This window comes from Propithecus coquereli, unplaced genomic scaffold (genome assembly GCF_000956105.1).
Source record: "Propithecus coquereli isolate 6110/MARCELLA unplaced genomic scaffold, Pcoq_1.0 Scaffold7, whole genome shotgun sequence".
Taxonomy (NCBI): domain Eukaryota; kingdom Metazoa; phylum Chordata; class Mammalia; order Primates; family Indriidae; genus Propithecus; species Propithecus coquereli.
In genome coordinates this window covers 20,040,266-20,112,354 of record NW_012153062.1, presented here as the reverse complement: position 1 = coordinate 20,112,354, position 72,089 = coordinate 20,040,266, and the positions used below count along the sequence as shown (strand labels likewise).

The 72,089-nt window shown below is 37.4% G+C and overlaps 1 protein-coding gene across 1 annotated transcript; it reads left to right on the top strand.

Annotated features, from left to right (window-relative positions):
• Positions 1–15,648: 15,648 nt before the first annotated feature.
• Positions 15,649–55,808, top strand: PTGFR (prostaglandin F receptor (FP)). Its single transcript, XM_012661081.1, has 3 exons — positions 15,649–15,745; positions 17,217–18,086; positions 55,344–55,808. The coding sequence occupies exons 2-3, from the start codon at positions 17,289–17,291 to the stop codon at positions 55,632–55,634; spliced, it is 1,089 nt and encodes a 362-aa protein (XP_012516535.1). The 5' UTR covers positions 15,649–15,745; positions 17,217–17,288; the 3' UTR covers positions 55,635–55,808.
• Positions 55,809–72,089: the final 16,281 nt, after the last annotated feature.

Genomic DNA, 72,089 nt, shown 5'->3' with positions numbered 1-72,089 from the left:
GAGAGTGTGAGAACACCTTGTATATGGGGTAGCTGGGATCAGTTCTGAGCACCTGCATGTCTTGTAAGCTGAATCTCCTAGTAGTCCCACTACATCCATCCGTTCTATACAAATGAGCTTTTTTCTTGGTTTTTTATTCTGTATTCTAGTTGCTTGAGTGACTAGAATGTTATTCCATTTGGCTGGTTCCCTGACAACCTGCATGGTATATGGGAGGGCCAATTTCATTTAGCAGATTAAAGGATAGGATTAGGAAGGTTATATCAGTCAGGGTTCTCCAGAGACACATAGCCAATAGGATACACACACACACACACACACACACACACACACACACACAAATTTATATGTAAAATTAATACATAGTTTATACATATGTATGTATGGGGCAGAGAGATATATTTATTTTAAGGAATTGGCTCATGTTGTTGTGGAGGCTGGCAATTCCATAATTTGCAGCACAGGCTAGCAGACTGGAGACCGAGGGAGAAGCTGATGTTGCAGTTCAAGTTCAAAGGCTGTCTGCTGGCACAATTTCCTCTTGCTAGGGGGAAGTCAGTCTGTTGTTCTTTTCAGGCTTTCAACTAATTGGATGAAGGCCACCCAGATTTTAGAGGGCAATCTACTTTACTCAAAGTTTACTGCTTTAAATGTAAGCCTCATCCAAAAAAAACCCCTCATAGAAATGTTCAGAATAATGTTTGAACAACTATCTGGGCATCATGGAAAGTCATGTTGACACATTAAATTAACCATCACAGTGATGGAGTCAGAGAGGACTTTTGAGCCCTGGGACTAAGTTAGCCAAAGGGTCAGTAATTGGTAAACAGGCCACTTGTGTATATATATATTTTTTATGTGCCATGATTATTTTCTTTTTGTTACTCTAGTTTATGCAAAAGTCTTTGCATAGCCAAGTTTAGCTGTGCATAGGGCATTCTGTCTGTGTGACAATTAGAGCATTGAGTTGAAATTCTACATACCTCAAGGACAATGAAGTGCTGACAACCATGATTTAAGTTAGAGGGTCCCAAGCAAAGGCTGATATTTTATCACCTCCATTCATTCTCTCTCACCTTTTCTCATGAGACTCTCTTTCCAGAACCAAAATGATTAGACTAAGTCCAGGCTCCTTATAATTTTATGTACCATTTCACTACAGATTTTTGTTATTTAGAATTCGCCAATGCACTAAAAATAGGTGGGCAAAACATTCTATCAGGTTTGTCTGGTAGTTCAAAAAGCCCATTGCATACCCGCTTACAGAGATGTGTGCATTCATTCATTAAAAATATCATTGATGACCCAGCCCTTAAATAATTAATAGTGAACAGAGAGAATAACAACACAAATATGCACAATGCAAGATAGAGAATGATAACTTCAGAAGAAAGAAAAAATATTTCTCTAGTAGTTAAAAGAGATAGCATTCCAGCTCAGAACAAGGTAGGAAGTGGGGCAGTCAGGGAAGATTTGATGGAAGAAATGGTGGTTGAACGGGGCTTTAAAATATAGGCAGCATTTGGATAAAGAAAATTGAGGTATGAGGAGATGGTGGGAATTCAGGTACTGAGGTGAGAAAGCACAGGGTATGTTTGGAAGATAGTTGGGTCAAAGGAAGATCAAGGGAAGGGAAGACAGGACTAGACTAGGGAGGTTTTGTTAGTTTGACTATAGAGATTTTTACTTAATGATTAATTGGAAGCTACTGAAAGATTTCAAGCCCAGATTTGTATTTTGGGAAGATTAATCTCTCAATAGTGTGTATTATGATTTAAAGTAGGAAGAAGGAAGAAGCAGACAGATTAGTCAGGAGACTGCTATATTTGTTTAAGTGAGAAGTAAATCCCAGTCTTAGAGTTTTTCCAGTGAAACCGAAGAGAAGGAGATAGACCCAAGAAGTTCTGCAGAACTAGAATCAGTTGGACCTGGGAACTTAGCTTGAAAGAATTTATGTGGTAAAATGAATCTATGATGCTTAATTTTATGTTTCAGTTTGGGGAGTGTTTTAGGGTGAGATTAATATTTAAGCTAGTGAACTTTGGGCAAAGCAGATTGCCCTCCATGATATGGGTGGGCCTCATCTAGTGAGTGGAAGGCCTGAATAGAACAAAAGAACCAGTATTTCGCAGCAAGAGAGACTCCTCCAGAAGACTGCCTTCAGACTGGGACTGGAACATGTCCTGGGCCTCTGCCTGCTGGCCATCAGACTGGAGCTGCTTCATTGTTTCTTCTCCAGCCTGCTGGTCCACACTGAAGATTTTGAACTTGCCACCCTCTCAAACTGCATGAGCCCTCTCTCTGTCTGTGTCTGTCTCTCTGTCTCTGTCTCTCTCTCTGTATGTGTATGTATAACACACACACACACTCCACCCTATTGGTTCTGTTTCTCTGGAGAACCCTAATAGATCATCTTAAGGACCATTCAAGCCTACCCATGGCTCCTCTTTTTCTTTCCTTTCCCTGTTGCTTTCTAGTGTGTAGATGACACATCTGGAACTCAGAGGGGTCAAGTGACTTGTCTAAGATAATCATGACTGATTGGCATGTTGAGGTATTGGTGGAGTGGGGAGAGAGGGTGCATCAGTGATGACTAATGCATTGACCTGCTGGATACATGAGATTGTTTAAAGCGATAGAGAGAATATACATATTTTAAGGAAAATTTTACCTTCATTCAATTGTGTTTAGACCATCAGCTGTAGCAGAGATATGCAGAGGCATTAGATGCACAAAAGAGGTGTCCTGGAAAGGGAGGCGTTTCTGTCTGATGATTATCCTATTGAGAATAAAGATTTGATTATATGAAAGAACAAACTTCCATGTGTGTATCAGAGACACAATGTTCTCACAGCGCTTTTGTTCCCTCTGGTTAGTGATAATTGGCTCTGACCGACATTTTCACAAGATGAGATCCTCTTACTGTCAGGGAAGTCACATTCAGAAAGCCAAGATTTTTTTTCATACATTTAAAAAAATCCATGACAATACAGTGCTTTTAATTTTCAATTTGATTTTTTGAAATTTTACAATAGAAGAAACAATGTCAGACATGTTAGAGTACGTTATCCCCGGCTTTCAGAAAACAAGATGTGCTGCTTTCGCTATGCCTAGTCGTGAAACATGGAGAGTGTGGGTAATCAGTTGCACAATTCAGGCTGAAAATGACTTTTCCCCCATTTTTTCCTACCCCATTGGATAATTTGAGAGTATGTATTTGTTTTTACTTATTCATTCTATACTTTTTATTCTCCACTTCATGTTAGCTAGAGAGATATAGTTATTGAGACAAGGGAAAAATACAAATGTATATCATTATTTGACGCACATTAATGAACACCGACATGGGAATTGTGCTAAGTTTCATAGAAGATGCAAATACAAAGAGGACACAGCTTCTTTGTCAGTTTAGCTGATAGAATGTTTTTGGTGCCATATGGGAAGGAAAAATTGCTATAGGAGTTTATCCATTCACTAATCAAATATTTATTGATTAGATGTTACAGCTCAGGCACTATGATAAAGGATATGTAGATGTCTGGGACCCAGTGGCTGTGTTCAGTGTGTGAAAGACAAGAGAGAAATGTGAAAAGCAGGGAAAAGAAGTGTGTTAAAGTACCAAACATACAGCTGTTTCCTTTCTTTTGTGGTCTCTCTCTCGACTAGTCATGGTCTTTTTTATTTTCTATTTACTTATTCTCTAAGGAAATAAAATTAAAATGTCAAATTATTAGCATTACTTTTATTGCTCATCTTTATATTGTGCAATGCCAATTTAAATGCAAATATCGGAACATTTCACTTGTGTGTGGAATCACCAAAATTACACAATTTGTATTTTGTTGCTTCTCCTGGGAGGGTGTCTCTAACTAGTCAGAAGAGACAAACTCAAGACAGAATCATGAAGGTTGGAAGGAAGATAAGAGGATCGCCAAGGCATTGATCTGGCTGAGGGGGTACTCAGGGCATAGAGATACTCGTGGGGCCAGTGCAGACCCTCACAGGCACTTAAGGACCCCACTCTGTGATTTGGGGTTGGGCCTAATGGCTTCTGGGTTCCTCCTCCCACCGGTCAAGGAACCTATGTGCCATGCCCACCAATGCAGAAGGCTGGGGCTGGGGAGTCCACCCAGGTGTCTCCCATTGTCTCGGGCCCACTTCCCCACCCTTTGGTGGATGGGCTACTCCCAAATATGTCTAAATCTCTGTGCCAGGATGAGGGTGGGTGAGAGGCTTGTTGCTCCCTCCCCAGACATGTCTCATTTGTCGAATGGCAGCTGCCAGGCCCCATTGCAAGATGCACAAGGTGTCTTGGGCCCAACCCCATCTAAGTTTGGGACCAGGCCCCTTACCTGATGAAGAGTGGCAGCAGTTACTGGGTGGAAGTATGAAACGGAAATTAGCAGAAGGGACAGGGGTTCAGGGGGTTGGGAAGGTGCAATGAGTGACTGAGAACCGGTTGCAGGGAGGTCCTTCCCAGGGAGGCAGAGCTGTGCACCAGCAGGCGGTTCCAAGACCCTGGTGCATGCTCCATTGCGCCATTGGATTTTACTTACAAAACACAAATTCAAACATAAAATTATTAAGAATTTCAAGATAGCAGCTGCAAAGCACTGTGGAGTCTGTCTGACCTCTGGGCCCTGTGGGACTGCCTCCGTTGCACAACCCAAGAAGTCAGCGATCTCAAGTTCAGCTCTTTTCACGTTATTGTTTCCATAGCTGTGAGGGCTCCGTCTTCCACAGAAAACTGTTTTCTCTTTGTGTGGAGTTAGAGAAATGGCGAGCATATCAATATTTTCCCCTTCAAGCTCTCTTTACTTGAATTACAGTTTAAGAGACTAAGTTTTACTGGTTTTTAAAGAGGTGATTTCCTTTACTTTTCCAAGGATGATATCATCATCCTTCATGGTGGTTTCAGATTTGCTTTGGATTTAGATGCTGGCATTTGGAAGCTTCACTAAAGTGAAGTTCATGTGAAAATTGCAGACAAGTATTGATGACCCCTGATAATCACTTACCACAAAAGAACATGCTATGATGGCTGCCGATACTGGGACAACCCTCTGTGTCCAGATTGAGTGTGCAGGGGAGTCTTGGCTGCTTCTTGTCTTCAGTGAGGCAGTCTGAGTCTGGGGTTAAGGTCATGGGGCTTGAGAGCTGAGCAGACCCGGGACTGTGTTACTCCTCTACTGTTGTGTGATTTAATCACCGAATCTCTCTCTGTGCCTCTGTTGCCTCATGTGCTAAGTGGGGATTATGGTTTGCTTTTTCACATAGAATTCTTGTGAGAGTTAATTGAATAGTACATGTAAAGCATTTAGCATGGTGCATGAGACATAATGCTCAATAGATGTAAACTTTATATCTTTTTTTTTTTTGAGACAGAGTCTCACTCTTTTGCCCGGGCTAGAGTGAGTGCCGTGGCGTCAGCCTAGCTCACAGCAACCTCAAACTCCTGGGCTCAAGCGATCCTCCTGCCTCAGCCTCCTGAGTAGCTGGGACTACAGGCATGCGCCACCATGCCCGGCTAATTTTTTCTATATATTTTTAGTTGTCCAGTTAATTTCTTTCTAATTTTAGTAGAGACGGGGTCTCGCTCTTGCTCAGGCTGGTTTTGAACTCCTGAGCTCAAACAATCCACCCGCCTCGGCCTCCCAGAGAGCTAGGATTACAGGCGTGAGCCACCGCGCCCGGCCACTTTATATCTTTTAATATGCAAGCCTGAACAAAATAAACGAAAGTGGCAACGTTTGTTTCCACAGCACTGTTTCATTTCGGGCACCCTTCCTGGGGGTCCCAGTGCCTCCAGACATTTCTGTTGCTACATCTGGTCCATTCCCTTTTGTGCAACAAACTCTTGCTTGTTATTTTCATCCTTGTTGAACAGTGTATGTCTTATGTCTCTCCTGGTCAGGGCCATTGAAAAAGTTAACTGAGTAGACTGGATTTGTTTCTTTGTTGGATGGATCTAGATACCCATGTTAAATATCAAAATCAAATAAGTCAGGAAGATAAAGTTCTAAAAGTGTAAATGGAAATAGAACTGTTAACAAGAACTAGCAAGTCACACCAGATCGTAAGTTTCTCGAGGGCAAAAACTGGGGCTACAACATCCCTCCATCTTCAATATCCTTAGCGCAATGCCTTGCTAACTTTAAGAGTTCAACAACTGGTAGAATAGATAGCAAATAGAGCCAAGCATCCAGGGCTCTGAAGGGAGTGACCGGGAGCAGGGGCCTGGCTGACGGGGGATTGGGGCAATAGATGGGAGGTTTAAGAGGGTCCGTACTGTCCTTGTATCTCCTGAGTGAAGCAGAAAGAGCTCAGCACTTCATGGTTTGGGCTGTGTCTCACTTTCATCACAGCTGTGTGATCTTGGGCAAACAAGTCACACTCTCCAAGCTTTGGTTTCCTTATCTCTGTTCTATATAATGAGAATAAACACAACCACCTGATGGCAATAATGTGTGCATTAAAATGAGCCTGTCACAGTATTGTGCATAGGGTAGAAAACCAATCAATATTATCTTTGTATTCAGCTTTCTCCCAACATTTCCTTCCTCTCCATCTCCCAGACTTTATATCCTGTTCCTGTCGTGAAGAGTTAAAAAAAAAAGTGCCACTGTTGGTCAGGGATATTGTGAAAGAATGTTGATGTATTATTGAAAAACCTTCTGCACCGAATGAAAAACAATACAGACATCTGTCCTTCTGGTGGTAGAGTTAGCAGCAACAACCTTGTGTGTAAAGGACAGGATTTTATGTTTTATTAAACCCAGAGGCAGTATGAAGACTTGGTAAGAGTATGGGTTTTGTGGTCAGACAGACTTGTTTTTGTTACATGTGCTTGCTATTCCAACCAGCTAAGTTACTTAACTTCTTTGTGCTTGGGTTTCCACATCCGCAACATATCTACTTCATTTCCTCATTCATTTATTCATGCATTCATTCCTGGGCACCTACCATAGTTATGTGAAGGTGCTGGAAACACAATGGTGTTGAGAGACTTGCAGTTAGGGTGGGGTACAAAAAGCACACTAACGTGTGGCATGACGAGCCTGACTCCTATTCAGTCTGACTCCTATTCAGTCAATACGTAATGGGTGGGAGGAAGGTTGTCGAAGATGGAGGGAATCGGGTGCATGAAGGCCAAGGGAAAAAGTTTCAGTAGCTGAGAATGTCAATGTTGCTGAAGCATAGAGTTCTAGGGGTGAGAAATTAAAGAATTCAGAGTTTATTTTAAGGCTGATGATAGACCTTCCCAAGTAGTACTTTCCAGAGTTCAGTGAGACCCACTGAACATTCTCTCCCTTCCAGGATCTTCACATATACATTAGTATCTGTTAATTTTCTACAGTAAGCAATTCTATTTAACATTTGTTTAATAGCTTTCTCAAACTTAATCCCTATTTAAATATGCATATTATGCTTTTATGAACTAAGGCTCCAGAGAACCCACTTGGAGGGGGAATGATGAGAAATGGGGAGCCATTTCAGGGCTGTAAGTTGGGGAGCAGCATAACCATACTTGCATTTTATGAAGATACCATAATACCTGCCACATATGGAGCTTCAGGTACTCTTCAAAGTGCTTAACTAATTTAATTCTCATAAAAAGTCTGTGAAGCAGATAGTTGTGTTTGTTGCATTATTAAAATTAGGAAACTGAGGCATAAAGGAATTAAGCAACTTCCTAATTAGAGAACTGGTTATGAGGGGAAGGGCTTGAATATGAACTTGGTCAGCCTGCTTTGTAGCCTGGACTCGATAGATCAGTCTGACTACAGGAGAGCAGTGGAATCAAAAAAGATGGGAGACAATTAGGAAGAGCTTGTCCATTTGGACTTCATACAACTGTTTAGAGGATTAAATATTATAACATAATTAAAGCACCTAGTACAGTTTCTAGTCTGTGGTAGGCAGTCAAAAAATGGTAGTGTTCCCATACATACATGGAAACTTGATATATGAGAGATGTATATTCCGACTTAGTGGGGAAGGCAGGGTGTGTAAGTGTGCTAGGTCTACCATAACAAAGTACCACAAACTAGGTGGATTGAACCACAAATAACAAATAAACAAAAAATTTATTGTCTTACAGTCTGGAGGCTAGAGTTCTGAAATTAAGGTGTTGGCAGTTTGGTTCCTTCTGAGGGCCGTGAGGGAAAAATCTATTTCAGGCCTCTTTCCTTGGCTTGTAGATGGCCATTTCATGTTCACACTCTGTTCTCCCTACCTGGGCATGTCTCCAAATTTCCCCTTCTTATAAGGACATCAGACATATTGGATTAGGGCCCACTAATCCAATTAGTACTAGATTAGGTACTGGGCATTAGCAGTGCAACATATGATTTTTTTTGGGACAAAAATTCAATCCATAATAGAGTTATTATTTATTAGTGGCACTACAGAAATTGGTTCTCCATATACAGAAAAAAAAACCAAACCCTGAATTCCTACCTCACGTTATATTCAAAAATCCTTATTTAAATACTATAGACTTAAATGTGAATGGTAAAAATGGTAAAATATTTAGAAAACATATAGTAGAATATCTTTATAATCTAGGGGTCTGGAAGAAATTTTAAAATGCAATACAAAATGCTAAAACACAAAAGATATACTTAAAATATTTAAATTTGATTATATTAAAATTAAGAACTGTAAAAAAAAGACAGCATAAAGAAAAAGAAAAGGCAAGCTGTGACTTGGAAAAAGATATTTGCAAAACATATAACTTATAGAGCATTAGTATCCAGAACACGTAAAGAATCAACAAGAAGAAGATGACCCAATAAAAAATTGGGCAAAAGAGATGGACAAACATTTCATAGAAGAAAAATGAATGGTAAGGGAAATTTAATTTAGGTACACAATGTGAAATCATTTTACAACCATCTGGTTAGTGAAAATTAAGAAGCTAGGCAATTCCAAGCATTGTCATGAATGTAGATGAAGGGAACTCATATACACAGCTTGAGGGAATGCGAATTGATACAATCGTTTAGCATTATCTTGTAAAGTTGAACTTTTATGATTTCATTCTGGTACATGTCCTAAAGAAACTCCTATACAAGGTAATGAATACAAGACCATTCATAGCAGAATGTTTCTTAAGGACAAAAAACTGGGGAAACAGTCCCAGTAACTATGCCAGAATACTATTTCAAAAATTTGAATATCCAAACATTAGGATATTACTGAATTTTGTAAATGAATAAACTACTACTGAATACATCAATAGGCATGAATTTTGAAAATCTTGCATGAAAAAAGCAAGTTGTAGAAGATTAAGTTGCAAACCAAGAAAAATTAAATAATATATTGATTCATTTGTATATTTATGTGATAAAACAAGATAAAACTATGAGAGAATGATGACACAATTCAGGAGAGTGTTTATCTGGGGGAAGGATACAGAGAAATGGAATGGAGGGAGAGGCATACAGGTAGATGTAATATTGGTAATGTTCTAGTATAGTCCTTGTTATGGATTCAATTTCTCCCTCCCCCTAAAAAAATTTCTTGAAGTCCTCATCCCTCATATCTCAGAATATAACCTTATTTGGAAATAGGGTAGCTGCAGATATAATTAGATAAGATCAGATCATATTGGAATGGGGTGGGTCCCTAATCCAATATGACTGAGGCCTCCTGAAGACACAAACACAGGGAGAACGGTATATGAAAATGAAGGCAGAAGTTGGAGTGATTCATCCACAAGCTTAGAATGTCAAAGATTGCCAGGAAATCACCAAAAGTCAGGTAAGAGGCATGGAATAGATTCTCCATCAGAGCTCTCAGAAGGCAGTAGCCCTGCTGACACCTTGATTTCAGACTTCTAGCCTTCAGATTATAAAATAATAAATTTCTGTTGTTTAAAGCCTCCCAGTTTGTGGTATTTTGTTACAGTAGCCCTAGAAAATGAATGCAGACCTTAAATCAGGTAGTAGATTCATGGGTGTTTATTTTACAATTTACAACTTATAAATGTGTTACATACATTACTTTTATGTATCAAATAGTTACATAATAACAATAAACATAAAAAAGTCATTGTTATTATTTTTATTACTACCAAACTGGGCATGTTTTTACTATTAACCTTGATGGCAAATTCCAAGAAAGCTGTTCCAGACAATTTTATTTAAACTTATAAAAATCAACTTTCAAAACTCCCTTCGATATTTATGGAGTTTTTTTTTTTTTTTTTTTTTTTTTTTTTGCAAATTATGGGTGTACATACGTTTAGGTTACGTGTGTTGCCCTTGGTTCCCCCCCCCCCCACCGAAGTCCGTGTTTCAAATATGTCCATCCTTCAGGTAGTGCGCATTGCCCTCCTTGTGTATACAAATACCCCTCCCCTCCTCCCTCTTCCCCCCTCCACCCACCACCCTCCCCCTTCCCCAGCATCCAATAGATGTTGTTCTGATATGTGCATTTATGTGTTGATTAGTTAATACCAATTTGATGGTGAGTACAAATGGGTCCCGTTCTGCTGCTCTTGTGGTGCTCCACTTTGGATAATGGGCTTAAGTTTAATCCAGGAAAGTGTAAGAGGTACTAGATCACTGTCATTTCTTATGGTTGAGTAATATTCCATTGTGAACATATACCAAATTTTGATAATCCATTCATGGATTGACGGGCACTTGGGTTGTTTCCACATTCTTGCAATAGTGAATTGTGCTGCCATAAACATTCGGGTGCAGATGTCCTTATCGTAGAATGTTCTGTGCTCTTTTGGGTAGATGCCTAATAGTGCTATTGCTGGATCGAATGGTATTTCTATTTTTAGCTCTCTGAGGTATCTCCAAATTCTTTTCCACAGAGGCTGCACTAACTTACAGTCCCACCAGCAGTGTAGAAGTGTTCCTGTCTCTCCACATCCTCGCCAACATTTGTTGTTTTGTGTTTTTTTGATAGAGGCCAATCTCACCGGGGTTAGGTGATACCTCATTGTGGTTTTGATTTGCATTTCTCTAATGATTAGAGATGTTGAGCATTTTTTTATATGTTTGCTGGCCATTATTCTGTCTTCTTTTGAAAAGTTTCTGTTCATTTCGCTTGCCCATTTGTTGATGGGGTTGTTTGATTTTTTCTTGTTGATTTTTTTGAGTTCTAGATAGATTCTGGTTATCAGCCCTTTGTCAGATGTGTAGAGAGCAAATATTTTTTCCCATTCTGTGGGCTGTCTATTCACTCTAATGATAGTTTCCTTGGCAGTGCAGAAGCTTTTTAATTTGATTAGATCCCACTTATTTATTTTTGTTGCTGCGGCGATTGCTTTGGGGTTCTTCTTCAAGAATTCCTTGCCTAGGCCGATGTCTGAAAGGGTCTTCCCAACATCTTCTTCTAGAATTCTTAAGGTTTCCTGCCTTAGGTTTAAGTCTGTTATCCATCTTGAATTGATTTTTGTGAGAGGTGAGAGGTAGGGGTCTAGTTTCAGTCTTCTGCATGTAGCTATCCAGTTTTCCCAGCACCACTTATTGAAAAGAGATTCTTTTCCCCAGTGTATGTTTTTGTCAGCTTTGTCAAAGATTAGATTACCATATGCAGATGGTTTCATCTCTGGATTCTCAGTCCTGTTCCAGAGGTCAATGTCTCTATTTTTGTGCCAGTACCAAGCTGTTTTAATCACTACAGCCTGGTAGTACAGCTTAAAGTCAGGTAAACTGATACCTCCTAGTTTGTTCTTTTTACTTAAGATTGCTTTGGCTATACGAGGTCTTTTCTGGTTCCATACAAAGCGTAGAATTATTTTTTCCAGATCTGTGAAGAATGATAATGGGATTTTGATAGGGATTGCATTAATTCTGTAGATCACTTTAGGTAGTATGGACATTTTAACGATATTGATTCTACCAATCCATGAGCAAGGTAGGTTTTTCCATCTGTTTACATCTTCTACAATTTCTTTTTTTAGTGTTTCGTAGTTCTCCCTGTATAAGTCTCTTACATCTTTCGTTAAATATATTCCTAGATATTTAATTTTCTTTGAGGCTATTGTAAAAGGAATTGCCTTTTTGATTTGATCTTCTGCTTGACTGTTGTTGGCATATATGAATGCCTCAGATTTGTGTGTGTTGATTTTGTAGCCTGAGACTTTGCTGAATTCGTTTATCAGTTCTAGGAGTCTCTTAGATGAGTCTTTAGGGTTTTCTAGGTATAATATCATATCGTCAGCAAAGAGAGAGAGTTTGATCTCGTCTGTCCCCATTTGGACACCCTTAATATCCCTCTCTTGCCTAATTGCTGTGGCGAGGATTTCGAGCACTATGTTGAATAGAAGTGGAGATAGTGGGCAGCCTTGTCTGGTTCCGGTTCTAAGTGGGAATGGTTTCAATTTTTCCCCATTCAATATGATATTGGCAGTGGGTTTGTCATAGATGGACTTGATAATTTTAAGGAATGAGCCGTCTATGCCTATTTTGATGAGAGTTTTTATCATAAAGGTGTGTTGGACTTTGTCAAATGCTTTTTCTGCATCTATCGAAAGAATCATATGATCTTTGTTCTTGCTTTTATTTATGTGGCGAACAGATGCCATGGAAATACAAAACATTATTTTTGATTACTACAAAAACCTATATGCCCAAAAACTATATAATGAGGAGGAAATGGACAAATTCCTGGAAACATACAACCTCCCTAAGTTCACCCAAGAGGTAACAGAATATCTGAATAGACCAATTTCAAGTTCAGAAATTGGAGCAGCAATCAAAAACCTCCCAAAACGTAAAAGCCCCGGACCAGATGGCTACACTCCAGAGTTTTACCAAACATTCAAAGATGAACTCACACCTATACTCCAGAAATTATTCCACAATATTGAGAAAGATGGCATCCTTCCTAACTCATTCTACGAAGCCAATATCACCTTGATACCAAAGCCAGGAAAGGAGACAACAAAAAAAGAAAACTACAGACCAATATCCCTCATGAATATAGATGCAAAAATCCTCAACAAAATTTTAGCAAATAGAATTCAGCAGCATATCAAAAAAATAATCCACCATGACCAGGTGGGCTTTATTCCAGGGATGCAAGGCTGGTTTAACATACGCAAATCTATAAATGCAATTTATGGAGTTTTTATTTCAACCTCAGTGACACAGAGTCCCTGTTTCTCCGACTTTTAATATAGTGGCACCTTTTGAGCAAAGTGTCCTTCCTCTAATTCTGAATGAAGGTGATTGCCAAGCACAAACCTGTCATGGCATATTATCTTCTTGTAGACAGGTTGACATCAGCTTTGCCTTTGTTAACGTAAACGGAATCCTGGACATCTAAAATCACATCAAGGTTTTGGGCATGCATGCCACAAGAGTAAGTACGTTTTTCTAGCCTAGAAGCCACACCAGAGCAGGTGTTTGGGTGGTTTGTTCACACAGCTGTATCTCTACCTCTTAGAAACAGTACCTGGCACAATGTAGGTGCTCAATGAATTTGTTCAACGAATGTATAAATGAATAGTTAGTTCTATTAGAGTGTCCACTTCTTAGAAGTAACAGTACAAACTGTACTATTCAAAAGAGTTTATCAACCATCCTCCACCCTCTGCTACTTTTTGGTCTGTTAGTTCCCTTCATCTGCTGATTCACCAGTTCTTTTTCTTCATATAAACACTCAAGGGCTGTCTTTGGGGACTTTGAATAGGGGGTCAGTTTTGGGTCCCATAAGGCCAGGCACAAACACGTGTGTGTGTGTGTGTGTGTGTGTGTGTGTGTGTGTATGTGTGTGTATTTTTCTACTGAAGGTAATTGTTTATTCTTCCTTCTTCCTTACAGATTGGTAACATGCTCTACTAATAGTAATGTATTCTATCTTGAGGAGAAGAGATGTAGGTGTTTTAGAATCTTTTATTAATGCTTGGATGAAATGTGTCTTGATTAAGGAATGAATTCTAAAAAAGGAACACCAAGGACACATGCAAAGTTGATATTTCTTTAAAAATGAGAATTATCTAGTACTTTGTGAAAGAATTTTATGTTATTTTGAATATGTTACATAATGAATGTTATGATCTGACATTACATTAATAAGAATTTCTTTCTTCTTTTTTTTTTTTGCAGCAGCTAAAGCAGCTGATGTTAAGTGAGGTGCTCCAGTGACAGCCTGAGAGTTTTCAAGATCCTGAAGTATAATGCTGAAATGCTCACTATGGTATTTATCAATGCAAACATTTGGTGAGTGGTCAGGCATTGTCTTAGGTGAGGATAAAGAGATGAACAAGACCTCTGCAGGAATTTCAATGGGGATTTCAGTGGGGGAGACATAAGCAAACTGATAATCATAATGTAATATGATTAAGTATTATTAATGATTAAAGGAAAGAATAATGCTCAGTGTGATTCACATTTTCGGTGTGGTTTGTTACATAGTTGTTCTTTGTCTGCTGGCTGTCCAGGTATAATAGTTCTCTACTAACCAGGATATTTGATTAACCAAAATGTTTAATTCCCTGTCCATATTTGAGTAACAGTTTATTTTATACATTATGATCATATCTCAATATCTACCACAGGAGAAAGCTGCAATCATTCTTTTCTACAGTTAATGGCTAATTTATTTTATCTCGCTTTTGCATTTTATGATCTTTTCCACTTTTCAGGAATTTAGAGGCCCCTTTTGATTTTAGAATAGAGAAACAAGGTTTGTTTCTGTGTGGCACTGTTTTTTTTTTTCATAGGTGGTGGCAACATTTTACTAAAATGAGAAGCAAAATTCAGTAATAGATTCACATAGTGTTTAGCTAGAAAAATGAGACACAGTTAATAGATATAGACCAAAAAGCAATCACCCTATAAAAATGGCTCAGATCATAATTCCTAATGAAAAAGTGGATATTTCTTTTCTTCATCATAAAATCATGTGCACGAAATCTGTCAAATGCACATCTCTTTGGGTATACATATCACTGGAAAGTCTCTCACCAATGGACTTGCAAAATCAATAAAATGTTACTAATCCCTTATCTGTAGGTGTTCTTAAAGAGGGCATCTCACCCGTCTCCCTTCTCACATTCCTTAGAAAGCTGGAAACAGTCCAGTCCTCTGTGTGACGGGGAACCCTAAGGCTGTGAGTGTTTCCATTTAGAACACTTGGCTTGAATACCTGTTTTTAACTCCCTGGGGATATCTGCCACAAAGGCTTCCCACAAACACACGACCTCTTTCTACCTGATTTCTGTATACTTTTCGAGCTGGACTTGGAATGAGTTCAGTCCGCAAGCTACAATCTGACAGCCCAACGCACTCTCTCTGAGCTTTCCTCAGTTCTCCAGACTCCTATCTTGCATCCTCAGAGATGACTCCTTTCCCTTGCAAATGAGTTCAAAACAAAACTTTCCCTAGCTGGTCCAACGGGCAGCTCCGCCGCTAATGGGGTGGCCATAGCATCCGAGCGCGGTGCCCTCATCTCTCCCAGCTCTGCTCTGTGCCCATGGAAAAGGGGGCGGAGAGGAGAGAGGAGAAGGGGCGGAGGTCACCCGCGCCCTCCATCCCTCCCAGCCTGCGAGCGCAGCTAGGTGCAGAGGGATCGGAGGGGCCCGGCGGGCAGGTTCCGCGCCAGGGGACCAGCGGCGGGACGCGAGCCGGTGCCTGAGCAGGAGTAGGGGCGCTGCGCTCGGGGGAAGCGGCGGCGGCGGCGGCGGCGGCGGCGCGGGGTCGGGCGCGCCATGGCGCACAGAGCGGCGCGCTCTTCTGCTCCGCAGCGAGCCCGGCTGGCGGCCGGGGACGCTAAGGTAACCACCCCTTCGGCGGCTGGATTCCCAGGCTCCGGCTTCAGGGTGCCCAACCCGACCCAGGTTTAGCAAAGCCACTCCCGGGGTGCCCGGCGGCAGCCGCAGCCGGCTGCACTAAAAGGTACTTAGGCTGCGCTTGGCACCAAGTTTGGACCAGATTCCCAAGCTGGGGAGACCCGCAGAGACAGAAGGGTACTTGGGCCGACTCGTCCCCATTCTGAGCTGTGCGGATGGGGACTGGGTAGAAAGGGTCTCAGAGGAGGGAAATAGGCAAAGAGATCGATCCCCTTCTCGCCGCGTGATTCCCTGCGGGCGACACCTCGAGTTTCTTGCCCCAGCCGGCTCAGACCTTTGGCGCCCCCCAGGGTGGGAGGGAAAACAACTCTCTGGGGTTTGAGTCATTGCAGAAAGTTTCAGGGAGTTAGTGGGTTTGGGGAGGATGTTGCAAGGCGAGGACTGGGGGTGGTGGGGGTAATAACTGGCGAAAGTCGAATTTGTGAGTAAGACCCGGAGGAGGTGGCCGCCCTTCGGGCAGTTCGCGCAGTCCCACGCGGGCCAGTCCCAGGAAAGGTTGGCTCCGGAATCCCCAGCCTCCCGGAAAGCTGCTTGGGAAACGCCAATTCAATTAGCTCGGGGCAGGGTGGCTGTGGTTGCGTGTATCGAGTGTCTGTGACTCAGGCCTCAACCCCCTCCCCCTAGGGAAAGGGTGACAAATAAATACTTCGCCTTGCATGTTGCTACTGCGAAGATGTAACTTGACAGCCCCTAGGCAGAGGTGCACAGAGTGAGTGCGGCCCGCCCCCTTCCCCATCGCGAACCAGGATTTCTGCACAGGTGGCAGCTAGACCAGAAAACCTTTCTAGATTCTCACCACTCTGCCTTCCATGCCTCCAGTGCGTGTCTGTGGTTTGCTATTACTTGATCTAGGCTTTGGAAATGTGTTCAGAAAAGCTCCATTTAACATCAGTAAACTTGCTGGTCCCCTTCCAAAGTTTGGAGGACATTATGTCTGTCTGCCTGACAAACAGGTAGTTCAGCTAAGGAATAGTCTGCAGTTTGGGGACAAAGCCCATCATAGGAAAGAGCAGAGAGTTTGAAAGGACATCTAGTTATTTCAGTAGGCTATTATGGTTTTTAAAACTTTATTGGGTTTAAATCTAACCTTGTTGGCGATTTTGTAAAATTTAAAAGTTTTACGGTATCAGTGAAGTGTCAGGAAGACATTTAGGAGGTGCCCATTTGCAGAGAGGCCACAGAGGTTAACCAAGGGGTCTCAATTTTGGCAGCTTCTTTACCTTGAAAATGAAATGTGGAACCACAGGCAGATGTGTGCTGCTTTCAGTATGATGCAACCTTGCTTATGATAGGCCAGATAAATCCAATCCCACCGCAGGGTGCTGGGGCTCTTCAGTCATAAATGTCAGACGAGCAGTAATGCTGTGTTCATAATTCCTTTCTCTTTATGCTACAGATGTCTGGACTGCAAGGCTGCACAGTTTTGAGAGGGAGATGACTTGAGTGGCCAGCTTTTATCTCTACAACAATGTCCATGAACAATTCCAAACAGCCAGTGTCTCCTGCAGCTGGGCTCCTTTCAAACACAACCTGCCAGACGGAAAACCGGCTTTCAGTATTTTTTTCAATAATCTTCATGACGGTGGGAATCTTGTCAAACAGCCTTGCCATTGCCATTCTCATGAAGGCATATCAGAGATTTAGACAGAAGTCCAAGGCATCGTTTCTGCTTTTGGCTAGTGGCCTGGTAATCACAGACTTCTTTGGCCATCTCATCAATGGAGCTATAGCAGTATTTGTATATGCATCTGATAAAGACTGGATTCGCTTTGACCAATCAAATATCCTTTGCAGTATTTTTGGTATCTGCATGGTATTCTCTGGTCTGTGCCCACTTTTTCTAGGCAGTGTGATGGCCATTGAGCGGTGTATCGGAGTCACCAAGCCAATATTTCATTCTACGAAAATTACATCCAAACACGTGAAAATGATGCTGAGTGGTGTGTGCTTGTTTGCTGTTTTTATAGCTTTGCTGCCCATCCTTGGACATCGGGACTATAAAATTCAGGCATCGAGGACCTGGTGTTTCTACAACACAGAGAACATCAAAGACTGGGAAGATAGGTTTTACCTTCTACTTTTTTCTTTTCTGGGGCTGTTAGCCCTTGGTGTTTCATTCTTAAGCAATGCCATCACAGGAATTACACTTTTAAGAGTTAAATTTAAAAGTCAGCAGCACAGACAAGGCAGGTCTCATCATTTTGAAATGGTCATCCAGCTCGTGGCTATAATGTGTGTCTCCTGCATTTGCTGGAGTCCATTTCTGGTAAGAGCCTGATGTTTTGCCAGTTTTGGCTTTCTTGGATTTATCCATGTTCAGTTCAAGATGTGTTGTCTTTTTCAAAGTTGTTAGTCTGTAAGTTCAATCTTTTAAATACTAGCATTCACTCCTACCCAAAATTTATGTCAGCACTCAGCTCTGGCTTAGAATGTGCTATGTGTGCTATGACATACGTGGTTATTTTTCCACAAGTCTGGAATTGAAAGAAATGTGTTGCTAAATAATTCTAATTCTGCTTGCAGCGCAGTGCAAGGTAGTTTTAATAGAAGTAATATATTTTTTTTTTTTGAGACAGAGTCTCACTCTTTTGCTAAAGTGCCATGGCGTCACCCTAGCTCACAGCAACCTCAAACTCCTGGGCTCAAGTGATCCTTCTGCCTCAGCCTCCCGAGTAGCTGGGACTACAGGCATGCGCCACCATGCCCGGCTAATTTTTTCTATATATTTTTAGTTGTCCGATTAATTTCTTTCTGATTTTAGTAGAGATGGGGTCTCGCTCTTGCTCAGGCTGGTCTCAAACTCCTGAGCTCAAACAATCCGTCCGCCTCGGCCTCCCAGAGTGCTGGGATTACAGGCATGAGCCACCACGCCCAGCTGTAACATTTTTAATGTACTGAATATGATTAGTTTCTAAAATGTGAACAAAGTGACCAACTATAATACAACATTGGAATGGACTCTGGTAGGTCTTGGTAGAAAGTTACACACACTTTTTACTTGTAGTGAAGGCATATTTGCTACCTATAGTAGCAAATAGGGTGGTGATGAGTTGAGATAGTTGGATAGTTCAAGTGAAGAAATCACTAGTTCACTAATCCAGGAACAATGCTGCTAGTTTTTTTTTTTTTTAATTTAGCCTGCAGCTATATGTGATGACTTGATATTTTTATCTGGAAATGAAGGCTAAGGTTAAGGAATTAGCAACAAACATAAATCATTCACATTAGCTTCCAGATAGAAGACAACTCCCTCCAACATTTTACTTTATAAAGGAAGGAGTGACAACATGACATGAATGAGAAAAAAATCCTTCTGTAAGGAGCAAGTGACAACAAAGATGTTTTCATTCGTTTTTCTGTAACAATGGGGGAAGTGAGCTGGCATCCAGAGATGGTCACACAGGTGATGCAAAGGTGGAAATGAGACAAAGGTAGAGGTGAGGCAAAGGTTGTTGTCAGACCTTACCTGGTAGAACGAAGGTGCTTGTTACTAATGAATTTTCCTAAGCCTCAAACAAGTTCATGGCCCCCAAATTGTTGCCAGTGAAATTTTAATGAACAATCCAGATGATTTTTACACACATAAAAGTTTGTGAGAGCTGCTGCTACAGACAGATGCTATGATAAAGTCAATTTTATTTTACAAAATGAGTTCTAATTTTCTAGTATTTCTTTATTTCTATTCATATTATTGCCTCACAATCTGAATTTGGCTTCTTGAATTGTTAAATTATTTAAATATTTTTTCATGTTGTTCTTGAGTTGGCCAGATCTTAAGGACCCACCCAGGGGGAGAGTGGGTCTGTCAGTGGCTAGTCAGCCTTTAGAGATCTGCTTATTGTCAATATAGGAGGCCTTAGGTGAGCCCAATGAGGCTCTGATTTGTGCTTATAGTATAGTTGTTTGAATTGAGTAACAGAGACCAGTTCTAACAACACTGGAACCACTTCAGTGCTCATTTTTGAGGAGTTTAATTTATGCCACCTGACAAAAGGAATTTCCTGAGGGTAATGCTTTGTTTTCCTTAGTTAAGTTTTGAAATAAAGTAGCTTTTCAAAACAAAAAGTGAATCTGAGTGAATTGAAACTAATTTGGGGATTGCAAAGGGAATACAAAGAAAATGAGAAAAGAAGTGGCTGAAAATGTTTAAGGAAACTTTTCACATGAAGGTAATAGCTCTGGAGAAAACCTTTAAAAGATGAAATAGTGAACTAAATGAGAGACAGATACTCTGGACAACTGAGGTGATCAGTTGTGTTTTGGTTTTTGTTCTGAGGTATTTTAAAAATTTGTTTAGTTCTGGTTTTTGCTTTTGAAAAACAGGAGTGATAGACTAACTACTGTAAGACCGTGGAAGAAAGTGAAATTTTAGGCTCTTGCCATGAATATTTTGAGTTTATGTTTTTCCCTGATTTCCTTTCCTGGATTTTGGTTTCCTTCACTGTTAGAATAGATACTACAATTTAATTCGTATTTTGGACCTATTTCCTAGTGGAAACATAGTTTCATTTTTCAGAAAACATTTTCTGAGGTCTGTTTTCTTTTTAACTATGAGTTATTGATACATCTATCACACGAATATAGCAATATTTCTAGAATGCTTTTTCCTGTGATGTTTCCGTTGTGAGGGAAAAAAAAGGTGTTTATCAGCATGTTTGTGTTAGATGGATAGAAGGTACACCACAGAAACTCCTTGATGGGTTCATAGTTTGAGTTGTTTTAAGTATTTCTTTGCATTCCTGGTTTCTTTTGTGGAGACTTGGGTCTTCGTGGCAATTTCTGACTAAAAGATTTATAACTTTTGTGGTCTGGGCACAAGTGCATTGGGGATTAAGTTAGAATCATCAGACAGGTATAAATGGAACTCTAGTGAAAAATCTCAGGCTTGAGAATACCAAAATAACACCCAACACTAAGACCTAAGGTGAAAAAGTTCTCCTTCCCCCCCAAATATCTAGGAGGATTTTGATAACTGATCCATCATACTCCTGCCCACTTTGTACTTTAAAAGCTTCTTACTTTTTAAAATACCTCTGAAACGAAGCTTCTAGAACCCCATAGATATAAATGATGGTGACAGCTCTTAGGTCAATGCGCTACTTTATACCATGTGCCTTTTCTCTGTGATTGATAAGCATGAATTGTTGGATTTGTAGTTTGAATGAGTATCTGCACGCACTCTGACCTGTGTCCACTGTCATTTTCTAGCCTCGAACTAGAAAAAAGGCAGAGGCACATACGCTAAAAGGAGGAAACGAGAAAGGTGCAGATGATGTCTGTGCTTGACAGAATGTACTGTGTTAAAACTTATCAATAGTGGCATAATTTCTAAAACTACCCAGATTTATTTGGAAACAGATACTTATTTATGGTTGTTTGAGTATTCACTTTTTAACAGACTATATTTTATTTTTTTGAGTAGTTCTAGGTTTACAGAAAAATGAGTGGATGTCACTGAGAGTTTACATATTCTGCCACCTCAGGAGAAATGTTTCACCTGAGGTATTACTTACATCTTGCTTTGGTACACTTGTTTCAAATGATGAGCAAATGCTGGTACAGTATTATAAACTAAAGTCTGTAGTTTACATTAGGGTTCTCTCTTTATGTTTTACATTCTGTGGGTTTTGAAAATGTATAATGACATGTGTCCTCCATTAAGTATCATACAGAATAGTGTCATTGCCCTAAAAATCCCCTGTGGCTTTAAAAAACTTTAATGTGTTTTATTTTCCCAAAAGGGAAAAATGTGCTTTTTTCCCCCCCAGTAAATGACATTTAGGAATGTAGTAAAACATAGTATTTGTTTAAAATATAACATGCAAAGGACTTTTAAATTTTATAATATCTGAGTTTTATAGTTTTAAACATGGTTAACTCATATAAATTCATTTAATTACAATCTCAACTGAAAACTGCAGGAAGCTACAATAGGCACTTATTAGTTTATGGTTCTGTTTAGCAACAATTTAATTCCAAAAATCTTTCAAAGTGAAACAACAATTATAAAATTGTTTCATGTGCATCGTAGGTGAATCACTTTTCCTTAGTAAGTAAATCTTGACGACATTCTTTTGATGTTTCCATTGCGAGGGAAAAAAAGGTGTTTATCAGCACTTTCAAGAAATATTTTCTTAATAATCTTTGTTTCTGCCTTTATAGAGGTAATGATTCTTTTTAATGCTCCATTTCTAGAATGCGTAACTTTAAAAAGAATTAATTATTATTGCTATGAGTATCTCACCTATTTGGCAGAGCAATAAATACTTGTTGACTGGTTGACTGAAACTTACGTAGTATGGATATTAAGAGATTGGAAATGATTGACCAGAATATGGATTCTGAGTGTTGTAGGTAAGAGTTAAGCAAATACTGAAACCGAATGGTAATTTTAATCTGTTCCCTATTCAGCAACTGTAGACTTCAGACACTATTAAACTTCAGCTATCTTTTAGTAGAAGGCCATACATTTGTTTTACCTTTTCTTCATGCATAGAGAATCGTTTTGAATTGGGAAAAGAAGGCTATGTGGGTGAGTTTACCCAAGAAATGTGTAATCTTGCATATGCAGATTTTGAGTGTGGGTTTTTCTAAGGTTACTTTTATGCTAATACTTCTAGTCAACATAGTTAAACATTATTTGGTCACTAAGGTGTTTGTCAGATATAGATCAAGTAACTGGGTGGCTAATTGAACTTTGGCTGAAATTACTAACAATATTGGCATCATAATGACCAGATCTTAGAGGGCTAATGGCAAGTGATGGAGGAACATGACATCATAGAGCATTTTGATATTAGTGAAGATTGTTTTCTTTGAAAGGCTGACCCTCTTTGTCATATTTAAGAATGGTGTAGTGGGAATCTGTATGTGTGTCTTGAGCGCATGCCTCAGCACCCAAAGGATGGATGTACATTTATATGTTTTAAGTGGAAAGAAAATGTAAAAAATGTATAAATATGTAAATACATAAATGTGTACATGTATATATATTCTGTATGTACATGTGTATATATATAGTGTATGTATGTCTGTATATACTTATGTATCTGTATACATATATATATACATACACACACATAATTGTTAAATTATTCCTCAAATTAAAAAATTAACAAATACAGCATTGGATCTGATTATACCAAATAAGAGGGCTTATAAAGGGTGGCATTCTAAAATTTAAAAACACAGTGGACTCTTTTATACTGTTGCATTAGATAGTGGAATGTAGATCTTTTTGGTTTATTCTTGGATCTCTGCTGATATTAGAGGTAGTATTGTCATAAACTGTTTTACTTTATTTTTTGTGTGTGTGAAGTGGGAGTGTCCCTTTGTTTGGAATATGGAAGCAGCATTGAAGTTGTCTGGGTACAGGACCTGATGTCACCTGGGTTCTACTTCTGTGAAGTTCTTGAACAACTTAGACCCATAAAACTCAACATTCATATCTGGAAGAAAAGGCACACCCTAGAGATATGGTAATGCAGTTTAAATTATGAGAGTTCAGACTGCTTTCTCACATTTGGGTGGGCATGGAGTAAGTGGCGTGGGGTCAATGACTGCAGCTGGCGGAGGAGCTGTTCTGAGAGATTTGGGAGCACATTCTCACCCCCAGTCTTTGGCGTTCTCTTGCCTGGAACACTCTCCTCATGACACCCCTGTGGCTCTCTCCCTCATGCCTTTCTGATCACTCAGATATCCCCTCCTCTATCTGGGCTATCTTAAAAAGTACACTTTTTCTTTTTCTCTCTTTTCTCTGCTTTATTTCTCTCATAGCTCTTAGCAGTATCTGATAACACCGTATACATTTCACATTTCTTTGTTTATTTGGTTGTTTAGCTTTTGCCCCTAGCATGTATGCTCTTTGAGAGAAGGGACCTGGCTAACTGCTGTATCCTCAGTTCCTAGACCAGTGCCTGGCACATAGTTGAGGCTGACAAGTATTTGCCAAATGAACCTCATGTAAAGGAAGGCCCCATTAGTGACTACACTCACATCTGATTTGAATTCATTCTACTGAGGAAGTCGGGACGTGGTTGGTAGGCCCCAGGAGTACTTTTAACACTTCTAATTGTGATTTGTATTAAAGAGATCTGAGAGGGGGCGAGTATCTGTTCAGAGGTTCCCTAAGAGCATCAGTTGGGAGTGGAGTCTTGGAGAATCCTGGACATTCCAAAGTTGAAATCTAGGGTTAGAATTTAGGCATTTTGTTAGCATCTAGAGGAATTTCATGGATAAACTGGACTTGGCATTTTATTTTATGATATTATAATAATTTTTCTGTTAGTCTCAATGGTCCTTGGTGGCTTGATTCTATGTTACTAGTTTGTGTTTTAGTTTCTAAAAATAGTAGGCCATTAATCAGTGTTTGTTGAATTACTACTAATGAACCAAATATTGAAGAGATGTATAGAAGGCATAGGAAAATATTAGGTAAGAGAAATTTGGATTAACTTTGCTTGAGAGTTTTTAGCACTTCCTTTTTCTCTATAGTCACACAATTTTTTTAATAATGTATTTATTTTTTAGTGGTGTTTTATCCTTTAGGGAATCAAGTCAGGGGACAAGAGGAGAAAATTACTTTGAGTAAGGACTTCCAGATATTGCATGTTCATTGTCATAAAATGAAATCTTTATGGTAAAGTTTGAAATTTGTCCGAAAAACGGGCTTGCTTACATCATGTCTTTACCAGCTGCTTGAGTGAATGCATATGCCTCAATTTGTACTGTTAAGGAGGCTAAAGATTAAGTAGGTTTTACATTCACTGAGGATTAATTCTCAGAAAAACCCGACAGGCCTGTGGACACTGTGGTACCCCGCCCAGATCTTCCTGTGGGTGAGTCTTGCTCAGGGAAATTTCCTTCAGCTGAAGGAACTGCCTTGCCTGGGGTTGTGTCCCCGAGCCTGGGGTCAGTCTGTGTGCAGTGACAGGTAGAGGTGAGGATCCAAGGCACTTGCCCTTTGCCTCATTTGGGACATTTCTGAAGGGCCATTGGTGCTTCGGAGCTTGCTGAAGCATCTGCCTAGGACTTTCCTTGCATTTGCTTTGCATCTCCTCTCCTTCCCAATCATCCTCACAGCCCCCAGGAAGCCTCCTGCGTGCAGATGCAGTCTCAAATCTATTGCCTGCAGAATCTACCTCAGGACTATTTTTCAGAAGTCCATATATTGTCTACACATAAAGCGTATTACACAAAGGTTTAGAGTGTGGTTTGATAAATATAGTGAGCTATGTATAGGCTATATATGGAATTGAACTCACTGAATATAATTGTGCTCCCTCCATGGGAGTGTGGTGTAAAATTGGCCCAGCAAAGGTCAATCAATTAAGAAGTGACACTGCTAAGTTGAGAATTTACACGGAAGTCTGTTGTTTTGGATGAGCACGGTGGTCTGGAGTACTTTATTATTTTAAGTTCATTTACTCTTGGGAAAACATGACTTCCTGTTTTTAAGGAGAAAGAGTTATAAAAATGCAGAAAGATATCATAGACATTGAGACGGCGCTTACAAAACATTACTTGAATGATTTAAGTGTAAATGAATCAGAAACATGTGGATTAAATTTATACCCTCATGGATATAAAAATCTTCTGGCTTAATGTGTTTTGGGCTTTTTATTAAGCCTCAAAACATTTGAAGAACAATTCAAGATGTTAATGTGTTCCAAATCTCTCTGGGTTGCCAGTTTTAATGTGTTTTCTTAGACTTATCCTTATAGGAGATATATAAAATGCATTCCATTTATATTTGCTTTGGAAGGCATTTATAGCCACACCAATTTTGCCTGGTATATCAGTGTCGTTTATCTGTATTCAGGGAGGACGTCATCCAATAGGAGAAATTTGTCTTTTGATCCTTGTAAATATACCTTTCAAAGCTTGTGTAAACCTGTCATTCTGTCTGTCCTGTGTCCTGGGTGTAAGAGTGCTAATGCCACAAAGGAGTGGATACAGTGTGGTTTTATGTAGACAGGGCGGTGGCTTTTCTCCTCCTCCTCAGTTACTGAGTCCCCAAATAAAATTTAGACTATGGAATGCCAAAATGGAGTGTGGCTGTGGTGTGATGGTGAAGGAGACAGAGGCAATTGGATTATATAAAAGGAACTATTTTAGCTGTTTGTGCACAGTCCCAAATCAGGCCTTCCCTTGAGAATAGTGTAGTTATTCGGAGTGCAGGCTGGAGACATGAATCTCAGCCTCATCACTTTTTAGCTATGACCTTGGAGTTACTCTGAGGTCACATCTGTGATTATAATAATAGTACTTACTCAGAGGTACTATAAGAGTAAATGATTTGACTTCCCTAGAATCTCATAACAGAGTGATTGGCACATAGTAAATGCACAAGAAAATCCAAAAATACTCAAGAAGTCTATTGGTATTATTGCTGTTCACTATCTCATTTTCTCCTCCATCTATAGAAGGGTTGCTTGTAGTGGAAAGTAAGAAAGGAGCTCATAGCTTCAGAAAACTTTCTTGAACATTTCCATTTGAAGTTTCAGATTATCGCTTCTTATTTCACTATCTCATCAGAAGTAAAGATATTACCTTATCTTTTGCATTTTATTCTAATTAAAATATTCTAATAATTTATAATTATAATAATTTATAAGGTAATAATTTATAAATAATTAGAATCAAATTAAAATTAGTAAGAAAGTATTGCGATCATAAGGTATAAGGCACTATGCTCAGAATTGTGAGTAGTGCCAGGGAGCAAAAGATAAAGCTCTTTTCTCAAAGAGCCTGTAATTTCTTTGAGATAAACGGCATTCAGATCTTAGCCCTTGGAGAGGAAACATAGTATAGTGGTTAAGAGTCTGGGTTCAAGTCCTGTTTCTTCCACTTCCTGGCCGTGTGACCATAACTGCTCTGTGCCTTGATTTTGTCATGCAAAATAGGTATAATAATAGTACTCATTTCATAGGGTGGTTGTAAGAAATAAATAAATTAATATATGTAAAGCACTTGAAATAGTGTCTGACTTATAATAAGTACCATATGCTTCTGTAATTATACAATTAGCATTATTCTTGCTGTTATTATTAAATAATGATGCTGCTCACTAATAATTTTTGTCAATAAGATGATTGAAAGCACTTTAAAATTACTTATTAAATGAATAATGGGAGTTATAGGAGCAAGCTCCACAAGTGATTATTTGTTTATTGGACACCTATCATGTTTCAGGCACTGTTCCAGATACTAGAATAACGATCACTGTGATTTAATTGTACATAACATTAATATCTATGGCCTTAAGCAATAATATTAATACTTATGGAAAATGAAAAGAGAAGAGATGTAGGTAATTGAAATATGAAGATTCTATCTTTTCTTAGAATAGCAGGTATTCTGTTATGAATGTTTGCAAGATGAAATTATTTTTGATAATTTATAAAAGGGAAAAAATTTCTATGGGATATAATTCAGAAAGAAAAATTATTGGAAATAAATGTGATCCAAAGTTAAGTAATGTAAATTTTAAAAGAGATAATAATATGTATAATTCCTAGAGATAGAAAAGTATACAACTGAAAAACTCTTTAGTATTTGGGCCAGGCTTGATAAGATTAGAATACAGCAGGTTGTAATAAATTAATATTAAAAGCCAGAAGATTTTTCAAGTAATGAAACACGAGTAGAAAAATTAAATCAGATGATAAACATTAATAAGTCAAATTAATATTCTATACTATCTTTCGATAAGGAAGTGACCCAGTATATGGAAAAGAAATAAATTGCTGGTGAAATGATGCATTACAAAAGCTACTAACTCTTTTTAAGAATTTAAGTTAAGAAAGTTTTAGAAACTAGGACTAAAACAAAAATAATTAAATTGCTGTGAACATGAATAATAAAATTCATATATGCTTTCATTTAACGATTAACAATTTACTCATTGATGTATTTTTTCAGCAAACTTTGCCGGGGAAAAGGCTGTGTCTCTCCACGTGGAAGGTAAAGGGTAGAGACAGAGACATGACCTAGGAAAATATTCCTGAGACAAATTCTAAGAATCATACTTTCTAGGTCCTTCATTTTATCTGTGACCTTTCCACTTTCTTCTCTAGCCTCTACATGCATCCTCCTTTTCCTTTTCTTTCCACTTTTAATATGGGGTCAATACAACTATTTGCATTTTTCTGACCCTGCTTGGGAGCAGTCAGGGAGGTTGCTGGCTTAATGATAATCAAGGAACCTCTGAGCACAAAGGCGCGTTAATAAGTACTAAATGCAATGTAATAATGTTGCTGTAGCAGCAGCAGCAGCAGCAGCATTGGTGGTTGTTATTGTTATTACATATTCCTTTATTTTCCTTCTTACATTTATGTTCACAGGAGGGGACCAGAAAACAAAAGGAAAAATAAAAGTCCCATGAATGAGAGGGAGACAGAATGCAGGAGTGGGGAGAGGAGTGGGACAAGCCACGAGGGCAGCGGAAAGCTGGTGGTGTGCGATGGAGAGAGGCACTCATGTGTCGGGAACTCTGCTGGCAAGGCCAGACCTCCCTTTATTTTTGCACACATCTTTTCCTTATTGAAGAATATCAAATTTTATGTATTATGTTCCCCCAAGCAACTTAAAAAGACATGATGTTTTCTTCAGCTATAAAATTCCATTGTAAAAAAAGGTAGTAAACTGCAAATTAAATTTTGAAAAATCTTCCAAATTACACTCTCCAGATATAACCACTATTAGCATTCTGGGTACATCCATCCTTTTACTCATGTAATATGGAAAATGTTAATATAGTATTTTAATTCTTTGATTAATAGAGTAGTTAAACATTTCTTTCTTACAGTTATTGGGCATCATCTCCTTTCTTTTGTGAGTGTATTTGTATTTTTCTAAATGATTTTCAAGAACTCTTTGGCTAGCAAAGAACACATAATTCTGATATATAAAAATAATTATAAAATAAATTGTTATAAAAAGTATTGCTTTTTTAGATTCATTGTTTGCCTTTGAATTTAGTGTTTTAGAGTGGACCTGCACTTTGTTACAGTCCTCTGAAGAGTGTTGTTTCTATTTTAACAGGTAATTAACTTGACAAGACTCAAACTGCAAACTCTCTCTTAACAGCTCAAATATCAGTTCAATTCTTTTATCCTGGCTAGGCATGGTGGCTCATGCCTGTAATCCCAGCATGTTGGGAGGCCGAGGTGGGAGGATCACTTGAGGCCAGGAGTTTGAGACCAACCTGGGCAACATAGCAAGACCCTGTCTCTGCAAAAAGATTAAAATAAAACAAATTAGCTGGGTGTGGTGATGTGCACCTGTAGTCTCAGCTACTACGGAGACTGAGGCAGGAGGATCACTTGATCCTTGGGGGTTCAAGGTGGCAGTGAGCCGTGATTGTGCCACGGCACTCTGGCTTGGGTGACAGAGTGAGACCCTGTCTCTAAAAAAAAAATACTAATCTTTAGCTAGGTTGCATGGAGTCTACGCCACAAATGCATGGTTCAAGGGTCAGCCTAAGGTTTGGTCAGAGTTTCTATATAACATTTAGGACTTCCTTTCTTTGACTCTCTTGTTTCCAGGAGAACTCTGTCCTCTGGTTCTCTAAGCTAGAAAGACTGTGGGTTTAGTATCAGAGGTTTAGCTACTCTGAATGGCACAGACCAGGTTGTGCTCTCAGACTAGAAACTATAAAATGATAAACTTATTCTTTTCCAAGCACTGACTCTCCTCTAGAATTTGCCTGCTTTTGGTTGTTTCTTCAGTGTCTTCAGGTAGTGTTTTTGTTTCTGTTTGTGGTCCAGAGTTTATATTAAATACCTTTAATTTGAGTTAAGGTTGGTTCTGAAGGAGCTTATTTGACTATACTGAAATAAAACACCACATTTGGATTTTAGATTTGGATTGTTATTTTTTTCTTAATTCATGTCCCTCCACTTTCTAAAATTATTTTTGACATTTTCAGAAGTTCTCCGAGGATATGGTCTATGTTCATTTTGGTAATCACTGTATTTGCAAAGCCTAGTACAGTACCTGTGACATAGGGTATTCAATAAAATTTGTTAAATGTTGAATGCAGTAAGTTTCATAACCATGCTATAAGCAATGAAAAATTATGTAGAATTTGACTGACATTTTGTGTTATTGGCATTATTGCTGTAATTTCTTTTTGATCATGTTATCTCATTTCTAATGTTAGTTATTTTGATTAATTTCTAGATCAGCTGAAGTATAAAGTAAGATTTAATGTGAAGAATAAGGAGGAGGCTTGCTTTCAAAATTGTATGTTTGAAAATATATTTCTCTTGGTTGATAGTTTTGCTGGTTATGGAATTTTGTATCAAAATTATATTCCCTTAAAGACTTTGTTAACCTTATTCTGCTTGGTTTTCTTCATTTAGTTCCATAAAGATGTCCAAAAATCAATAATGCTTTTCCTTCCTGTATAGTTGCTTATAGGATTATCTTTGGAATTTATTTTAGAGTGGGCATACCGTTATTACTTTTTGCTTGTACTCAGGGTACTCTTTTAATCAGACTCAATTTTTTTTTTTACTTCAGAGTAATTTTCTTTTTTTTCCATTCGTACTCTGCCTACTTTGAGTTTCCTTATGAAATACTTATTACAAGTATATCAGAGCTCCTTGATTTATTATTCATAATACTTATCTTTTCATGTATCTTTATTCTTTTCTACAAGAAGGTCTACAAAAATTGTATAGACAAATTTGGTATTCTCTGTTTATTGCATTCCTTGTATTTGGGAATTTGGGAATTATATTTTTCCTCTGGTATGTGGCTGGGAACTTCATGGTTTTGCTGTACAGCTCTTTTCTATGAGTGTTAGTGCAGTCCAAAGTTACCTGGTACACTGTCCTCCTTCTGAATCATCATGGCCCTCATGAGGAGTGGGTGACAGCCATGCCCCTTTCCTGTACCAAGTACAGCCTGAGAATGAATGTCATTGTCCTCTGATGCATGTGACAGCTTTCACTCTATACCTCAGAGAACTTCATGTGGCTCAAACATTTCCCTGCCATCTATCTCTGACCCACCCTGGACTTTTTGTCTTGCCTTTGCCAACATTGGTAGGTATATGTGTTGTTTATAACTTGGTCATGCCAATGGGAATTTGGGCAGGAAGAAAGCAAAATATGAAGTTCAAATTACCTTCTCAAACCAGAGTGGCCATTGTTAGTTTAAAATTTGTATTTCTTATAATATTCTGTATAAATAATAAAGACTGGCCTTAAAATAGAAAATTAATTTAGCATATAAGCTTTTTGTCAGTCAGTCATTTTGTCTACAAGATACCGATATAAGTGTATAATCAATTCTTTTTATTGAGTTGATTTTCAAAATTGGACTGGTGGGATGTTTTGGTATTTGGGTATAGTCTAAGAAACTTTTAGCGCCATTCTTATTAATGGAATACAGTATCATCATATCATTTAATCAGAACAAGTAGAAATTTTATTTCCTTCTTTCTCATACCCACAGTACCTCTTTGTTGGGCTCCAGAATTCTGACATTAAAAAGAAAAGTAATGTGGGGAGTAACTTTTCTACTTACATTCTCCTGTCTGTATTCTGGTAGTTGTTTTAGTTATGCTAATTTAGAAGTATGAAGTTGAATTAGAAGGGAGTCAGTGGATGAAAGAGTATGGCTAAATTACCATTTAGAAACTAGGTCCGTCTGCCCAGTTCTGGGAATGTGATGCTGACAATAGTGGTTTTCAGAGTTTGTGATTGCCTGTCCCTCATCTAGGGCTCTCCAGTTTTGATTTGGAGTTGCTCAAGATCTGTGCATTTGGAAGAAACTTCTGAGAATATTCCTTCAATCTAGCATATCCTCTGGGTCCGCCTAAATTATAAATGCATCTATGGGGAAAAGCTGGACTAGAATTGCATATAGAAAGAAAGAACAACATGAATGCCTTCTTATTCCTCATTTCCTGGTATAAAGACTTATTTTCAAATTGCAACAAAAAAGTAGTGACTGATATCTCTATCATTATTCATGTATTCATTGCAGTGAACAGAGAATTAGTTTCTGACACATTTTAGTCTTTATGTGCTTCCATTATGATATATAGATATATATTTTGTGATGGAAACCTAGCTTTCCTGGATGGTGGAGAAGATAGCAGTCTGTGTAGGAGTAATTTCCATTGTGTGCTATTAACCTTCTCCTAATTGCCCACCTTAGGTTGTCTATGTAAGTAAATGGTCATAATAGAAAAGCTAGTCTGCTTATTTAGATAGTATTAGATTGATTTGGGTTTCCACATGGTCTATTTAACAAAACATTTTATATTTGACTGTAAAGATCAATGAATGACCTGTTTCACCTATTATCAACAACCTTGTCTCAAATGCCTCCCTGGAGTATTGACATTAAGATGTAACCACAGCATTGGTACCACCTTTCTCTTGGACTTTTTGGTTTGTTTTATATGGCTGCCAAAAACTCAAATTCAAATCAGTTCAACTCACCTAGAGGATATTTATCTGCTAAACAGTATAAAGAGACAAGCAGCAATCAATTAAAAATCATGCATCACACTGATGTATCTGAATGATGTCCTGAAGGCTGAAATTCCTCCTTTTGGAATTAACCGCACTATCCTGTCCACTGAAGGCCACAGTAATCTGTGGGAAATGGTCAGGAGGATTCTTTAGGGTGAGTAGAGGGAGAAACTTAGCTTTAGGCTTCCCTTTTCAGTGACAGACCTATTCCACCCAGCCTGAAGAAGGGAAGGGGATTAATATGCTATCATGACTTTAAGAAAGGTAGATACAGTTTATTAAATAATACTTTTATAATTAAAATCAGAGCACTCATGTAATTGCTGGTTAAGTAACTAAACATTTTCCCTCCAAAGTTAGAAAATCCAAAGTTCCATTAATAAAATGCCCAAATTGCCTGGCTTAACGTGGAGTGTAGTCAAATGTATATACATGGCTGGTGGCTAAAATTCAACTCTCTAAGAAGAATATGTTACTATAGCACATTACACTGATTCAAATCTGATTTTCTTTTTATTAGGGGAATTATAATTCTGAAATTCTTGACATGTTTTTATTTACATTTGTAATATTCTTCATGAAACTTGCTCTGATTATTCTATCTTGCATTTATCTCTCTTTTTATGATAAAATATAGTGTCTAATTCTATATAATCCTAGAATTTGTGGTGCTTGTTTTGTGACTGTTTAATCTCTCGAGTGGATAGGGAGCTCATTAGTGAAAAAGTTAATGTCATATGTTTCTACTCTGTTTCCTGTGGTGCCTTGTACACTGCTTGGAAAGGATCAAGGAAAATGCAGCTCACCCTTTAGAATCCTTTCATCACAAATGACATTAGTGAATAAAACAACATCCTTATAGCTGTGGTCATTAAGTACATATGAATGTCATGAAAGGATTTTATTTTTAAAGTGTTATTTTTTTTAAAAAAAAGAGTAAAGTTTTTTGAAATATAACTATAACTAAATTTAAAGTTCTTGTTTAGAAATTTTGTTTTGTAGTGTAAGAATTAATTTAAAAAAACATTTGTATAGCTCCTACTATGTGCTAGACAGGCTCTAAGTACTTTACAGTTGTTAACCATTGAATCTTCATTACATTTTCCATCGTAGAATTCCTCAGACATGGAAAACATTTATGAATACACATGTTCAGAGGGTTTACCCAAAGGTTAAATCATACTAAACTCGACATTGCCTGTATTTAGCATCATGAGTGGTTGCACAAGTTTATTAATCATATATTATATCTGAAATTTTAGTTAAAATTAAAAGGTCTTCAGATTTAAATCAAGATTCATGAGGAAGGGCTGTGACATGAAGGAAACTCAAGGATATTAAATTGGCTATGATTTGTGGAGGAAGATATTACATGATTAAAAGGAGGATTATTTTTGCATTCTGTTGTTATGCTGACATAAGCCTGTTAGACAGTAATCTTTGAGCAAATTTGCTAAAAAGGATACCTCTAATAATTTTTTAAAAAAATAATTTTTGCTTCTCTTCTTCCTTTCAGAGCATCGACAATGCCCTTAGTCTCCTGCCTTCCCCTGCTCCCAACCTAAATGGGTCCTAATTTATCAGAGTAAATTTAAAAATTTGAAATTTTTAAAAATGGCAGCTTTGTTAGTAGGCATTGAGTATTAACAATAACCTAGATTTTGTACAGATTTTTTTTTTACCCTTTGAGAAGTGTTTTTTCTCTTCTTTTCTGCCATTGAAAGGATAAAGCCCCATCCTAGGGAAAGAAGTCATTGGTGAGTGTTGGGAGAGGACCAGTCATGCTTTGATTAAAACCAGAGGGTGCCATGAGGGGCCAGTTTCAGAATTTTGATTACAACAAAGCAAACTTTTATCTTGAAAATTTCATTCCTCACTGAACATCCTGTTTATCCAAAGTGTCCTGCAAAATCTGATGTTTTGCTATCTAGACACTACTGGTGCGATCATATCCAGGCATATTTGCAGCTGGAGGATACCAGAGTTCTTGATTTTTAAGTAGTCAAAGATAAATGGCCTTAGTAAGACTTCACTATAAAAAGGCAATTAAAACATATCCACAAAAATAATATGCTTAGAAATACTCATTCAGTTATTCAGTATTTCTCAGTACCTTCCATGTGTCGGATACTGTTCTAGGTGCTAGAGCTATGGTACTGGACAAGACGGGCTATATTCCTTCTCTCATGGAGGCTGCATTCTTCTGAAGGTGATGATTGCAGGGGTTAGGGGTGGTTTGGAGGATAGATAATAAGTAAAGTCAATTAACAGGATGATTTCAAAGAGTGATAAGGGCTACGACTGTGAGTGGGAACTGGGGCTATTTTAGATTGAATGGTCAAGGATGTGCTCATGATGAGCTTAGCGCTGGGTGACAGAAAGGAGCCAGCTGTAGGAAGACACTGGGGAGGGTGGTTGGGCAGAGGGAAAAGCCAGCATAAAAACCCAATGGCAGGAATAAGCTTCTTGTAATGAGGGACAAAGCAAAGGTTATTGACCGGAGCAAGGGAGCACAGGTGAAAGTAGCAGGATTTGAGGATACAGAAGACAGTAGTAGGGGTCTGATGATCTAGGACTTTGTAAGCCATGGTGAGTTTGGATTAAAATTTGTTTGGAAGCTATTGGAGGGTTTCTTAACAACGGAAAGATGTGATATGATGCACGACTGAAAAAGACCACTTTGACTTCTGGGTAGAGAATGGATTATAATGGAGCAGGATATAGCAGAAAGTTTTTTTGCTGGGCATTTCATTTGATGCATGAGTAAAAAATAGATTACTTTTCTACAATTTATATTGGGAAGTCAAGCAAATAATAACGTACTATTAAAGATTAGCTTGTGAGTAACAAAGAAAATACTTTCAAAATAATTTTCCTTATGGCTTAAGATACAATTATATTTTGTGACTAAAATTTCAGTGGAAATATACTTAATTATACCTTATCTATTCTACTTGGTTAATAATCTCATAACTTCTCTGCTGATTTAGCAAAGAATATTTTGAGAGGCATTCATTTGCTGAAGTGTATCTGCATCTTTCTTCTATTTGAGATGAAGTTATTTGGCTCTCTTTATTACTCTTTGTTATTATTAATTTTTTGGTTTCAGTTTTGCACAGATTCATACACGCAAAAAATTAGTAAACTCTGTTTTAGTTACAAATGGCTTCTTGCCCTCAGAGAAATGAGCTATGAAGTGCCGTAATAATTACTTTAATATAAAAGAGTACTATTTAGCCATTATTGCTTTTGTAATTACAGTATGAAAGATACACATGTACATAAATTTATAGGAGAAGCATATATTACATGTCAGATAGACCATGGGCTAGGAGTTTAGTCATCTCTTGTTTGGGGTTCAGTTAGGGTTTGATTCTGCAATAAAAAACATTTTTTTCACCTTCGATTTTAACACCACATCTCCTACTGTTTAAACTGTGTGAAACATGAGCAGTGTGTTATCATTTTATTTCACAGTGCCTTTTCTACAGGACTTAAAATATTTTAAAAATTGAGTACCCTGCAGAAATTAATCTTTCTGGGGAGAAAAAGAGACATCACTGTACTGTAATTAGCTTCAGAAAATTCTGACTTAAGAAGAAGCTGTGCTTTCTGAATCAAAGTGCTTAACTATACTCCAACTTCTGTTACTGGGAAGAAAGGATCAGCATTTATTCCCAGTTGAATAGGATGCTTTGACTTGGGAAACTGATTGGGTTTCCTACTTTGGTTCTGCACACACCTACCAAATATTTATTAGGCACCTACTATATGCCAAGGTATCCTGATTTATGTTGTCTATATCAATGAGCATCTTCATCCATGGTGACTTCACAACATACTGAAACTATACTGAAACTCCACTATACTGAAACCATGTGTATGATAGTAAAACACCAATGTCTTTAGTCTATATTTGAACCTCTACTTAAAATTGGATAAGTTTGTAGAGCCTATTGTAGTGTGCAGGAATTTCTCACTACCCGAGTTTGAACACACTAGCCACATGTCCTTTGATGAATTATTTAAGCACCTTTGTGAGCTTCAGTTTTAAAATATAGACTTCAATACTGACCATATTGTTGCCTTAATCAGGTAACGTGAGTTTTCGCATGATGTCTGGTAAGCATCTGGTAAAAGATGTTGCATGATGGTTATTATTACTGTTATCGCCATGATCCATTTGGTACTCTAGTAAAATTCAGTGGTAATAAATGAAAGCATTCATTGAGTGCTTACACATGTGCTACATGGGTATATAAACATAATTAAAATGGGATCCTAACCCCAAAGGAATTTGTAGTTTATTTGGGGAGGCATGAACAGAACCAGCTCTGTTACAAAAGAACCCTGTGAACGAGTGCCCATGGCCTTCCAAGAAAGAGCTTTGCTAAGAAACTTTGTCTGTGTTTAATCTATGCCAAAGACTAAGGGAAGAGATTTCTTGACCAAAGCCCCCTTCAGTTCAGGTACATTGTAGTCTCTGGTGGTCTTTGGGTATAGTGGAGCATGTTGTTACCTACCAATTATGAGACTGGGTCCTCTTCTACAAATGCAATTCTTGTCTTTTGATTTAATTTTTAATTTATAAATTTTCTTTTTTTCTTTTATTCCTTGGATTAAATTACCTCATCTTTTCCTCATACTGATTTCTTTTCCATAAACTTATAATAAATGCCATTTTAGGTTTATACCACCTCTTTTCTTTTCATGATGTACTTCTTAATATGAATGTGTTTAATAAGGTCAATTCTTCTCTAAGATGCCAACCAGACACCATTATTTTTTGGGATTTTGGACTTTTGCAGTTCAAGGTTAGGGGATGTTGGATCTCATATCTTTCACTGGTTAAGCCAACCAGAAAAATCTGAGAGTTAAGTCAGCCCACCTTCTTGATTAAACAGCTTATCTGAATATAAAGCCTCTTTTCTTGTTGATCACATATATTTATCTCCTCTCGTTTATTTGTGAAAAAAGTCGTGTTCTTTTAAGTGAGGCCATTTTTGTGGTATTATTTGCAAAACATCTTAAAAATACAGTGTCGTCCATATAACCACAGAGGAAGGACTTGGCTTTCTGGTATTGCAAATAATACCACAAAACTTGGTAGCTTGATGGAAAAAAATAAGGGAATTCGTAAACTGGAAAGAGACTAGTGAAATTGGAGCTGCAGTTTTACGGTAGTGCAAAAAAAAAAAAAAAATTCCTGAGATTTTGCTGATGATCTCTTAAGGGCAGGAGAACAGCTTTTGGTGGTCATTTTCAGACCTACCTGGGATTACTTAGGCCTTTCTTAGTGATTTGAGTGACTCATAAGTGCAATTTGGCAATGGTTTGCTTCAGTTTGGCATTGATCATGGTTAAAGTATACAGAGGGTGTCTCCACTGCCTATCTTGAGTATGTCCATAAAGCAAAAATAATTTGACCTCTTAAGCTGCTTTTTATGTTAAGTTAACCTACCACTCTGGCAGACTTTGTCAAGGTACTTATTTAGGTACATTGATGTACTTTAATTGCTATCTTTTCATTACCTATTGGGGGTCAGAGAATCAAGTTCTGTAATAGATTTTTAACCTTGTCATTTCATAATTTGATGACAGGTAATGGTGAGGTCGCCAGCATTTGTATTCTTGGAAAAATTCTGAGTTCACTCAGGGAGAAGCAATCTGAGCTAGACTTTTTATCTTGTCCCATCAGACAGGATAGGATGGCCAGCCTGCTGGTCAGATGCAGGCCACAGGGACTAGTTCCTCTTTCTTAGTTTTCTATTCACTAGCTGTATGGACGTAGTCTTCTCCTTTCTGGCTTTCTGTGCCAGCTGTGTTTTTTGCTTCTTGCAATCTTTTAAGTAAGCCATCTTGCCTTGTTGTTTTAATTTTGTTCTGTTCCATTTTCCCTGACTATAGGAAAAGTTATTGAAAGAAATTCTTCATGAAGAAAGTAGAAGGCTAAAGTTTTCCCTTCCCAGCTCTTCCAATGAAAGAAGTATTATAGTTACTTAACAATGATAAGGCACTAGGCTCTTGCTCAGCTGGCATAAACCTATATGGCTGAACTACTTGTTTATGGCTCGTGCCATTCTGATTGATTGGTGTCAATGTTCTAAATGTTTTGAATATGACTATTGGTAGAATATATTTTTACTAACAAAGTAATATATGTTCATTATATACAAGTTGAAAAATAGAAATTAAAAATTTACATCCCTTTAATAGTCTTGTTTATTTCTTGATTCAGAAAATTCCTAGATAATTTATAATTTGTTTGATATTTTAAATGGTATTTTTTAGTGTATTCTATAGTTAGTATTATTTGTGTAGAGAAATGTTTTTGATTTTTTTCAGTTGATCATATATTCAGCAACATGCTGAACTCATTGGTTGCAATTGTTTATTGAGCTTGTTTTTCTATCTAACAAAAGTTTATCTCTTTTCTTCTAGTTTTTATGCTTTTTTTATAGCATTGGAAAATAATTATGATGCTATGTTAAACAATGGTAATACTAATGGGCATCCTTGTTCCATATTTTAAAATACAGCTATCCTTTCTCCATTAAGTGTAATGACTCTCTTGTAGGTTTTTGATATATTGTATAAATTTCACTGTTTCCTAATTTTAAGTCACTCACAAGTACTATATTAATTTTCTATTGCTGTGGAACATGTTCCTACAAACATAGCAGCATGAAACAGTGCCCATTTTATTATCTCATAGTTCTGTAGGTCAGAGGTCTGAGTATATTCAACTAGGTTCTCTGCTCAGGGTCTGAACAAGGCTGAGTTCAAGGTAAGAGCAGAGTGGCCTTACGGGAAGAAACCATGTCCTACGTAAAGGAGCTTGGGAATTACAGTGTGATTTTTGACCTTGTAGATTTTATCTAGTCCTAGCTCTGACACTTTTATCTTGGGGAAATCGCCTATCTCCCTTCCTTCAGTTATTTTCTCTCCTGTGAAATAAAAAAATTAGATTATGTGGCTTTTTAAGGTCTTTCCAGGTATAACCTTTTATACTTTTCTACAATAAAATCTGTCTTATGCTGATCAGAGGGAAGTAGGTAATAACTTCATCTAAAAGCCTACACTTTGGGCAAATGCAAGAATTTTTTTTTTTTTTTTTTTTTTACTATTAGTGTATTTGACCTAAGATAACCACTTTGGCTTAATCAAAAGTTCACATATATCTTCCAGTTGCTTCTTAAAGGTATGAAAAGGGCAACCCAGTCCCCAATTTCAACGTGCCAGATGAATATCAGGATACATAAATTGAATCAGTCCAGGGCTGTTGTAATACCTCCACCCTTCCTTAACCTTTGTGGTACTGCCATGCTAAAAGATGTACCAGGGACCTTCAGTGCAACTCTGAAGCTATTTTAAATTGGTTCAAATTTCACAGATTAAGGACACAGTCCCCCACAAGACTCCTCTAACTTCAGACACCAGCTACAACTTTGGGAATTCTCAGGCCACCTACACTTCTAAAAACTGGCTATGAATTCAGGGGTTCCCACTACTTCCTCAGGTTTGATAATTCACTAAAATGACTTGTAGAACTCACAAAAGTATTATACTTACAGTTATAATTTTCTTGTAAAGGACATAAATCAGGACCAGCCAAAAGAAGAGATCTATGTGATGAGGTCTGGGAGTATCCCAAACACCGACCTTCCATGTCCTTGGGATGTTTTCCCCTCCCATTACATCAATGTGCATCACCAGCCAGGGAAGTACACCTGAGCCTTGGGTGTCCAGAGTTTTTAATTGGGTTTCATTACCTAGGCCTAATTGATTGAATCATTGACCATGTCATTGAATTCACTCTGTAGGTCAGGCTGATACCATGTGGTTCAAAGCCCCAAATCTCTGATCACAGGGTTAGTCTTTCCAGTAAGGCCGAATCCCATCCTGAAATTATCTAGAGTCCACCCTCAGTCATCTTATTAGCATAAACTCAGATATGGTCCAAGGTGTCCATCATGAATAATAAAGACACTCCTATCACTTAGGAAATTCTGAGGGTTAGAGGCACCCTTCTAGGAACCAGGGACAATGGCCAGCTAATTTTTTTTTTTATTATTATACAGTAGGACTTAAACATAGTATCAGAATATTTTGTTTGTTGTTTTGAAATCTTAGAAACCATTGCAATTGTAAGCAGTCTTCTGGAATTAGCACTATCCTTATATAATAATTCTTTATGTAATGATTATACCAAGGAGACCTGTAGTCGATTTTGGTCTGTTATTGAGTCTTTATACTAGATTGACAATTTGCCTTTAAAACCCAGAACACACACATACACACACACACACACACACACACGCTCACACATACACACAACAGGTCCTGCCCCATACTGCAAGAATTATGTACAATTTAAGTTATTCACCAGAACTAAAAAATTATTGCTAGATCTTTGTTCCAAAGTGATGTCTTATTCAGAGACAGAAAATCAAAGACAAACCAATACTTTTTTCTAGAGGCTGTGAAGTGTAGGCTTGCTGTAGCATCAAGCTCAACACCACACTGAGACCTGAGATATGATGTATTTTAAGAGATAGTCTTAAATGAGATGACTGGATCCTACTAGGCATGTTATAGTGCACTTGCCTTTTGCTCTGTGTTTGGTGTCATTTGTCAGCAGGGAACGATTGAAATGTGAGTTATAAATTGACAGAGTAGAGAGAACCTGTAGAGTTCTAACACCATAGCCACAAACATACAGGGTCCCTAACAGTTTTGCCTGTAGATCTTCCCGAACATCGAGGGGCAGGGCAAAAACGCCAGTGATTTTATTGGAATAAAGGCACGTCACCAGCATTTTTCTTTGTGCTCTATAATATAGCTTCTCAAGATTGGACCAAAAAAAAAAAAAAAAAAGAATGGGGTCAACCATGCATATCACTGTTTAGCAAGTTACAAATGAGGCAGTAAGCAATCTTTGATCAATAGTGTGGCAAGTAAATACTCAAGACAGAGACCGTGACCAGAGAGAGTAATGGGAATGAGGTGTCTTGGTGTAGCAAAGGTTTGGGCCAATAGTGAATCAAGAAGACATTGCATACATGGCCTGCAGTCACTCATTAAAAGGGACAGAATGCCCCTGTGCTCATTGTAGAACTAACTGTGACTTATCCATACAATAGACGGAGAACTTAATCTGTTTCATAGAAGGCAGATCTGTCTGGGCATGGTAGGCATTACGAAGGATAAATGACAGTCTGCATGGCTAAAGTTTCCTTTCTAGTAGACCACTTTGACAGATTCTCAAGGTTTCTCTTTATACTTTACCACTAGCCATAGACTTCAGCCACAATGGCAGCAGATATAATTCAAATTACCAACTATGAACTTTTAGGTGAGATAAAATGCTTTATAAAAGACTGTTAGTCACAAATACAGTGATCAGTATTTTTTTTTTTTGGAAAGAATGTCAGCTCAAGTAAATATTTGTTTTTATTTAAAAGTTGGATATTTGTGATTTTGAAAAGCTATGGGAATCTTAATTTAAAAGTTTAAATGTCATAAAGACAAAGTTTTCATACTGTAGTAAAATTGTTTGATTTTTAGGCAATGATTGATGGCCTCTCTTAATTGTCTGTTAAACTAATGAGAAGATTTACTGTGATTTTTTTTTTATGATCCCTATTATGCAAATACACCAGTAAACGATAGCCTTTCTGAGGTCTTAGGGAAGTGATGGTTAATGGAATACGGAAATGTCATTGTAATTGCACCCTCAAAATCATGTCGTGGCACATGCTTCTGAAATGGGTGAAGAATGAATAATACATAGAAAATTGTCAAGAGAAAATCATGTGGGGTATAGTCATAGCACTAGATTGTTTTGTAGAGGAAAGGAACTTGGAACTGAGTTTGAGGCTAGTACTTTAGGTCATGCGATAGGATACATGTTCAGAGTGCTGAAAATTATATGAGAGAGGGTGAAATGATCAGATATTTAAGCCATTAGGCTATTACCTTGTATACGTTGACTTATACCTAGGAAAGATGAATTTCAACTTGCTACTTAGGTTTGCGGAAGAAAAATTAAAAGTATAACTCCAGAGAAGTACGTTCAGAAAGTTAAAGACAAAAAACCTCAAGTTGTCTTATTTCTGTGACCAAACTACCAGATTGACTCAAATACTACCATGAAACGGAATTATTTTTAATAAAATTCACTGGATAATCACCACGGGCTGAGTTTTTCTTGACCAGAAGTATAGATTGATTTCATTTTTAAGTATACTCATATTATGCTTTAGAGTTAAGTAGACATTGGTTATTAATTCTGCCCCAGCCTCTTTCTATATGTTCTTAGCTATGTGCTCTGTGTGTCTCAATTTGTTTGTCTTTACATAACTTTGTGTTTTATCTGTAGGTTTACGTTGGCTTTTTCAAAGATGAGTTTTCTCTAAAATTTATGTATGTCTTTTATTTTTAAAGGGATATTCATTTCACTAAAAATTCCCACTAAATAATAAATTATTGTACTACAACTTTGAAAACGCTTTGGAAAATCTTTCCAAACTACTGTAATAATAAACCAACTGGGCCAGTTGGAAACTTCTGTCTGGAAAAACATAATGTGTTTCAGGATGAGTGGTTTACTGAAACACTTTACTAGTACAATCTGCTTTTTCTATTAAAACTATGTTTCTAGCAGTCAAACAAAGTAATCTTTTGTTCCTGAAATAGTGTACTGCCAATACTACAATTAATTTCTGACTAGCTGTTTTCTCATTTTCTCATAGAAGATGTGCTGATGAGTACTTTCTTATGATATTTTAGATAAACCTTTCCTGATTAGGATGAAAACATCTTATGCATCTATCATTGCCAATATTCAGAGCATAAATTTTCTTAGCTTAACTATGGGTTTGATGTCAGTAATAATAGCTGGAAAGAGCCAGATTTTATAGTGATATTAAAAGCATAAAATAAAATGCCTCAAATTCTTTTTGTAACAAGGCATGGCATATATACAAACATACATGTTTTTATACACGTGTTTTCTTCTTCTACCATTTTAAACATTTTGCCTACTGATCTTTTAAATTTCCATCATTGCCAGAGCACATAAATGATGGAATGATGGTAACAATATGGTAAATATGTAAGTTTGGATTAAAAAAGTGATAAAAAACAAGGTCTAAAATGACATCTTAAGACCAATCTCAAGGACGAGAAAAAAGAGACTGCTGAAATGAAAATCATGCCACTCATTATGGGGTAGGTAGGAAAAAGGAAGCAAAAAAAAAAAAAATACTGAGCATTGTCTTATTTTGTCTATCACTTATATCTATTAGTTAACGCTTTTTAAAAATTACCTTTCCATTCTGGGACAGATAGCTCTCCTCTGCCCTTCCATCATTTTGACAAGCATCCTTCTGAAGGACACCTTCGTTATGTGGTTCTCAACTGAGCTGATTGTCCTGTCAGTTATATCTTTTTTTTTTGAGACAGAGTCTTGCTCTGTTTCCCAGGCTAGAGTGCTGTGGTGTCAACCTAGCTCATAGCAACCTCAAACTCCTGGGCTCAAGCAATACTCCTGTCTTAGCCTCCCAAGTAGCTGGGAATAATTTTTTTTTCTAATTTTAGTCTCCCAGCTAACTTTTTTCTATTTTTAGGAGAGACGGGGTCTTGCTCTTGCTGAGGCTGGTCTCAAACTCCTGACCTGACCTCAAGTGATCCTCCCACCTCAGCCTCCCAGAGTGCTAGGATTACAGGCGTGAGCCTTCATGCCCGGCCCCTTGTCAGTTATATCTGTGTTAAGGGCACAAGAGATTTGGACCAAAACATTTATTAGCATAGGTTCCTGATTTTAATAAATATATACACTAGTAAAAGTATAATGATAGAAATACTGGTGATAGAGTGCTAGAATCACTAGTAATAGTGGTTCTTCCAGACATAGGCAGACAAAACTAGAAACAGAGAGAGTTAACAATAAGATCTACCGGTGCCAAGGAGGCCAGCACAGGGATTCTTGCCCACCATCTCCCACTATTCGAATCCTGACTCCACCACATTCTAGATGGGTGACCGTGGGCAAGTTGACCTCTTTGTGCCTCAGTTTCTTCATCAAGGAGTGATAGTCCTATTAATACTTCTCCCAGAGGTGTTAATAGAATAAAATGAGATAATAGAGGTAAAGTATTAAAACAGTGCCTGGAACATGGTAAGTACTCAATAAATGTTAGCTGTTTTCTTTTTTAACATCTTGTTCATAAATATAGCATACTGCACTGTTCTCATTGCTGGGAATGGTGTGGTGAAAAATCATAAGCTTTGCAGCCAGATAGACTTGGGTTTTAATTTTGCCTCTGCCACTTCCCAGCAGTGTGAACATGGGCTAGTTAATGCCTCTGCGATTTGGTTTTCTTATTGGCCATGTCAGAAAAATAGCAACTACCTCAGGGGTTTTGCGAGGACGAAGTGAATTAAAATATATAGGATGCCAACGTGACTTTTCCCTTCCCTTTTCCCCTTCCTTGAAGACACATTGAGGTAAAGGGTTCCATGATCCCTACTGTGCCTAAGCCGCCTCAATGGACTTGGTCTTCCTGCACTGCTCCTGTGGCTGGAGGTGTCAGATACCAACAGGAATATTCAATGGCCAGGAGTAGGTGGGCCAAAGCTTCTTTAAACTTAAATCAAAGTAATGGATGAGTCAGTGAGCTTGATTTAGTAAGGTTGAATCTAATAACCTATTATGCAGGAGATGCAGGGATGGTAGAAGTCCAGTCCTTTAACTAAGAGAAAGTCCCTAAGACAGAGACATCTCTGTTGTAGCACCTTGAATATCCCCATCCCAAGCTCCCAAAACCTTCTGGATCTGGGGGAGGTGGGTGTCTCTGCATCTGTGTCTCTCTTCTTCACCTGCCCCAGTGGTCCTCAGTTGTGACCCTTCCTTAAGGACAGCAAAGGCTTACGGGGAGATGTAAGGTTTATCACCTTAACAAAATTAGAAAAGGTAAAACACACTTTAACTTTACCAGGTTCTTTAATCTTAAGTAAAGAGGCACTCTGGGGCAGACTAGAGGTTAAAGGTCTCAAAGAACCTGAGGCATTCCTTGAGACAAAAGTTCATCTAAGCTTTCTTTTTTTTCCTCTAGTTTTTCACCTTAAATCCTTGATTCCTTGGACCTGGGGTTGTCTGGCCTGCTTTCTGCCTAACCCTCCTAACTTTTGTACTTGTAATTGCCTGTTTCGTTTTGTATTTCCTGCCTCAACCGCAGGAGTCTCTTTTCAATTATCTTGTACAAAGCAGAGGAGGAGGATTTGAGAAAGTTAAGCACATGGTTCCTATCCTTGAGACACTTACAATATAATTGAGGGACTATCATATGTATACTGAAGTTATCTCATTCTAGTGTATTCTACATATAATACTGATACTATGTCTATTAATGCTAAAGGAGTGGTGCCAAGCATGATGGGAGTGTAGCAGGAGAGACTTCTGGGCTGCAGAGAGATTAGGGAAGGCTTCCTGGAGAAGATGGCATAGGAAGGAAGGCAGGATTTAGATAGGTCATTCCTAGTGATGAAAGGACAGGGAAAATGGCACGTTTTTGGCATTTATGAAATATTTGATAAGTAGAATGATCAAGTCAAAATAAGAGAAATAAATAAATAAATAGAATCTGGAAAACCACTTAGGAGCCTTAATATAATGTCTGGTTTTGAAGTGGTAAGACACTCAACAAAAGTGGGCAGGGGAAGCAAGGCATAGCTTTGAGAGGCATCAGGAAAGTGGATCAAACGGCACGTGCATGGGTGCTGGCTCCGCTTTGACATTCGGGGCTCCAGAATTGGATGTTTGTACCACCAAGTTAAGTCCATACTGATATGTGACTGTAACTCTGCATATTTAGCTATAAATATTTCTATGTCCATATATCGAAGTCTTTGAATAATTTGAAAAATGAGCAGGGCAAAGTGAAGGTTTCCTTACTGTACATATTCACTGAGAGTGAAATTAATAGGTAAGAGGCTAATGTCCTGTAATGCACTGTGAGCTAGGATCAGTTCACGAGGGAATGTGCAAAGGAGAAAGTAGCTACTGTGATCCTGGAGGCACAGTTAGGAGTAGATTGTCCAAATCACAGGAAATGATGTTCCAGTGAACTTTGTACTCATTGGATTATATACAGAATGCTAAGTTTATTGCTGGCCAGTGTATTTTTTTAAAAGGAAGACTGAAGAACTAGAGTATAAGGTAGACACGCAGGGGCTTGCAAACCATGTTGTGTGAAGGACAGTTGAAGAAATGGAGAAATATGTAAGAGAAGTGTTATTTTTAAAGCACGTGAAAGGCTGACATTTAGCAAGTGAACTTATTCCATGATTCTCTGGAGAACAAAACTAGGATTTTAGCCCCTGATAACAGAGCTCATAAGTTCAAATGGAACAGATTCTCTCCTGAGTAGTGCCGAGTTTTTCACAGCAGATACTGAATGATACCTGCAAGGAATTTCTGCTTGGTGAGGAAGACTGGATAAAACTTTCATGCATCCTCTAAGATTTGTGATTCTGTCTTCTCATGGGAAGTTATGTACACAATCCTGTGTGTGCGTAATAAATGAAGCACATTTTGTTTTCCTCTGTTCTCAGAATCACTTCAATTACATTTCTGCTTTACTCATATGAACTTTGGTCGTGGTGGTAGTGATCACACGAACACATAATCATTTACTGTAGATCCTGACTAGCTTTGGGGAGAGAAATTTGAACTGAATTTCCCAGACCCCTCTGACTTGGAGACATCAATCCTAAACCTTGCCTGGTTGCTCTTGCCTTATCATCCTCTCCCTGTCTCCAGGGCAAAGGGAGTGTATCCATGTTGTTCTGATGGGGAAAGAGAAGAGCTTCTCCAGGCATTTTTACAACCAGGGCAGGGCTCGGCATTGCTTTCTCCTTCCATCCCCACCACTGCCTTTGTGTGGGTGGAGATATTGGCCAGAGTAGAGGCAGGGCCTGGGCCAGGAAAAGCCATTCTTTTGACATTGCTGCAGGCTCCAAGGGCCTCCTTCCCTAAACCTGGTTGCTGTGAGGTCTCTGTTCCTCTAGGCAAGTTCCCCTCTGAGTGTCTCATTCCTTAGAAAGCTTTCTCTACTCTCCTGGGCAAAGTTTGGTAAGAAGATTCAGCAAACAAGCTGCAGGGCCCCTAGGGAGTCAAGTGTAGTAATTAAGAGTTCAGGCTATGGACAGGCTTTTATTCAGGCCCTGACACTTACCATGGGCTGGTTCCTTATCACGCTGAGCCATAGTTTCCTTATCTGTAAAATGTAGATAACAAGAATACATATGTCATAGGGTTGTTCAATGTTATTTGAGCTCATGTATGAAAAGAGGCTTCCTAGCCCGGAGAAATGCTTAGTTCTAGTTGTAGTCATTTTTTTTTTTTTTTATTTCAGGGTATTGCGAGGGTACAAACATTATAGTTACACTTTATGCCTTTGCCTCACCCAAGTGCGGGTTAAAGGCATGCCCTTCCCCCCTACAGTGCTCCCCGTGTCCTTTAGTTGTGGATTTACCCCCCCCATCCCCCTAATCCCTGGAGAGTATTTCTGCTATAATGATCACCCTAGTGTTGATCAGTTAGTACCAATTTGATGGCGAGTACAAGTGGAGCCCATTCTTCCAACTCTTGTGGTGTCTCACTTTGGATAATGGGCTTAAGTTTAATCCAGGAAAGTATAAGAGGTTCTAGATCACTGTCGTTTCTTATGATTAATATTTCATTGTAAACATATATCAAATTTTAATAATCCACTCATGGATTAATGGGCACTTGGGTTGTTTCCACATCCTTGCAATAGTGAATTGTGCTGCCATAAACATTCGGGTGCAGATGTTTTTATCATAGAATGTTTTGTGCTCTTTTGGGTAGATGCCTAATAGTGCTATTGCTGGATCGAATGGTATTTCTATTTTTAGCTCTTTGAGGTATCTCCAAATTCTTTTCCACAGAGGTTGCACTAATTTGCAGTCCCACCAGCAGTGTAAGAGTGTTCCTGTCTCTCCACATCCTCGCCAGCATTTGAAGCTTTGGGATCTTTTGATAGAGGCCAATCTCACTGGGTTTAGGTGATATCTCATTGTGGTTTTGATTTGCATTTCTCTAATGATTAGAGATGTTGAGCATTTTTTTATATGTTTGCTGGCCATTATTCTGTCTTCTTTTGAAAAGTTTCTGTTTATTTCCTTTGCCCGTTTGTTGATGGGGTTGTTTGATTTTTTCTTGTTGATTTTTTTGAGTTCTAGATAGATTCTGGTTATCAGCCCTTTATCAGATGTGTAGAGAGCAAATATTTTTTCCCATTCTGTGGGCTGTCTATTCACTCTAATGATAGTTTCCTTGGCAGTGCAGAAGCTTTTTAATTTGCCATTATTTATTGTGTCTCTTACTCCTAGCTAGTATAGCATGAAGCTCTGGTTTAAAGAGGAGTTTCTGCCTTTCCCACGTTTAGGGTCTAAGACTAGGTCTCCCATAACTGCTGGAATGATCACTTCTTGTGGACTCATGCTAGCCAGTGTTTTGATAGCAGTCAAGTTCTATGATAGAGTTTGCAGTTTTAATATGGATAGTTTTTAAGTATATAGTTTGTTCTCGTTCAGTAATGAATAATTTACTTTTATTATAACCCAGTACAGTCTCTGTTTGGTCTGTAGAGCATATCTTTCGATTGTATTCATTTTGCATTTCCTATTTTTTCTTAAATGATATGAAATATGACTCTCTATATAATATATAAATATTTATTTTTTTAAAAAATAACTAATACATATTAAATTACATTTTTACATGTTTGTGGAATAAATGTGTTATTTTGTTTTGTGTATAGAATGTGTAATGATCAAGTCAGGTATTTAGGGGCACCATCATCTTGAATATTTATTATTTCTATGTGTTGGAAACATTTCAAGTCATCTCTTCTAGCTATTTTGAAATATATAATATGTTGCTGTTAACTACAGTTACTCTACTCTGCTAATAAACATTAGAATTTATTCCTTCTACCTTTATTTTTAATTTTTGCTAGTATTTCATATTCTGGAATAAATGCCTATATTTTATTCCCCTGACAAGTGTCATAAAAGGATATTACATCATTTTGTAAGGATTAGCAATAGAGGACCAAAAATTCTTAAATTCTTAGGATTTTGCCATAAATTTTCCCACTAAGTCTCAAAAAAAAGTACAGGTCTGGAAGAAGAGTCTAGAATAGCAAAGGAAAATGCATGGATTCTGGAAATGAACCTTCTCTAGAAAGAGTAACTTTCTGATTTTTCAGATCTCATACATACTTTCTTCTCTATGTACAGTTTAAAATTTTTCCCACGGTTCATTTTACACATCATTTCCTTAGCTGGTGTGAAGGAGTGAGGATGCATGTAAAGCACAGTATTATGATTTGGGATTGTCTCATTCCAACGGGAGCAGTATCCCTATAGTGTGTCCTGTTTTCTCATGTCTTTGTAAGTCTGAAAGTCTTCAGGCAGAGACAGCGATGTGTGCCCAATTGGGCCACTGGGAAATCCTCTATCAACAACTCAAACGGAAAAATATTAATCTGTACACATTTGTATATTTTGCAGCACTGCTGTATACTGTGGGGATTAGTGACATTTCATAGCTGTTCTAGAGCTGTGGGATAAGAAATACCAAGTACTTTTGTCCTTTTTTTTTCATTCCAGTTTTATCTCTGAATCATTCACCATGTACAAAATATTGTCTTAATTTTAATGAATATTCAATAAATGAGAAACAATTAAAATATTATTACCTTCTCCATTCAACAATGTAGGTATGGAAAAGTTCATAGTTGAAAAGACGTATCCTGTCAGAGCCTCTACATTTCATTATTTTGCAGTTTTTTTAAAGCATATTATTCTGGAGTTGCACAGAGTAAGATCTTTTTTATAAAGTTTCTTGTAGTCACTATTGCAGAGATAAAATATTCTATGTTCATGAATAAAATCTATAGAGTTGAATCACCACATATATATTTAATTCCAAAAGTAACCTGTTGAATTGAGATGAACTCAGTGTTTTGTATGACTTCTCCAATGTTGGTATTGAAGTTAAATTAAAATGAAGTCTATCACTTGCAAATACTCATAGGTGCTGTGACATTTCAAAATTAATTATTTATACATAGTTTTACGGATGCTATTATCCCAATTAACACCTAGAGTAAACTTCTCTGAACATGGAGACTTCATGGAATAATCCCTTGGCAAAGCCTCCAGATGAACTTTTTTCATTATACAGTGATGCAGGATTGTAATTACGTAATCACAATTAGTCCCCTATCTCTGTGGTTATTCAAGTGCCAAACTTATAGATTAGTCTTTGTATGATAAGGTTATAAGGGGCAATAACTTGTAAGTCAGTGAATTGTACTTCTGTGTACATGTTCATTCCCCAAAAAGACTGTCCCCAAACTAGTCTTCTTTCATGATGACAGAAAGTAGGAAAAGAATGATCTGCTCCTTGGAGTAAGATGAATTACACGTGAAAATATCTGCCTCAATAACTGCATGAGAACCATGTGTAATTTTCATAGATATTACTCATATGAAAATAAGTGCTGATAAAATTCTAGAAGGTCGTTTGGTATCTAAAGAAGTTGGATATTCCCCCAGAAAGGATTTTGATTATGTATTCACTTGAATTTCCTTTAAAAAGGAGTGCCAAGGAGAAATTAAGACAGACTGTAGCAGAATCAAAATTAGTCAAGTCTGAATAAATGAAGTTTTGATATACTAGAAAAATTGCCAAATCTTATACTTTTGAACGATTACACCTGTGATTATGTAACAGTAAATAGAAATGCTTTGGCATCTTTTACTTGGCTTTGTTATACTACATATAACTTTATAACTATTTGCTTTTTTGTTGGTCTCTCCTCATAGGGACTTCATTCATTCAACAAATACTGACTGCCCTACTGCATGCCAGGTGCTGGGAATACAGCACAGAACCAGTCAAAGATATACATGTTTTCAAGAAGATTAGACTTTAGTGTCAGGGACAGAAATAAGAATTAGACAAATAAGGAAAATATGTCATATGTTAGGATTTCTCTAAATATTAGTGTCGGCATCACTAGCATCCAGCACAATGCCTAGGTATAGTAAGCACTCCAAACCTATTCACTGCTATGTTGATTAGCTTCTGTGAGTACTCAAAGGAACAGAAGCATAATCCTTGAATTTACTATTGCTTTTAATCGTAAACAACCACTGGATTTCTGGCTCTGGCCAACAGATATACAAACATAGGTCAGGGGATGATGGAATAAAACTTCCAGAATAAAACTTTAGGACACAGGGGCTCTGTTATCTATGAGTAAAGTAACCTGGCAGTTTCATTAATTTTGGTTAAAAGTTGATATAATTGTTTTATGTGACCTAAAGGAGTGTGGAGATTTTATTGTATTACCTACTTATTTTGCTCTTTGCGACCCAACAATGAACATGGATTCTCCTTCCCATACACTTCTTTTACCTCACTATTTCTCTCTTAGTGCTGAGTGCCTTAGAGGTATCAGGAGAATTAATTAACTTTTCCACAGAGTATTCAAATACTTGGTTCTGTTCACTTCTCCATTAGAATTCTAGTCATTAACAAAGATGAACAGCTGTAATGTGACAAAGTCCAAAGGAAGATATTTTAGAAAACAATATATGTTCCCTTATTTCTTTTAGAAAACAGTATATATTCCCTACTCCTAAAGACTGGATGGAAGGCTGTGTGTGTGATGAGAATCTGAACACAGCTACCTGGAAGGCAAGTTCAGGTGGGCTGGTTAGAGGAGACTGCTCTAAAGGCTTATGAAGTGACTGTCGCCAGAGTCCAGGGAAAATGACTTCAGACTACTTTTGTGGGTCTGGCTTGCAGACATTCTCATTCTGACCACAGCTCCTGTGAGACTCTTGCCGGTCTTACCAGGGATTTGGTTTTCCAGGTAATTCTGTGGTACCTTCAGTGCTGCCTCACTCACATCTACATAGACGTACATAAATATTCCACATTAGCTCTGATTCTTTAGTAAAATAGTATCTCTCCACAAATTTCTAGGGGGAAAAAGATACACACACACATGCAACAATGCATGATCTATCTAAAAAACTAGGAAATTAGAGACAAACTAAAGGAGAAAATAGAAATCCTCTGTAGTTCTACTGCTTAGAATTAACCAATGAAAACATTGATATACACTCTAGGTCTTTTTTATGCACAAAATCACTTATTTTTTTAATTTGGATCCCATAATCACAGTTTGCTAACTTGCTTTTCAAAAGTTAGCGCTGAATTCAAAGCGTTAGTGTTTGCATATTTTCCCACTATTATGTGAGAATATCATAATTTATCTTTTGTTCGATACTTAGGTAGTCCTGAATTACCTATAATATACTGTTATCAATGTCTTTATTATCAATAATATACTAATGATATTTCTTTTACAGAAAGAGTCTCCACACATCTTTATTGGTGGCTAAATGATTAGTGTTTCTTCCAAGCCAGGCTGTGGAGCAACCTGTTTTTAAGGCTGGGGTTGGGGGTTCAAGGTGGGAGACAGTGATTCTCAGTGCCTGGGCGCTGCCCTCGTGTTACAGAGAGAAGCCTGGGCACTGAGCTCCCTCAGAAGAAACTCAATGTCTTTTCACAGCTGGTGACCACACTACTGTTTGCAGGGGCTAGAGGAGAATCAGAGAAGCGTGTGTCATGTAAATGGGGCATTTTTAATTTACACATCTCTAAAGCCGGGCCAGCTGCTCCATGCAATTATACCGAGCATGTTTGTTCCCATCTATATAGAGCAGTGTCTTGGCTGGGCTGTGAGATCCCCAGGAATACACCTAGTCATTATAGGAAGTGCACACATTTAATACCTGTGAGGCAAGAGAAATATTCATTCATCCTTGAACAGCAATAAAAATTGTAGCAAACATTGTAAATCGCACAAGGCAGGCACAGTGTCTGCTTTGTTCACCATGGTATCCTCAGTGCCTAGCACATTTGCTTGGCAAACAACAGATAATTGACAAATATTTGATGAGTAAAGAAAAATAAAGTGGAAATATCTCAGTCCATCTGCCAATCAGGTTTTGGCCCTGCTTTCTTCTAAGAGGAACTGGGCCCGTATAGGTGTATTTCCTTAATCCTGTATCTGACACAAGTACAGGTGCAGGGAATGTTATTTTTATATTTATATTATTTAGCTATAGTATATTTAGGGCTTCAGTTTGATACATTATTTTCCAGGAAATGAACCCTGAGGGAAAGAACCGTTTCCCAAGGGATTTGTGAGAACTACAAGATCCTGTTCATTTTAAGTGTCAACAAACCACCCTGGAAACCTTCACTAGTGGATGCTGTTGTATTAAAATTTTTAGAAACATTTAAAGACACTAGACTCTTTTGATGGATGGTCAAGTGTTTCTCTGATGATTAGTTGTGCGCGTGTGTGATGATAACCTTGCTGAATAAAAATAACCAAACACTGAGTACATCGTAAATGTCAGCTTTTTACTGGGTAGTAGAAATAAAAAGAAAACTGAGAGAAGCTCATATACAGATAGATATACAGATAAAGGGATAATTATTATGTAGTGTAAGTGACGTAACTGGATATGAGTAGGGTGCTGTGGGGACACAGAAGAGGGAGCAACTCCTAATTCATCTCGGTGAAGATGGGGAAGGTTTCATGGAACCTGTTTTTACATGGAGATTGAAGGATGGATAGGAGTTTGTCAGGCAGAGAAAGGGGATGGGAGTTCAAAACAAAGGGAGTTAGGCAAGCCAAAGCTCAGAGGGCAATGGTGCATCTGGGACAGATGAGGTCTTCACAGCAGTTGGATTATAGGGTATTTGCTGGGAAGATGAGATTAGAACGGTAGATTTCAGATGCATCAAGGAGCCAGCTGAGGAGTTTGTAGTTTGTTGTGTAGACAATGAAGGTTTTGATAAGGAACATTTATCCTTCAAGCATTGGTATCATCAAGCCATATTAAGATTTTTTTTTCTGATATTGGTCTTGATTTTCCTTTTATTGGGTTTTAGGCTTTGTTACATCCTCTCTTAATCCTGGAATCCTAGTGGTGCAGTGGTCCAAGAAGCTTCACTTCATTTTTCAGTTTCACCTTTTGTTCATTTATTTCTTATTTGTTTTTATATCCAAGAGGTTTTCAAAGCCCCATTATTTGTCTGTTGTGCAACTGTTTGTTTGGAGGTCAAAGCTGGGTGCAGCAGTTTGCCTACTTCTAACATGTAGCTGGGGTCATTTATGGAACTGATTACACAAAATGATCTCTTGAAAATCATGGGTGGCCGGGAAATGGATACGTAAAACCAAAATATATATCGTTATTGTTAAGTCATGATGACAATGTAGAGGGGAACTGATTTCCTCAAAGTCCTTAGAAAATTCCATTGCATACTTTTTGGAATGTTTTAGCCAAGTTAAGGCTAGGGTGAAAGATGTAGAAAAGGGAATATGAAATTGAAGACATTGGTATCGTGGTAGGTACCAAACAGAAAATTTTAAAGGTGACATTCCAGAACAATGTCACATGCCATGTGCAAATTAATATCAGATACTCTAAATTCATTTTAAAAAACTATTTGTTAGTTTATCTATAATTTATTTACTTACATATACTTAGTTTTTCATTGAAATATAAAAACGTGCATTGGCTTTGAATTTACTATTTGCGCATGTATGAGAAAGTCAGTTACTGAGATCAATGTTTGTTCTCCCTTGGGTCATTCTATCTGTGCACGTTTAACTTAGCACAGAAGTTATCATTTTTGTAATTCTGATATTAATTCAAATTCAAAGGATTTAAGTGTTTGCATCAGTGTTTCTGCTCTCATTCATTTCTTTTTGTCAGTATTTTGCTAAATAATATCATTTATGTAGTATAGTTAAATTAAAAAACCATAGGACTGAAAAAATGTTCTGTATCAACTGATTTCCCTGGTTTTTTAAATTTATTTTTATTTTGTTTTCTAGGTGACAATGGCCAACATTGGAATAAATGGAAATAATTCCCTGGAAACTTGCGAAACAATACTTTTTGCTCTCCGAATGGCAACATGGAATCAAATCTTAGATCCTTGGGTATATATTCTTCTACGGAAGGCTGTCCTTAAGAATCTCTACAAGCTTGCCAGACGCTGTTGTGGAGTACATGTCATCAGCTTACATATTTGGGAGCTTAGTTCCATTAAAAATTCCTTAAAGGTTGCTGCTATTTCGGAGTCACCAGTTGCAGAGAAAATAAATCAGGAAGCACCTAGTTAAATAGGACAGTAAGTCAGTGTAGGGCTAGAACAAAATTAAGAAATGTTTGACAATATTTCAGTTAATTAGATAAATACATATAGCCTAACTGGAAAATTCAGACCTCAGCATGTGGTTTGAGGGTACTTTGGTCAGATTCAGCTTTTGAAATTTGTTAAATTAACAGTATAATTGCACATTTTCACTTGCTTTTGTCAACTGGAGGTAGATGCAATGAAATAATGTCGTGGAAGTCAAATCGAAAGCATTTTTGAGCTTATCTGTGTTATTCATGCTTTGAGTAAATCTGTTGAGGCCAAATGTATTGACGTGGCCCATATGCCAGAGAGCATTTAACGCTACCTGCACAATGAAATGGCTATTTTGGGGTCACTGCTCTGTAGCTATTCCTCATAGACTAGGCTCAATGACATGGAGCCCCCTCAGTTTTTGATCTGGTCTGTCTTTACCCCTCATTATATAGCCTTGGTCAATACAGGAAGGCATGGTCATGACATCTGGGATTCGCTGTGACTTATTATGACAATCTCCATGTGTGCCAGGTCTGGCTGACAGGTTGCCTGACCTTGCAAGCCTGTTTAGAGTGGATCCAGGGCTTGCCTTATTTGACAAATATGACTACTTCCATTTATTATTATGGAGGTCAGTTGTGGTTTGAAGCTTTTTTTAAGTCATAGATTTGAAGTTTTCAAATAATTTCCTTTTTTTCTGAGAATTTTAGTGCACTGATACATAATAAATAACTTTTAGAGAAACAAAGGCTCTATCTCAGCACTTACACAGGCAACCTGAGTTATAGCAGTTTGTAAGCAGCTCTACCCTGGGTAATGCAAACAAACAGAACCTAAACCCCAGTGGTAGGTGCAAAGAGCATTGGTGAAAGGTGTTTTACCTTGAGATGTTATTTGTGTCAGAGAACAAAAGAAACGCAATCAATATGTAATATTCAAAGATTATCTGCAGCTAGCGTGTTTCTGTTTTACACGTGCACGCACACACACACGCAAGCATATCAGAAAATTCTGTTGATAGTACGTTTGTTAAATCTGTACAACTGCACCTTCTAAAGCCTGTGCTACCAGAATCAAGGGAGGAAGATTGGCGATTAGCCAGGCATTTGGGGGTCATTATAATTGTTAACCAGGAGATCAAGGGTTAATAATCTCTCCCCCAAATTTCCCAATAATATTTCAGACTTTTTCTTTGTTTGTATAATTCAATCCAAAGAATTTTTAGTACTCATTCAAAATATCCTACATCCATCACAGAATAGAGTAAGTAGCTCTGCTTTATAATAGGGAAATGCATTTCTGTATCAGAGTTTTTTGCTTTTATTAACTTGAATCCGTTTAAAAATTAACCTTCCCTGTTAGGCTGATTTCAGATTCTCTAGGAAATGTGCAATTCAGCTAGACTTAAATTATCATGCTCATAAACTTCTGCTTTTGATTGGCAATTTACATTGGAAGTTGTTATTAACTTTTGTGAATTTTGGTAAATTCTTATAGTAAATTAAAAGAAATTAAGCAAATAGCCTCATTGAAGATTTAAAAGCAATCTTTTTCTTCAGTGAGTTTAAAGAAGAGAAACACATATACACTGGCACATGATATTCTTAATTTAAGGCCAGTAAATGATTAATCACACAAGTTTAGGTTATTTTTGTATATAGAGCACATAGTAGATGCTAGATAAATACTTGCCAGACTGAATTATAGGCAAGAGTTTCTTGGTACAAAATAGAGATGGAATTGCAAAGTTTTTGTGCATTTTTAATTTAAACTGATATTTAGTTGTTATTGTGGTGTATATATATGTGTGTATGTATGTATATATGCATGTATGTGTGTGTATATATATCTCCAATGCATATGCTTAAAAAGAAAAGTCATTGCAATTTATGATTGCGGTTACATTGCATAAATTTTCTCATGTGTCTCAAGGACACTTAAAGCTTAGAAAAACTTTCAGATGGATCATTTACTTTCAGAGGAGATATTTATTTTGTACAGCTGCTTAGTAGTGTTGGTGTCCTGTAAACTAGGGAACAAGGAACCAAATCTCCATACTTCCTCATCGTGGGGGACAGGATGCTGCAGTGAACATGTCCATGTATTTTGACTGAGGAGAGGCATGGAGAAGAAACTTTCAACCAAGAGCCCCAGGCCTTTCTCTTTGAGAATTCTAAATGAATGGTAGAATTCTTGCTCTATTGCCATGATGTCACCCCGGCCTAGAGAAGATCTTGTGACATGACCATGTGTGAGAATGCGTGAGCCTGCAAGGTTTTGGGGAGTGACAGGGGAGTTACTCTGTGCATATCCTAGAAGGGTTATCTGTGATATCTGTGCATAGGTTTGGAACAACCAAATTGGTCTTAAAATGATGTTAAACCCAAGAAGTAGTCAACAAAAATTGTAAAAAAATTAGTAAAAGAATATGTATTTGCATTGTTTTAGGCTTTTCTTGCAAGGAAAACAAAATTAAAGTGAACACAAAAATGTGCATAGCTGACTTCAGAATTTTATTTCTGTTATTATATGTGTTGCATGTAGTTTGGCAATTTACTATATAACGAATAATAGAGAGGAGCATCAACTTTCACATAAATGTTCAACATAGAAATGTATTTGTTCAGATTTCTGGAAATAAATAGTACAAATAGTTTCAACGAGTTTACCAATATGAGTGTTTTAAGCCCTATTTTAAAACTCATAATTAACTTTCAGAGTAGTTGAATTTTCCTTCAAACTGGGTAAAGTAGTGTCCAAGCAACTTCACATACTATTTGGGCATGTAATTTCTAGGGAATTACATTACACTGGGCAAATGACTTAAACGTTGTCAGGCTTTTTCCAAGTGTTAGTGAATTTTTTAAAAAATGAGACAAAAATACCCCACACATGGGTTTTTATGATTATGAATACAAAGACAGGTAATTCTGACTTGTAATTAGTTGCGGGTACATCCAAAAACATCAGACCTTTTACTAATGGGTTTAACTAGGTGACAGAAATATGCCCTTTTAAAAAAGTTTTTTTTTTTTTTCTAGAAAAGTTGCTTCTAATTATCTGTATATCTAAAGTGGAAAATACCTAAAAGTTAATATAGGCACATATAGATTTATCTGTATTATGTGACAGATGCTCTTGTTTGCTTACTTTCATACTTAAAAAGAAAAACCTGCTTTAGATTTGCGCCTAATCTGAGTTTAGAACCCAGATAAGAGCACTTGTTAAATAGTGAAATTTTTTGTGAAAAGTGTTGCAAGTTTCTCCTGTATACCATCATTGCTACAAATTAATTAACTGTTTAGGGTCAGAATATAAAGGTTGGGAATGCGTATTTTATTACTTCTTCATCTAGGTGTCAAAGATTTTACCACCTGGTAAATAACGTTGGACTTCAACTTGTTACACATTTTAATAGTAGACGAATGTGTTTTTCTTTGTTATGTGAATAACATATTTTGTGCTCTTCATAGTCGTCGGATTGTATAAGATATTCAATGGTGGTATGTATATTTTGTTGCTTGCGTTGGTATGCAACTCATGTAATTTTAGTGCTTTGACTGGCTTAAAACTTCAAACAAGTGAATTTATAATAAACTTGGATTAATGTTTATCAAGAGTGGTTATTTTTATGTAGGTCGTATAAAACTTTGAACCTAAACTCCCATTTTTATCTGCTATTAGATGGGAAGAATGTCAACTTGCTTTCCATGATTACCCTTTGCTATTCCTCCCCTGACCACTCTTTTGTGACATATGCTCTCTTTCTTTAACCTGTGTCTTGCCTTACCTAGGCAAATCATAATTCAGATAGGAATATGACCATTTCCCAAACCTGATGGCCTAGGTGTATCAGTCAGAACAGCCTAGATAAGTCTGCGATAACAAACAACCCCCAAATCTCAGTGCTGAAAGCTCCACAAAGGTTTGTACCTCACCTATGTCTCCTGTCTACTCTGAAGGGGAACTCTGCTCATTGTAATCACTCAGAGAACTCAGGTGACAAAGCAGCCCCATCATATGTTGCTGTTCCTGTGCTAGAGGGAAAAATACAGAGCATGGTGAACCATACATAGGCTCTTAGAACTTTCACCTGGAGGGAATAAACATTTGCTCACACTTCTCCAGCTAACACGAACAATATGGCCCTACTAACTTCAAGGGGGACAGGTAAGTGCAATGCTATGATACCCCAGGAGGACAGCTGAAAACTGGTAAATAGCACTAATGATTTCCCCATCAGGTAAGCCTTTTTCATTCTTGCCTTCCTAATAGCACTTAAACAGGAACCATTTAAAAAAAATTTTTTTTTTATTTAGGAACGTCATGGCACGAACACATTTAGGACTCCTTCTTCATAATTACTGTAGAAACATGCTCTTGTAATCTATAAAGGTAAGGCAGAATGAAGGCCACATTCGTTGTTTATAATTAATAGAAATTTTAGATGATGAAAAACGCTGTGGAATAAAAAGAGGAAATCTTGGTTCTTAAAAATTCAGGAGACTGAAGTATTTCCATACAATGCCAGACATTGCCTAGTTGCAGTATTGTCTGCAATGGTTGCTTTTCTAATAAATGAGAATGACTAAAATGAATTCTTGCCTTTGTACTTTTAATTCCCTTATGATAGCTTATGTTTACCTTGATATACCCTATGTCAATGAATTCTGTCAAACTGTCAGAAACTTGAAATAGTATAACAGCACTGGAACAAGATTAAACTGTACATTTCTTTTACTCCAAACAGGAATAGGCTCTTCATTTTGAGCCCACACATGACAGTACATGAAGTAAGACAGAAACTTGACAAAAATTAAATCTTAGTCATCTTGAGATTTTAAGTTCATTTATACTAAGTATTTTGTTTCTAAGCTTCTATAGGGAGTTATTGCACAGAATTTCTGGCAGAGCTGTCTTTCTGCCCTGCATAAATATCAGCTGAAAACAATATGATATGTGATTATGAGAAAGTAGTTTGAAGGCTTTTATGCTATCGATCTTGCATTTGATAAAGCATATTTTCAGTTAACAATCTAGATAGTTTACGAAAGAATAATGAAAATTTCATTTTATATTTACCTTACAGTAAAGCAGAGGCAGAATTATTGGAATCTAAAGGAACTATATGTTGATTTTAAACGCACTTTAAATTTCAGTTTAAAAAGAATATGAACTCAGTCTTAGCATTTAATTTAATTTAATTTAATTTGAATTAGTTTTAATATCTGATTTGTAAAATCCTAAATTAACGAGGTGCATTTTGTTGTTTTAGTGCTAATTTCCCATGTTAAATGAGGCAATCCTACACACTAGTATATACTTATACAATTTTAGTTTTAAAAATTGAATTTGTACTAGACATAATGTTGTTTTGCAACTTTTTATTATAGTCAATCCACATCAGTATATAAGAATATTCTTTTTACACAAAACAACAAATGTTGGCGAGGATGTGGAGAGACAGGAACACTTCTACACTGCTGGTGGGACTGTAAGCTAGTGCAGCCTCTGTGGAAAAGAATTTGGAGATACCTCAGAGAGCTAAAAATAGAAATACCATTCGATCCAGCAATAGCACTATTAGGCATCTACCCAAAAGAGCACAAAACATTCTACGATAAGGACATCTGCACCCGAATGTTTATGGCAGCACAATTCACTATTGCAAGAATGTGGAAACAACCCAAGTGCCCGTCAATCCATGAGTGGATTATCAAAATTTGGTATATGTTCACAATGGAATATTACTCAATCATAAGAAATGACAGTGATCTAGCACCTCTTACACTTTCCTGGATTAAACTCAAGCCCATTATCCAAAGTGGAGCACCACAAGAGCAGCAGAACGGGACCCATTTGTACTCACCATCAAATTGGTATTAACTAATCAACACATAAATGCACATGTCAGAACAACATCTATTGGATGCTGGGGAAGGGGGAGGGTGGTGGGAGGAGGGGGGAAGAGGGAGGAGGGGAGGGGTATTTGTATACACAAGGAGGGCAATGCGCACTACCCGAAAGATGGACATATTTGAAACACGGACTTCGGGGGGGGGGGAACCAAGGGCAACACACCTAACCTAATCATCTGTACCACGGGAAGGGCGGCGGGAGGAGGGGGGAGGAGGGAGGAGGGGACGGGTATTTGTATACACAGGGAGTGCAGTGCGCACTACCGGAAGGATGGACATGTTTGGAGCACGGACTTTGGCGTGGGGGGGAACCAAGGGCAAAGCACGTAGCCTGAACATATGTATACCCATAATTTGCTGAAATAAAAAAAAAAAAAAAAAGAATATTCTTTTTAACAGCTATATAGTATTACATAATATAAATGTACCATAATTTAAATAACAATTTTCTTATTGATATAGTTGCTTTGTTTCCAGTTATTTCCCTCTTTCAAACAATTCTATTTCAATATGTATGTTCTTATATTTTTATCTTTGTGGTCTGTGGAATCACTAGATTAAGGCATGCTCATTTTCAATGTTGATATGTACTGCTAAAATGTTCAACGTGTACTCTGATTCTTTTCTATGAGAAAATGCCTGATTCTTGATATCATCTACCGTGTATTTTAGCAGTCTTTTTATTTTCACCAATCTGATTGGCAAAAATAAATCATATTTAAACTATACTTTATATTACTTGTATTTCCCATTGCTAATGAAGTTGAGCATCTTTTCATACATTTGTTAGTCATTTTTACTTCTTCTATCTTGTTCCTGACCTTTGTCCATTGTTAATATGTTTATTTTTTTTCTTGTTGACTTGCAGGAGGACTGTATGTATTAACTTTTTACTTTTTATATATGTTATAAATATTTTTCTTCCAGACCGTCATTTTATTTTGCATAGAGGATGTCTTTCACCATATCAGAGTTTTATATTTTGCTCAGGCAGACTAATCTTTTATGGATTCCATGATTTGTTTCTTGTTTAGGAAGATTTTCCCTCCTCAAAGAGTATAAATACATCCCCCTTGTCATTGTCTACAATTAGAGTTTTGTTTTTTATTCTTAGATTTTCTAGTTTTCCTGGAATTTATTTCCTGCGTATGAGGTAGCTATTTAACTTTTTCTCCCAAAATTTATAGCCAATAGAGCCCCCCAGTGTTTTTTTTAGTTACATTCTTGAAATCTTATCTTGGGTAAGTTTCCATTAGTCTTTTTGACATATTGAACTTAGCTTGCCTGACCTCTATTGTTAACTCAGACTATGAAATGCTAGTCTAGGCATCAAATAATAAAAATAATACTCTACTTAGTATTCAACAATGACACTAAGAGCAATCACCAGTTTTTCTAGTAAAGAACATAATTTTGTGTGATACCATTTTCCCTTTTTGCCAGATGTCTGCTGTGACCAACAGTATAAAGTTTCCAGATGGTTAAGTAGGTTAATTAGGAGTCATACTAGTTTGCTAGGACTGCCGTAACAAAGTACCACAGGCTGGATGGTTTAGAACAACAGAAATTTATTTCCTTACAATTCTGGAGGCTAGAAGTGTGAGATCAAGGTGTGGGCAGGGTGATTTCTTGTGAGGCCTCTCTCCTTGTCTGGTAGATGACCATCTTCTTTCTTTGTCTTTCTATGGTCTTTCCTCTGTGTGTGTCTATTTTTCAATCTTATCCTCTCATCAGGACACCAGTCATACTGGATTGGGACCCACTCTAGTGACCTTATTAAATTATCCCTGTAAACACCTTACTACCAAAAACAGTCACGTTCTGAGGAACTGAGGATTAGAACTTCAACAGTGTTTTGGACAGACACAATTCAGTCTCCTACAAGAGTATGTTAGTCAGTGATGTTGAGACAAAGCTACAGTAACTAGTCCACACAGGGGTTGAGCCTGTTAACTCAGGTTTATTGGCCCAACAGCTTATCCAGTTGCATGTTGTAACAGCTTATCATGTTGCATGCATGTTCTCAAACATTAGCATGCATCCCTTTTACATGGAGAATTTTCTCAATCAAACCTCTAGGCCCCATTCCAGCGACTGATTCAGTAGGTATGGGGTGGGGCCAGAGAAGTTATATTTCTAACAGGATCCCAGGCAAAGCCAGTCTGAGGGACATGCTTTGAGACTCACTGGCCAAATCAACTAGACTAACCAGCCATATGACGTGATATAAAACATACAAAGAACCATGAAGTTTTTTGACAATGCTAAGTTGTACCACTATTTTTTAGTACTGGCAATTTCATTCCTTCTCTAAATTTTTTTTTTTTTTGCCCCAACTCCAGATAAATTGGATCTGAAAAATGTAAAAGCTGCACATAAAGGGGTTAGAAGAACATGGGAGGACACAGATTGACAGTAAAAATTGTACACAAAAAAACCAAAGCAGATGTAAGCGAGCCATGGGTTAGCTGGTCTCAAATCTTTTTCTGGTTTCAAAAGGGTTTTTGTCATCATATAGACAGGCAAAATTCCCATACTAGTCTTTGGGAATGTTGCTTACATTTTATTATTCCAACTAAAGCTTTTTCTTTTTTTTTAAAGAAAAATTTCAAGGCCATTTGGATTAATTTTACATTTTCCTCCTTATACTTATGATGTTTATAATCTTCTTTGATCCTTGTATGTTCCACTCGTTTGAGTCAAGTTGGTCTTAAATTAATTTCCTACTCTATTAAAATGAATCTTTCATCAGTTGTTGGCTTTTCAGGGAGATACTGTGTATTTATTTTCCAAATAAAATATAATACTAATCCTTTTCTTCTGGGAGAAGTAAATTAATTATAATGGATTTTACTCAAAACAATTTAGAATGACAGCTGAGAATAAACGGATCAAAACCAAATAAAAATACTTGAATGCAAAATCCCATTCTAAAGGCATTAAAAATACAGAATCTTTTATAAAAATCCAAATAAATGATATTTCCAAAGTAAGAAGGGAAAAATAAAAGGAAAAATACCTACAGAAGCAAAAGCCTGGGCTGTACTTTTTCAAGACACCGTTCCACCCAGAAAAGTTTCTCACTTTCCAAAGAAGAATATACTAATATCATTGGTTACTGTGAGATTTACAAAGGATATCAAATGTAAACATATAACAGATAAAAATGTTTTAAGTAGTCACTTCTTTAAATGAATCATTCTGAATCTCAGTGCCAAATATACTAATTTGTAAGACTTGAGGTATTAGAAGAGTTGAAAATGGCAATAGAATACAGTGTTCTGGAGATTGTTACATTTGTCATTACTTTATGATTTTAGTTTTATAAGATTAGTGATTTCCTCACAGGGATACTCAAAAGAAAATATAAAATAGAGAGCTCAAAAATGTCCTGAGAATTAAAGAAGCTAAAATTAGAAGTACTACATAGCTATTTGTTTTCCAAATTGTGATTAGGCAGATATTAAAATTGTCCTTTAGTGATGCTTTTGTGATGCCTTGAGAAATAATGATGTTTCCCATGACATAGAAGTCTCCAGAAGCTCTAGCTCTAGTTCCTGAAGGTCTTACCCCTTTTCTGACTTGTGGCACACACCCTTATTAATCACACTAATCAGAAACTCATGATGATCAGGAAGAGTTTCCCAAGAAGAACTCCACGTGCCAAGGCCCTGAGGTGAGGAGGAGTTTGGATTTGTGCGGTGGCTGTGCTTTTGCGTTACAACGTAGTTCAACCATAGAATCGTGGCTTTTGTGGCTCTTGTCTCCCATGTTCCCTAAACATGCTGTTAGCCCATACGGTATGCCTGTTAAGATAGGTTTTTAGTCCTCTACTGATTTAAGCTGCTTTATGGCCTATGTGCAACTAAATTATAAATATATTTGAAACCCACCAAAAGAACTTATGATGGATTGTGATTCAATTCAGAATTATGACAGCGGTTCATCTTGAACTAGTGAAGCAACATCAACCACTTAGCCTATGGGCTGGCACTGCTATCATTCACCTGTACTTGTGTTTAGGAACTTTCCAGATTCCTGATTTGGGGAGGGGAATAAATATGAGGGGAGAAGGGAGAGGATTTTAATGTCTGGAAGCCTCAGAAGAAAAATCTCTGCAGATTTCAAGAATGGAAGATGATCTATCAAGATATTACAGCATTGTCTTTGGAAATCATTTAAATCTCATGAGTATTACCAGTAATTCTTTACAAGATTATGATTGCCACCTGAAATTCAACATCTCAATTGTAATTTTGAGTAAATTCTGCAAGTAGGTAAGAATGTCATTATCAAACTTTAAAATATTGACACCATCTGAGAAGCAGTCTGTGGTTAGAGTTCCTCTTGCCTAATGACACATTTTTATTAATATTTATAGATACAAGCCATTCCTTGCTCTGACTTGCATGAAGTAATGCGTACATTGTTGCTTTATTAAGAGGTGGTAGATGGTTGTTGAGTCCTAACGTGTAAGCTTCTTAATCTGGCTCTTCATTGCATTAGCCACTGTAGGTCAGGTATCATCATGTTTTACTTGATATGTAGCTGCCTAGTTGGTTTTTTTTTTTCCTACCACTTTGTTTCCCAAAGGGTCATGACTTTGACCCTTCACATTGAGTTTGGAATTTTCTTCTGAAAAAATAATTATGTCTATTTTACTTAGATGATTTCAAATGTTTATTCTTCATTGCCTACTGAATAAGGTCCAAACTACTTAGCATGATAGACAAAGTCTTTCATTATTCTATCTTTAGTGGATGCTTTCTGGAGAGTCTAATCAGCCTATATACCATTCTTTCTGCTCTGAGATTTCTGAGTCTTCTATCATTATCAGGGGTGTTTAACCAATGACTATGCTTGTACTCTGAGACTGACTGGATTTGACAATGCTTAGGCCTCTTCATCAGTTGTGAAAATCAGATTCTCTTGCCTGAAATTTTAGATTCATAAGCTTATCAATTATTTAATTTGATTTTTACTGTAGTATTATTATACTATTGTATTATGTCATTTTAAATAGACAAAAACTATAGCTTGGAGAAACTATTTGCTTAAAAACACAGAGAGAAAATTAAAATACTAGCCTCTTACAATCTAGGCTACAACACTGCTGCCATGAAAAAATTTTAAAATATGGTGGTATAATTGAAGAGCCTAGTTTATAGGGCTTGACACTGGAACCATCATTAAGCATTCCATTTGTCTAATGTTATTTGAAAGTGACTAAAGTGTTCTATGTTTAATATACATACCCCAAATACTATTCATTAAGTTTTTTGTTTTTCCAGAAATATGCCTGTGTTGCAAGCATATTTCATAAACAAATAATCAGGATGAGTGTACTTTTTAAAAAAAATAAATATTTATTTCCAGTTCATAATTTGCTTTAAGAAATTTTTGAGCAACAAAGTCACTTGACATTATTAATGAAAATGTACTTCTATATCAACTGTAAGGGGGAAGCAGGGAAAAGGGGATATGTGTGTAAAGGGAAAATGGGTGGGGAATACAAATTTTTGGGTATACTCTATCTCAGGCATTGTACAAGGTACACCTTTCATAATCCTCAAAAACCCCATGAGACATCTACTATTAACCCTATTTTACAGTGAAACTGAAGTAAAGGCAAAGTGTCTTATAGGTTTCTAAAATGTTTTGTGCATTTGTAACAGTATAACTTTACTGTGAATGGTGTAGAAAATTGTCAGCAAAAACCCCCCAAAACCAAAAACCAAAACAACAATCCCCCCCACACCAAAACAGAACAAAACAAAACAAACAAAGAACGCCAGGAGAATTACACTGATAAAATGTTGATAGGTAAGACAGGAGAGATTCTAAGACAGTCAAGTCTCTCCAGTGACATCTGAAGACATGACATTTGTGTCATGGGAATGTTAAATGACTTTACTCTGTGAATTACTGAACTGTGGCATACATGTGTGAAATGAAAAGTTTTCAAATCCAGTTTTTAAAACTATCTGCACCACTTTCTTTCACTGGTGTAGATGGCTATCTAGAGAAAAATCACATAGAATTGATTAGTTCAGCATTTGGGGCAGGAAGCAGAAGATATGGTTACAGAAATCACTTAGTCCTAGATATTCGGAGATCTTCTTGTGCACTGGGAAGGACTATGGTGCAATATTCATGTTCTCTCTTTGACTTTGGTATTTTGTACTTTCAGAATTCCTGTATTCATATAGTAGCTTCTTTTAAACTTTAAAATGTAATGAAAGATAACTGTGAATTGATGCTGCTTAAGCAAAATTTTCCTTGGTCAAAAACATTTGAGAAACTCATTCTAAATCATTTTTAGGGCATGTCAAAATTAACAATAAGACAAAAACCTTTTTAACTTTTTTTAGTATCTTGAAAATATATTAGCTAGGGTAAAAACTTTTTGCTTGGCATACTTACTGGAATTCCTTAACACTGTTTTGGGAAACAGTCTTTGATGAGAAGCAGCACATAGTTTCTTGCTGTTCTAGCTATAATTTATGACCTTTTTCTGAGTACTGTTACCTTAGATACTAATCAAATAAGGAAAGTTCTAGAGCAGAAAGTCATAAAATAATAAAAATTCAAAGAATCATCAATGCTACTCTGCATTCTTGATTTTTGAGAGAATAACTCAAGATAGCTTACTGACTTCTGAAATATCAATCATACTCATCAAAAAGAAGATAACCAGGAAGGACCAAATAAAATCATTTGGGGGACTAGATGAAGTAATGCTTACATTATTGCTTTATTTTCCAATGTTTACTTGTTTGCTCCTTAAGAGAGATATATTTCTTGTCTTCACATTCCAAAGAAATGCTTGATGTGGTTTCATCCTTGAATGTCTGAGACAGTTATTAGCTAAGTGAGCAGGTATTACATGGAAACTAGCCAATAAGGGAAACTTTCCCATTCTCTGACACAGATTTAAGAAATTTCTTCTGTCTGGAAGAAAACTTTTATCTAATACCAAATATATAATATCCATGGTCCTCTCTTAGTCATCTCTGATTCTTCCAATTACTTTTCCAACAGCAAATTAAGTAAGTCCAAGCATCAATTAGTTGTGAAATTATGAAGAATTAGCCTGCAAAATCGGGAAATCAGGTTCCTGGGATTAGTCATAACCGAGGGCTACCCAATGGTAAGGCACAGTGTATTAAATGTCTTTTACTAATTAAGTAGAAAATAAAGCAAAGAGAATGGAAAAAGTAATAGGGGTATAATGTGTTTCTCTCAGGCTAACTAGTTGATTTCTCTTGTATGCCTGTTTGATTTCTTTTTACATTCTTTTCAGCTATGCATCCCTGGGAATATCGAAAATTAAATTTTACAGACTGTCAGTTGTGTGAAAATAATCTAGGCCAGCCAAAAGAAAATCTCCATCACAATTGCAATATCATATCAAGCTATGGTGCCTTGCTATTGTCAATTACTTGGAGATGTAGAATGACTACTTGCAGCCTGTTACACCAGTGGTCCCCAACCTTTTTGGCACCAGGGACCGGTTTCGGGGAAGATAATTTTTCCCTGGACTGGGGATGGGGGGGATGGTGAGCTATGGGGAACGGCTGTAAATACAGATGAAGCTTCGCTCACTTGTCTGCCCTGCTGCTCACCTCCTGCTGTGTGGCCCCAGTTCCTAACAGGCCACACATAGATGGCATTGGTCAGCCCAGGAGTTGGGGACTGCAGTGTTACACAATTTGAGGTATTTGAAGGATCAAATTACTGCACTGTTTTCAAAAAATGGCTGCTGCTCTTTCTGACTTCTGTTAACTCTTCCACATGAAGTTGAAGCAGAAAGAGAAAGAAGGAAAGAATACAACGGCATTATCACATTGGTGGACAAACCCACTGGACTGAAAGTTTTCAATTAGAACGGGGTCATTTTTCTAGTGACTCTTGAAGAGGAAGAAAAGTGTTCCTTACTCAATAGGAAATACCAGTTAGCGAGCACAGCAGGTTTCTCTGTGACTTAACTACAATAGCATTTCTCTTTGCAGCTGTGGTACATCCACCAAGAACTTCGCAGCTTACCACATATTGCCATTGCTTAGTATGAGAGAAACGTGGAAATTTTGAGGGCATAGGGAATTAATTGTCTTACCATAGAAAATTTTAAAACACAACCTTCACCTAAATTTTAAACAACAGTTAAACTAGATTCATGTCTGATTAACAGAGTTCAGGGCAACTTCAGCAGTAATTTCGCACTTTTGTGTTAGTCTTGTGAATTTGCAAGGAAGAACTTGCAGGAGCAAAGTGCCTTTATGAAAACAGAAGATAGGCCTCCATGAAATGAAAGATTCTGAATCAAGATTTTAGGATTCTGCTGGAAATGTGATTTGGTATCATGTTGTGCCTAGAACTTTAATATTACCACGCATTTCACAAAGGATAAAACAAAGTTAATGTCTGGAGCACTCGGTACCTAAACAAAGATATTTACACAGATTTAAAAGGAGATTAAAAAGTATCCAATAAACTAATAGGCTTTCTTTTTCTAGAAAGAAGTAATACTGACAAACTCATTTACCAAAGAAGTGATTTCACAGAAATCATGTATACCATTTAAAACAATATAATCAACTTTAAAAATGATATTATAGTTTTAGAGGGAAAAAACCCTGACACCTGTCAAAGATGCTGGAAAAGCCAGTGAAATAAAGGGGGTTGATATAATAGCAAGTGAAATAAAAACAAACGATGAGAAAAAGTTCAGGTTTGGTAGTTTCCTAAAATGAAGCTGCACTGCAGTGAGACTGACTGCACTTTGTATCCTGACCTTGAGTTCTGCACCAGTGACCTTGGTCGCTCATTATGGTTTCTAGATTTCACCCTCTCAGTTTTCCTCTCCACTCCTTTTTAATTTAGAAGAAAAACAGAAATGCTTCTTTGTTTTTTCTCTGTGTTTTCCCTCTTTTCCTCTGTCATCATTTTTCCTAAAATGCCTTTCTTCGATCTAAGTTCAATTTTCAGATAATATATATTTCTGGAAGAAAAAAAAGTGAATTGTGTAGCTAAATACGTTATTTCTTCTACTCTACAGCTTGCAACTTATTTATTATGCAATACTCCAAGAAGATCTGCTTTGTTCTTATGGATTTTACCAATATTTTGTAAATCCATTGATTTTATCAAATGCTTTTGGCAAATAGAGGATTTTTTTTTCCTGTATCCAGGAATTGGCTAAATAAAACCCATTATGGAAGATCTTTTGCTAAAGGTTTTTAATCATTGGCCACTCATCCCTTGAATGCTTCAGTAGTGTATTCCTGGAATGAAAGTGGTTGACGTTTTGGAGATATTGACTATGCTTATGATGTTTTAAAGAAGTTTAAAAAATACCAGAGTCTCAGAAGGCCTACTCTTTATAGAGCAATCAACTACATTAGTCACTAATAAAATGAACCCAATCTTGTTGGTGTGTACCTCTTCAATATTAATTAATTGTCACAGCACATTATGGAACTCACTAGGTGAAGAGTATTGTACTAGGTACTTTAGAAATCGATGTGGAGAACTCAAAGTGGAAATGAAGGCATCAACGAATTGACTCAGAGAAAAATCCATTGGAAATGTGCTTTGCACATTTATAAGTCAGAAGTGCTGTGCACTGATAAAATAAGTGAGAATTAAAGAATAATGTTTACTCCATAGATTAGGTCAGGAATGCTGTTGCACTGGGATAAACAAGCTGTTTTGATGAAAAGAAATGTTTATTAACTCAAGTTATGGCTTCAAACCTGCAAAGCTAGAGCTGAAGCTATTTCAGATGTGAATGGAAGGATGTAGGATTCCACAAATCAGCCAGATTAAGCATTTTGACACATCTGTTTCTGGGAGGACAGCATGGCCTCTGGCAGGAGTGATAAGGACACTCCTACCAAAAGAGAAGTGGATCTTGAAACAGGGTGGGAGGGTGCTGCATTCCCAAACAGTGCTGGGGGTTACGTTAACCTGAGGGTTTCTGCCAAGTTTTGCGAAGCTTAAGACTCCAATGAAAGGCAAGAATGAGGAAAGTGTAAATCAAGGCCAGGATAGTTTCCCATTTCTTGAGATGCCTGCTCTTCTAAATTGGAGCAGAAAAGAGACCTGTCAAACAATGACAAAGGGCTGATACTACCATGAGAACACCAGGGAGAGGCTTCTCAAGGGCCGGCTAGTTTCTAAAGTGAGAAAAACTTTCAAGTGTTCTTGAAAAACTGCTATATCACCTATGAAGTACAGTATTTGAGGTTTAGTGTATATAGTCTACATAATGACTACAGAAGTGTAAAGTATAATAAAGAATTACTGTGGTTTGAAGTGTTGTGTCTCCTCCAAAATTCATGTCGCCATTGTGGTAGTACTAACAGATGAGCCGTTTGAGAAGTGATTAAGGGATGGCAGAGCCCTCATGAATGGATTAGTCTTATAAAGGGCTAGAGGGAACTAGCTTAGGCCCTTTTTGCTCTTCCATCCCTTCCACCGTGTGAAATCTTGTAGACAGAGCCTATCTATGAGGAACTAGCCTT

Bases quoted from the DNA above. Each gene is read 5' to 3' on its own strand.
- PTGFR (XM_012661081.1), top strand. From the start codon at position 17,289: ATGTCCATGAACAATTCCAAACAGCCAGTGTCTCCTGCAGCTGGGCTC. The intron at 18,087-55,343 runs GTAAGAGCCTGA...TTTGTTTTCTAG, and splicing joins TTTGCTGGAGTCCATTTCTG to GTGACAATGGCCAACATTGG.